Source organism: Convolutriloba macropyga, chromosome 10 (genome assembly GCF_964194025.1).
Source record: "Convolutriloba macropyga chromosome 10, txConMacr16.3, whole genome shotgun sequence".
Lineage (NCBI taxonomy): Eukaryota > Metazoa > Xenacoelomorpha > Acoela > Convolutidae > Convolutriloba > Convolutriloba macropyga.
The window spans coordinates 37,885,795-37,957,883 of NC_134477.1; positions in this window are offsets into that span (position 1 = coordinate 37,885,795).

The following is a 72,089-nucleotide window of genomic DNA, read 5'->3' on the forward strand; positions in this document are numbered from 1 at the left end:
TGATATGAAAGAATTAGTTTGTTTATTCACTATGGAGTGTTTTGTAGGCTGAATTTGGGCAAAAAGCGAGTGATTTTTGTGCAAGTGGTATTTATACTTAGGAATTTGTGCTTTCGCGCTTAATTTAGTGTTATTAGGTGGATTATTTGATTTTATACCATTAATGGGTTGTATTGGGGATAATTGTTCAGATCGTTCACATTCTTTACTGTCTGACTTTTAAACCTCTTTTGCAGCGAATTTGTTAATGGAATGTGAATTATTGACTTTACGATTATTTAGTGCAAATTGTAATTTTGTAACTTTAAGTGGCATTTGCGACGCAAATGGATGTTTAAATGGTGAATTAATCTTAGATTTAGGAAGTGTTAATTGCGGCACGAATGGTGTTTTCACTGGTGAAGGAGTTAATTGTGATGCCAATGCTTCATTACAATTAGGTGAATTAACATTTAGTAATGTAGGTAATCGCGGTTCAAATGGTTGTTTTAATTTATGTGAAGGCAAATTTGACTTTAAAATACTGCTAAATTTTTTAGTTGTTTTCTGTTTATTTATAATTAGAGATTTCATTGAATCACAAATTTTTGAGATTGTTGCTACAACAAAGTGTTCGTCGTAGGTCGATATCTTTTTAGCTCTCGCAAATGGGTTCCTTGAAATGTAATCGACTAGACCCATTTTTGCACCTGGCATATGTTCGATTGTGAAATTGTACGGAAGAAGCCTGTCTATCTAACAAGATAATCGGCTATTATATGATTTGTTTGATCGATTTTCTTTAAGTATGGATAATAGGGCTCTGTGATCCGTTACTACCGTGAAATTTTTTCCATACAAATAGTATTTAAAATAGTCAATTGACCAAACTATCCCCAATAGTTCCAATTCGATGACACTGTAGCGTTCCTCCGTTGAATTGAGAAATCGGGACGCAAATGCTGTTGGCTTCCAACCATCTGGTGTATTTTGCTCTAATGCTGCTCCCAATCCGGAACGTGAAGCATCACATTTGACGCGAACGTCCAATTTTGGATTATAATGACTGTTTTCTGTAGTATTTGCGATTTTTTCTTTAATCAAGTTAAAGTATTTTGTGTGTTCATCTGTCCAAACGAATTTTACAGATTTCTTTAACAGTGGTCTAAGAGGGTGACATAATTGTGCGAGATGTGGTATGAACTTGCCGATGTAATGTACTGACCCTAGAAATGATCTAAGGCGTTTTAGTGTCGTTGGTGGTGGTATTGTTAAGATTGCTGCAGTTTTACTTTCTAAAGGTGATATTCCAGTCTGTGTGAATTTGTAGCCTAGCCATTCTATTTCTTTTTTCGCTAAGTGACATTTCTGAAGATTAATTCTTAAGTTGTCGTCATCTAATTTTTTAAGACATTTGAAAACATATGCTAAATGGTCTGCTTCAGTGCCGGTACTAACGATTATGATATCGTCCAAAAAACAATATGTGTTTTGCAAGCCTATGAGTGTGTAATCCATAGCTTTTTGGAATTCTGCCGGCATATCTGTAAGACCATAAAAACCAGTTTTGAATTTATATGTACCTAGAGATTCGCCACATATGATATTAAAATTACAGTGTTTTGCTGTGTCTTGATGCAATTTTAGTTGGCTATATGCATACTTTAAATCTAATGTGGTGAAATATGCTTGTTGACCGTTTTCTGTATCTGTAAGGTGTTGTGATATGGTGTCAATTAACATTTCGATGTTAGGCATTTGATATTTATTTTTGTGTATTGCTCTATTTAATACTTTGGAATCTAATGCTAGTTTTATCGATTGGTCTTTTTTCACTGTGATTACGATCGGAGAGATAAAATGTTCGTCAGAGAAACTAGATAGTTTTTCGATATGACCTTCAGTTTGTAATCTTTCTAATTCTTCTGACACTCTAGGTTGGAGATCAATCGGAACACGTCGACCTTTTTGATGCTTTGCTGTAAACTTTTGATGAAACTTTGATTTCGCTACATGTGTTTTGGATAAGCCAATTCTTGATACTAGATGTGGAAATTGCGTCGCGATTGTTTCTTTAATTTTACATACAGAATTATTGATGTTATAAACACATTTACCAGTTTCTGGTTGTTGTTGAACAACTGCAAGCCCCAAGGCAGCGAACAGATCCCTTCCGATTATGTTTTTGTGCCCATCGTTTACCACAGTCAACATTGCTGATGTGTCTTTCCACTGATTGTAGATTACTGTGGTTTCCAAATGCCCAAGGACTTTGACAGGTTCGTTTGAAAAAGTCTTCAAGTTCCTTTTTTCTGTTGCATTTGTCCATTTGGCTGTTTTTGTCAATCGGGTGATTTTGTTCGCTAAACTTCTTGTTATGACACTGACCGCACTTCCAGAATCAATCATTGCAGAGGTTTTCATTTCCCCCAGTTGTATTTCAACGTTTAGTGGTTCCAATTGGTGCACCGAATCAGAGGAGATCGCTGCCACATAGTCATCTGAATCACTGTCATAGTTTGAATCATACACCTGTTCGTACAATTGTTGATAGCTTGTTATATAATTGATTGATTCTTCATCATCACTTTTTTCCCGCGATTCGTCAATTTGGTTGACATTCGTTTTTTGAGTTTTCTGTATTGGATTCTGCGACTTTTTCGGTTTGCGGCATTTTCTGGCGAAATGACCTACAATACCACAATTATTGCATTTCTTGCCATTCGCGGGGCAAATCTGCTTATGGTTGTGACTCCAGCGGAGACCACAATTCGTACAAACACTTGTATATTGGTAATTTTGAGGAACAGTTGGGTAGCGTGTAAAGTCTCGTTTAGCCGGAGGTGCATTCGCGTTGCGATTGCGGACTTGGTTACTATTAATGAAATTCACAGATGAAGTACCTGACATCAGGTTCTGGTTTATTTTCTGTTGATTCTGCGCTCCCATCTCCATTTGTATAGCGATCTCCAATGCTTTTGGTGGTTCTACTGTTTCTTTCAACAATTCCTTCTGTGTCTCTTGATCAAGCATATTCAATATGAATGCATCACGGATCAATGTAGTCTCTTCACTACCCAGATTGCAATTCTCCGCCAATTCTTTGAGACGACCATAGAAACTTTCCACTGACTCTCCTTTTTGCTGCTTAAAAGAGTAGAAAACGAAGCGATCGTAAGTTATATTACGAACCTTTGTGAATGAGTCCTCCATTGCCTTTGAGGGGTTGTTTCTCTATCTGAAAATGGGGGTATTTACTCTTGAAAAATCGCGTTCCCTCTGTTCCAATGCTCAAATAGAGCAACGATATTGTTTTCTGCTCACAAATTCCCCACGGTTTGTCTCCACACAGAATCACAATTTCTTCAACTTTTTACAACGGTTTTGCCAATTTACTTTCAATTGCTGATTTCGAACTTTTCGATCTCTTTACATCGCTTGTATGTGGTTTTCTACCGGTTCTTCATAGACGGGTTCAGGTGGATAAGTCACTGTTGCTGGAGGATCGTCTAACAGGGTGTCTAACTGTATCCCTTCTTTTGCAAGTAGAGCCAGTTTCCATTGCTGTGTCCTTTTGTCCCACGTCAGGGGGGGTGTTGCCGTCAGTTTCTCCCAAAATGCTTCTATGTGGAGTGGTGTCTTCTTGGAGTCCGTTGCTGACTGCGCCATGTTATACTCATACACAGTGAGTATATCCAATTGAGTTGCGAATGGCACTTTATTTACTCAGATGGGAGATCGCGTCGCAAATGGCAATCTATTTGATTGAGTTTATTATCAAATTTCTAGACTAGTCAATCGCGGTGCGAATGGCTACTTTCACAGTATTGAGGTTAAATGAGCAGCGTTTTGCAAGAATTGAATTAGACTGAATTCTAGCGTTGCAAATTGGAGATTGAAAATATGAAAGTTACAATTTTAAGAAAGAAAGTTTGTTCAAGCTTTAATCACGATTAACGGAAGCAACTCTAAGATTTGTTTATATCATGAACAAGTTAATTTCCTGCACAGACAGGATGAACAGACAATACTGCTAAAAATGGGAGGAAGTTGACAATTTGACAATATCTGAACTGAAATGGCATTTGCCCTTCAAATGAAACTTACAACAAATAAATGAACTAAATACGGATATGGATATATGAAGAGTATCCATTGCCGTATGACAAGTTTATCAGCTAAGCAATTATAAGAAACCGTAAAGTCACCGCGTCAACTGAAAACAGTTAAAACTGATAAGAAAAAGATCATTAGCTATTATAAAATCAACTGTGTGGTACAAAGTTACAATGTGTCGTACGCAATTCCGTGTTAAGATTTTTTTATTTTGATTCGAGGTGCGTTTAAACCAAATGATTTTCTGTGTGACAATTCGCAGGCCGATTTGGCCCAATGGAATTACAGATCAGATTCGCGGGGCAAATTGGCCTATTTCAATTTCTGACATGTTTTGTTTGTCAAAGAGAGCGATTTAATTGAAGTTTTAAATTAATACTGGTTTACAAAAGCAGCTGGAGGAATGAATTTAACTTAGAGAAAACCTAAGATGGTTGCTCAACAAAGATATATGTTTGAAGTTCTTTTCAATGGCCTCGAATGGGTTACCGATGGGTTGTTCGTATCTCGGTTGCGCCGGAGGGGTTATATTTGCGGGTTTTGTACAGAGTATGGTCTCTAGGGTTTTGCTGGAATAGCTAGGTTAAATTGGGTTCACCACCTCTCCAATCGGAATGGGGGTTCCGTTGCGGGTTCCTCCCAAATCGGTTCGATGTCTAATGGAGTTTTCTTAGATCCTACTGGCTGCCAAATGTTGTACGCAATTCCTTGTTACGATATTATATACTTGATTCGCGGTGCGTTAAGACCAAATGCTTTTCTGATGCTGATTCGCGAGAAAATTCAGGCTTATTAGATTAAACTAGTGATGAAGTGATTCTCCGTGCGATTTGGCCTATTAGAATTACTGATCAGATTCACGGGGCAAATTGACCCATTTACACTGCTGTCTTGATCCGTTTGCTGAATAGAACGATTTTATTAATTTAAAACTGGTTTACAACAAAGCAACTAGAGAAATGAATTTGAATTAGGGAAAACCTTAGATGGTTGCTCAATGAAGATATATGAATAAACTAGAAAGTATTGGAATGAACTGATCAGCAGTGAGCTGCAAACGGTATGAACACAACTCAGAATGAAAACTGCAACGTGAATTCACCCCACAGCAGACATAAACAAGTTGAAAAACCCCAATTAAAGGCGATGACGGATTATGTAATTACATGCTATGGTGCCTGCGTACCACATATCCTCCTCCACAAAATGAAAATAAAGCTTTGTTTTATTTTTGTTATAAATTACATTGTGACAGAAAATTAGATAACATATCTGTACTCTTCTAGGCCTCTAGTGCAGAGCGTATGATTGTGTCAAGGTTGGGCGATTCGTAAATCTTCATCGCCGGTGCTTTTGTTGGCGAAACTATTCCTGTTTCAGTGTGTGTTGTAGGGGTTGCATTTTTCTTGACGAGTGTTTTCATTCCTTCTACCACGCTGCTTTGCGGCAAAATTTGTGTGAAATCGGATGAGCTGCTTTGATTCGCGAGGTTGATTGCTGGGCCGATTTTTCTGTTTTCTGAGATTTTGTGTTTGATTTCTGGCGTTTTGAGGAGGTCAATATCCCGGGGCAGGACACTCAGATGAGTCCGTAACTGTGGAACAATTTAATTTGTTGCGACCGGGTTCGTTCAAGTTGGTGTAAGGTTTTCTGTTTGCGAAGGCTTGTTGGGTGATGGTGATTGTGCGTTGGAGGGTTTCGTCGGCATTTCTACTCTTAAAGTTCGAGAAAAGTTTGAATTCACCGATGAGACAATGCCACTGTCGTCAACCGACTGCTTTCTTGATATTCATTTTCTGCCCTTCACTTTCCGTTTCAATGCGTTTGCGTGTTTAGTAATTTTATCCTCTGTGATTTTTCCTTACGTCGTCTTCGGTTGTTTCTCGGCGTACACACTAAGAGGAGATGTTCTTTTCAGTTTTCGACCAAAAATTGGCTAGCTGGGCTTTGCGCATCTCTACCGGTATTTTTCTAAGCTCTTTGATGGTATAGGCGATGTCCATTCTTCGTTCTGAATGTGCCATGTCTCAATTTTGATCATGCACGTCTGTTTTGAATCTTCGCGAATCACATTTGTTTTCCACTTCTGCATCGCTTCGGTCTCTGTCCTCTCATTTGTTGTCGGGTATGAGGGTGGTTCCTTGAACTGTTTCTTGATCTAAATTTTTATTTTTAACTTTTTGATAAATTTTTTTTTTAATTTGGCTCCGTGCATATATTACTTTATGGGTTATTCGGTTTTCAGTCCAAGTGCGCTTCTAATGGGTTTATTTTCAAGGTGTGTTGTGCGCATATTCTGGCTGGTGTAATACAGAGTTTAATGAGCTTTTCTTATTGAATTCCGTTTTAGCAGCTTCTTTAATGCAGCTTAATCTACCGTAAATTGTCTGGATTAACCGTTCTATTAGACCAACAGCTCTGTGGTCGTTAATTGGCGCCGCTATCACTTTAATAATGTTCACCCAAACAAAAAATTACTGATTCGCGTACCGATTTAGCATCTCGCTTTTTCATGGCGAATCGGCCGCTGAAGATTGTAAAAAGGATGTACTTTTTGACGGAATTTTTGGATATTATTAGCATTTGCGTAGTCAAATATTTTTGCAGATGGAAACTTGCGAAAACAACCCTATACAGGCAAGAAAATAAATCTCTTGGTCCTTTTCAAGGACCGCCTATGTCAATTTGGATCTCTGTTAAGATTTTACTTTCTATATATGGCCACCATGCATGGATAGACATATCAGTCGTCCACCAGCCTCCGGGTTGAGTCGAATGTATTGCCTATATATAGGCCTCCACGATTGATTGGGGACGTGATTGTCAATGCATACACATCCTGAAATCAAGAAACTGCTTATATACGGGCTTAAATGATTGCAGCGCTCTTCGTTCCCCGTCAGTGTGCAATCTCGGAATTTCACTACCGCATCCTTGGTTGTAAGGCAAGCGAGCGAGCTTTTGCAAATATTCGCCAAGGGCAAAATTGGTGGGGTCTGCATATATGTCCGACCGATTGCTTGAGTCCGGTGTGCGAGTTCCATCGGTTGTTGGTGTCTCAGGTGTTTGTCAATGGAACGTTGTTTGTTGGGGCTCGTCATCAAAATAGAATCAAGTTGGTGTGCTGGTTTTATTTTTTTTCGTTATGTCGACAAGGTTGATGAATTTTTGTTTATTTTTCGCAAGGTTTGATTGAGGGCTATATGCCTGAATGTGAGCTATCAAATTGGTGGGCCGATTCACTTCACTGCTGCCAATCAGATTGTTCATTCCTTTAGAGGAATTGTTTTTTGGTGCCAAATTGCGAATTTGCGTAATTCTTTCTCTTCATGCCTTCTATTCGCGCCGCGGAGTTAGCTTTTATATTCGAATTCTTGTTATCATTGGGTATTAGATGACAGTTCGCCTCATTTTGCGGCGCGATTGAGTCGTACTTAGATTTATTTAAGATGAAGCTTTTTGCGCAGCGTTTCGCCAAATCTATTTTTACTCATTCGAATCGCTCATCATAATAGGTCTTTGTGGGGTGCTATACTTGATTTGGCTCACGGGAGATGTATTCAACTAGGCCCGATTTCGTGCCTGGTAAATGCTCTATTACAAAACTGAAAGGAAAAATTCTCTCTACCCACTGAGTTAACTTTCTGTTATACCATTTGTTTTAACGATGTTCTTCAATGATAGAGAGTAGAGCTCAATCTGTATGACTGCAAATGTTTGTCTGAATAGATAGCGTTTAAAGTACTCGATAGCTCATACCACCATTAGAAGTTCGAGTTCGTTTGTACTAATTCTGGATTCGACCTTTTTCAAGAAGCTCGAGGCAAATGCAACTAGTTTTCAGCTTTCATAACCTTACTGTTCAAGAGCGGCCCCTAAACCTTCTCTAGATGCATCTTTTTCTGGTTTCTAAACTGCGGCTGACTTCTTGATTTCAATTGCTTGTGATATTCGGATCTTTGTTTCTTCAAAAAAAGTTATGTGAATTTTGGTCCATGTAATTTATTTTGAGCTTTTCTATAGTAGTCTTAAAGGGTGGAATAATTTGCTAGTTTTATTTATAAAATTACAAAGATGGTGAACAGAGCTGGGAAACGATTGAAGTTATTTCAATAAATTGGGAGGTTTTTAAATAAGAGTAGCGCCCTTTTTTTTTCTTTCTAACATTTTTTACTAATTTTTTTTCAAGCTTTAGCCATTCGATTTTCTTCTTTGCGGAGAAGCACTTTGATAGATTCATTCTCAGGTTTTTGTAATTTTTTTTCAAACAATTTTTGACTAAACCTGGATATTCATCCACTGTACCGCTACTTACGATTAAAATATCGTCCAAAAAGAACTATATGTTTAATAGACCAATTAATGTTGTATCTATGCCTTTTTGAAGTTCAGCCAGCAGAACTGTGTATCTATCAGACTGTGGAAACCTGTTTCGAATTGCTATGTACCTGTCAGATTGCCGCTAATTATATTCAAATTGTAATTCCGCATGGTTTCTGGGTGTACATTTAGCTGGCTATATGACTATTGCAAATCGATAGTTGAAAAATTTGATTTGATCCGTTCCGACCTTGAGCTCAGATTGTGCTCATTAATGCTTTTAGGTTGTCTACTTTTGGCATCTGGTATTTTTCATGGGTTGATTTGTTCAGAAATTTTGAATCTAGTGCTTGTTTCATTGATCCATTGTTACTATAGGTGAAATTAGGCTTTTGCCTTAGCATGAGTTAGGTTTTTCAGTATTATCTCCTTGTAGCAGTTTTTCTAATGCGGCTTTCGCTTTGTCCTGCACGTTTATTTGGAACTTTCTGCCTTTATGTTGACAAACTTGGTAGTCTTTCAAGGAAATTCGATTTCGCTGTGTGGTTTTTTTAATTACCGATTTGTGAAAATATGTTGTGAGGACTGAAAATTCTTTGGCGATTTGTTTCTTGTTTGGGTTTGGCGTGTTTATACAATTTACAATTTTGTTGGTCATTTGTTGTTGTTTGATGTAAATGCCCAGCGTCTCGAACAGGTCTCCTTCAATACAAGGTCATAGCATATTTTTGGCAATTAAGAATTGTGCGTTTTTTGCTGATCAATTGAGGCATTCTATTCTACTCCACTTTCTCTCCGATAACCACTTTAGTTCTTCGGAATTGTAGTAAAAGTAAAATTGTATTATTTTTTGGGTTTCATATTGTGCTGTGGTTTTGTGGTAATCATCGTTATTTTTGCTGCCACGCAATTGTTATATGATGAGCTCTAGTCAGAATTATACGGTTGATTATAGTTTTCTACCTTGATTTTTGAATCATTCTCTGTTTCTTTGTTTTCGATACTCCGGTTTGCTTAATTTTTAGTTGAGTTTTCCGGCATATTTTTGCAAAGTGATTAGGACTTCCATAGTTATTGCATTTCTTTCACATTGCAGTAGAGTTTTGCTTGAGGTTTTGCTGCCTGATTGACCACAGCTTTTACACTGATTTGTCTGATTTCAACTGTTGATTTGTTGTTTATTTCTATTGGGACGAAATGCTGGGCGAAAACTACTATTGTTTTGAACTGTGATTACTTGGATTTGCGCAGCGTTAATGACTTTTAATTGATTTTTCTGTCCCATCTCCATGTTTATTGCTGTATGGAAAGCTGTACTTGGGTCTTAAATTTGGCGGACCTGGATGTCTCTGTCTGACATTTTGGTTATGAATACGTCTCGTATTAGAGTTTCTTCGCAATTTTGCAATGTTGTAATCACTTTTAGTGGGCTATAGCAAGGCTCGACGGTTTTCTTTTTTTTTTATTTTCTTGGCAAGAATACATATTTATCAAACGTAATGTTCGGGGGTCTAAAGAATGACAGTTTCATTAGTTTCCTTAGATCTATCATTATCGATTCGTTTATGACTTCATGAAGTTCTTTTGTTTTAAAATTTGGCCTTTCCTCAGTTCCGATAAAGACATGCGTTTTCTGTCGCAAAAGTCAAAGGGTCCGTCGCAACAGTGAGGTCCGGCTTCGATTATTGTTTGACATTTGCGTCTCATTTCATTTTTATTTGTGAAATTAGAGTTTGAAGTTGTCGTTCAATGGCTTCAAATGGGTTGCCGACTTCAAATGGGTTCAAATGGGTTGTTCTTATCTCGGTTGCGCTGGAAGGGTTATTTTTGCGGGTTTTGTAGTATGCTGTCCAGGGTTATTCTTTCCTTAGCAAGAATAGCTTGGCTAAATTGGGTTCTCCACCTCTCACATCGGAAGTGGGAATCCGTTGAGGGTTGCTCCCAAGATTTTTGGATTAACATTGTTGTACACAATTCCCTGTTACGATATTTTGTACTTGAATCGCGGTGCGTTTAGACCAAATGCTTTTTTGATGCTGACCTGTTCCGCTTGGCGAAAAAAACGATTTTATGGATGGTTTAGTTTAATACTGGTTTACAACAAAGCACACGGAGGAAAGAATGAAAATTTCAGATACTTGCCCAACAAAGATATATGAACAAATTAAAAGTGTTTACAGTAATGGAATGAATTGATTAGCAATGAGCTGCAAACGGTATGAACACAACTTAGAACGGAAACTACAGCGTGGTATCATCCTAAAGCAGACATAACTAATTTAAATAAGGAGCATATAGACAGCTCAAAAACAATGTAAAATGCGCAGCAAATTGTTCGCAAGTACAAGAAAAACACACCAAACGAAAAACAACACAGCAAAAGAATTGGAATAAAAAACACTGACTCAACGAGTGGATGGATACTTTCAAGTCCTGTTGTATTGACAGATCAGAAACAATGTAACACGAGCAACAAATTGCAACAATCCCGCAGAAAACGCAAAAAACAACAATATTCTAAAGAAGTAGCACTTCTGAATTCTCTCCAGTCGCGTCGCAAACCAGCGTAGGGCAAGGTATCCGGTCACTTGCCAAGCAACAAAACACTCCAGCTTCGCATCTGGAGATTGAAGTAAATTCAGCCTTGTCCAAATAGTCTCTAAATATGAACCCAATATTACGCTCTGCCAACCAAGAGGTAATGAGTACTCTGAAAGAAGATTAGAACTTGTTAAGAACTTGACTACCCCAAAAAAAGATCAACCACAAAATTTATTAGTATAATCGCCAGTACAAATGCTTTTTAAGTTTCAAAATTATTTTCAAATTTTTACAAAAAAACTTGTATTTACCATAAATTTTACTTCGTTAGGTAATCCACCATTTCCTTTTTTTGGTATTGATCATTATTCATTTGCTTTCGTCTCTAGTTGAGGCACTTCATGTTGCAGTTGTTAACTTACATTGTTGCCCATAATTTTTTGAGTTTCGATTGCTGAACTTGTTCATTCGCTGATGTAAACAATTCATTCGTTCATGCAGATTCAAAATGTCTTGAATACCTAAGTTAATGTTCATTGTCCGTTTTTTTCATTTAGAATTCACTACTGTATAGAAAATTCCAGTTAAATCGTTCTATTGGCGAAGCAAAACTAGTCTGTAGTTCTAATTGGCCGAATCGCCCCTCGAATCTCTCCAATAGAATACTAAACTCTTAAGCATGCTTCACCCACGAAGAGGCATTAGTAAGAAAGTTGATCTAAGTGGACCGCAATCAAAAATAATATCGTAGCACATACAATGTATACAAATTGGCACAGTCAGTAGGAACCAGAACAACTCCCTTAGTCATAGAACCATTCTAGGAGCATACTTCAGCGGAAACTCCACTTCTTTGGGAGAGGTTTCGTAAACAACTAAAGCTAGCACTTATAGCCAAGAAGGAATAATCCTCCACAACCTTTTTTCATTAAAAAACCCTCAAATGTAACTCTACCACTGGAACCAAACAACGAGCAACCCATTGACAACATCACTCAGGCAACTGAACGAGAATACAAAACCAGAAAATCCCAACTTAAAATTGAGTTGGGCACTGAAAGGTCAAAAGATATTCGAGGCTGGAAATATTCCAGGCTGTTGTCACCCAACCTGGGATCTTTGCGATCGGATATGCTTCTCTGTTCTATACTTGAGGATCGAATCCAGATTTTAAACCGAAAAAAACCTCAGGCTGTCATCAATTAATTGACAACAATAAAATTGTGGAAAATAATAGAACAGTTTTTCATTAGACCTCTCAACATAACCGTCGACAGATTTATTTTCTTCTCGCTAAAACAAAAGAAAGGGAAGTCTGTTGAAAAAAACTACAAAATATTAAAAGGAATAATGAAAAATTGTAACTGTGCGGATTGCGAAGGAACGGTGATAAAAAAACGTATGTATAATTGATATATCGGAGACAGAAAATTATTAAAATTTGCTCCTCAAAACAACTGACAAGAAAAGAGCAATAAAAACAGCCATAAATTAAGAAGTGGGACAGCATAACTAAATGAAAGCAAACAGCGCTATGCAATTCATCATCAACACTGTACAAAAAATAGCCGTTTTCGCTCCGCACTTCGATCTAATCAAAACAATTCAAAAGACAAAATCAGATAAATCAGCGCAAAAATTGTGGACCAGCATGGAAGCACAATCAGGAACAAAACTGGAAAACCGGAACCCTGAATCACTTTGCAAAAATTTGTCGAAGATCACAAATGGAAAAAAAACGGTATCAAACATCGAAAACAACACCGAAACAAACAAAGAGTCAACAAATAACAGGGAAAACTACAGTAATACAGACAATTAGAACTAGAGCTCACCAGATGACAATTGCGCTTCAGCAATAACTAATAACGAATATCATGAAATCAAACCACAAAACATGAGGTTTGAAATCAGAAACAGTGTAATCTCACTAACTATATTCTGGAAGTATATTCTCGATTATAGTAAAATAATCACGGCAAAATCAATTTTAGGGAACTATGACGAGGCAAAAAGATTAACTGACAGAAAGAGGACTCCTAAGAATTTCTTTAAAAAACTGGTGACCACTTTGGGCGCACTAGTATCTTCAACCAAACGGAACGATTGGGTCGCAAAAAATGTACAACTCCTAATGGTCAAAAACGGATTAGGATCACTCATTGATGAAGAAGTGTTCGAGACTTTTCACTCGAAAGACGCATCACCCGAAAACAAACAACGAAAAGAACAGTAAACGGCATCAGTACTCCGAACCGCATTAAAGAGCAGACCGCCATGAAATTATCCGCCATAAGAGACACCAATTTGTAAGCCAATAAACCATACAGTTAGATCCCAATTTCACAGAAAAACTAACAAATACGCCAACAAAAATGCAGGAAAGTTCCAATAAAAAGAAACAACAAGGATAGAACAGAACTAGCGAAACTCCCTAAAACGTGAACAGATCGAGAATATTGACTCATATTCAGTGAAAAACATCATTTCACAAAAGTAGTAAGAGTCAAGCAAGATAGTTCAACAACGTAAGCGCTAGATTCGAAGGTCTTGAACAAATCATTTTACAAAAATAAATCATAAATGCCAATTATAGACAGCCTAATACAAATTTTTCACAGAATAGCTCATACCCAACCTAATGCGAGTCAAATTTCCAGCAATCAATTTGCAATGCGCATATAGACAACCCAACCTACATGGTGAAACCCACGGCATTTCGTTTTTAATATACTCAGTGGTGGTATAAGGGGCCATATCGTTTTGAAACAGGTTCTTACGGTTTGAGGTATGTGCTGGATGAATTTCATGAGGCCATAGTTACAACCTAATTGGCCTTACAAACGAATTTTGCTTTCTCGGCAATATTTTGTTAATTAGTAGAGGAATGTTTGAAGAATATCTGGTTAGTCAAAGAAAGCTTAAAAAAATTGGACGATAAAAGTCTGAGAAAAGAACTATCACAATGCCACTTTGCGAAGTACGAAATTGATTGGCTCGATTGAAAATTTTCAAAAGTGGTGTAGAGCCACTAGAAACAAAAACGAGTGCAACTTTTTATTCTAAATTTGCCAATTACACTGAGAAATTGAGATCATTTTAGGATCTGTAAACAACCTTATTAAATTCATACCGAAATTAACGAACAAAAATGCTATACTTGAAGACAATTACTGAAAAAAAATCACAAAAATATACATAGACCAAAAACCATACCATAACCTTTGAGAACATGAACAAAACCCAAACAGCACAATTGATTGAAAAAAAAACTATGATGCGAATTTAGAAACTACTGTAAAATAAGATGATTCTAGGGGGGATTTAAGAGCAGTTCCGGAACAAATAGACCACGACGATTGAAAAACAGCGGCTCTTGTTTCTGGCAGTCAGTCAAATCCAGGTATGGTATCAAAGAACTAGACTCTTTGGGGATGGTATGGGCCTATGAAAACTTCAAGTATTGTGTTTTTAGATAAAAATTTACCGTTACCACAGACCATCGAGCACTACTCTCTTTCATGAAGAAACAGCTCAAAATTTTTCTCTAACCACAAACTTTATAGTTTAATAGATTGCTTGTTAACGTTCAATTTTGAATTAGAACACCTGCCAGGCAGAAAAATGGGCCTATTCGATAATAAATTGCACCAATCTGGCCAAATTGCACCTAATAGAACAAATTCAAGGTAGCTAAACTTGATTTAGTGAAATGCAGCGCTAAACGTTTCCGTTTAATTAATAAAAATATGAGTCAAATACATCGCAATTTGAGGCAATTTACCAACCAATAACCAAAAAAATGCAAGCGAAAAGTTAATTTCGGCTGCGAATGGAAAGCCTGAAAACAATTCAGAAATTGGGCGAAATCAAAATTGGGCGCAAGAATACTTTCCACAACCGGATTGAATAAATTGACTGACAGCACTGAAAAAACTACTCCAAAAATTTGAACGCTCTAGTTCAGTCAGTTAAACCGATCTCTACTTTGAAAAGAATCTCCCAGCAATTCGTTAATCTCATTGAAACACCCAAAAAGACTCACCAAAACTCGCAATCAATCGAAACACAACAATCTATAACCCAAATCCAAATACCAGAGGACACAATAACAGATGGGACACACACACAAAACAGACTCCACGCCAGCAACCCCGCAGACATCTACGCAGATGCCTTCAATTTCGCCCTAAGCAAGGTATTTACAAAAAGTCTTCAGGCTTGTATCACAACAAAAGATTTCATTTCAAAGTGCTGACGGAGAACGAGGAAAGATGCAAGCAGCTGCGTTACAAAATACAAAGTTTCTGGTGGGATTTACACGTAAGATCTTGTTGCGTTTGGATCGATGATAGCATGGTGTTCCCATCATCTAATAAAACTCAAAATGCAAAACCTGCATTAAAAATTGGCGATAAATTAAAGCCAGTCATACCATCAAATTCCTGCCCCTTCAATTCAATTGAAGAACCTAACGAACAGCTTCAAATTGACTTCTGTGGCCCTAATTATATTATAAAAGATCAGGTGGTTAATTTTCTTGCTTGCATTAATTTTTTTCTAAAGTTTGTCAGCAGACGTCTTTGACCACGCCAAGGTTAATAGAATCCAAAAGTTCCTTCAAAATGAATTTGGCAATAGCCTTTGCAATGAACAGACAAGATGTTTAACCGGAAAAGCAAAATCATAAGCAAAAAACAATACTGACGTAGTCGCGGCACCTAATATTAACCACAGAGGATTTGGCCTAGTAGAGCGTTTAATACAAATAATTAAAATTAGATTGGTATGTAAAAAAGAAGCTGCTAAATCGCAATTCATTTCGAAAGCTCAAAAAACCAAAAAAATAACAACCTAAAAAACAACACTCTAAAAAGTAGCCCATTTTAAACGTATTTAGACCGCAAACAAACACACCCTTAACCAATTTTTGCACTGAACCAAATCTAAGTAAACTATCTTACCAAAGGTCATGAACAGAAATTAAGATCAAGATGGTGCAAAATGGACCCACCACATCCCAGTTGACAAATAGGAAGTCAGCAAACGCAGTGACAAAGCGATAAAAGTCCATAAGACAAAAGCGATTCGTGAAAGAGATTCGGGGAACATACCAGATAAATAGCGTCTAATCAAAGTAGACGGATTGGGCCGTCAAGTACCAATAACCAAAAAATACCTTCAGTTGAAGCTGGCAGGGAAAAATATCTGCTGTCAAACGCTCGAAGAAAGTCCTTCAAAGTCTATTCGACGTTCTAGCATTGGGCTCGATCTTCCCGAAGAACGAGGACGTCACCTACGTAATCGACGAACCGGTCAAAATGAACAAAACTGTACGAAAATTGGGCATGGTCAAATTCGGCACAAAAGCAGAAAATACATCCTCAATTTTTTGTTGCAAAAATGAGACCAAAAACACCGTTGGGGAAACTCAACGAGGTTGAAATGGCAAAACATTCCAGTAACCTCCAGAGAAAAATCAGAGGGCAAATGTGTTTGCCAGAAACCACCAGTGAATTCGAACCTTCCAGGAGCACTTTCTATGCCAGTTAAGCCCGCTCATCCGTCGCCACAATGTAAAACGAGCGGCAAATTATAACAATACAGCATGAAAACGCAACGATCAACACGGCTCTTCCAAAGCAGCATTTCTGCATTCTCTCTAGTCGCTCCGCCAACCAGCGTACTGGAGGTATCCGGTCAATTGCCGCGCAAAACAACACTCCAGGACGCGTCTGGAGAGTGAAGTGAAATCAATCCCGTCGCACGAAACACCAAATATGAGCCCAATAATAGGACCCGCCTTTCAAGCGGAGAGGAGCTCTACCTCTAAAAAAATTAAAACATCCCTGTCCCAAATAACATCAACTATATAATTTATTAGTTTAATAGCCAGTACATATGCTATTTAACTTTCAAAAGCAATTAAAAATGCTTACAAAATAAGGAAAATAAGCTTTATTTCGTTTTTTAAAGGAGGAATGCGGTACTCATTAACCATAAGTTGTAATTGTTTAGCTCATCCACCATTTACTTATCTGGTATTATGCGAGATGTATCCGTTCCAAAAAATTGTTCATCCTTTACTTTAAGCACGTTTCTTTTCATGCTTACTCCAATTGTCTAACAGCTTTTCTTGACCGCCTAAGTTTTAAGTTAATTTTCATTCTGCCTTTTGTTCTTTTAGAAATCAGTACCTAAATGGAACTTCCTGTTAAGTAGTTCTATTCGACAAGCAAATTAATACTGTAGTTCTAATTGAGCGACTAGCTCCAGCAACTACTCCAATTGACACTGAAATTTTCAGCCTGTTTCGCCCCACGAATCAACTTTAGAAAGAAAATCAGTCAAAAAATGCCACGATTAACAATAATATCGTAGCACAAAAACGGTGAACAACTGTGGCACACAATTACCAATGTGACCATTTTTTCCTTCTTTTTGTTGCAAAGTTCCTTTTAAATGCATTTTTTTATCTCTAATTATAATTGTTAATGTTTGTCGCTCCGCGAATCAGCACATTGTTATTTCATCAAGTACTCGCAAAATCAACGACCTTGATTTGCTTAGCGATTCAGCATATTCAACTAAATCAATTGATCAACATAATCTCTTCTCGGACAGTGAGCGCGTACAACATGACGCAGTCAGTTGGAAACTACTTTGGCAATCCACTCTTTTTTGGGAACAGGCTTCATCATAACCACAGATGGGAAAAGTGGCGCACACAAGTAAAACTTGTCATCTTAGCCGTTGAAGGCATCACTATAGATGTTCTCCTCAAACCAAAACCAGAAGATGTAATCCTACCACCCGTGCCCCATCAAAAACAGCAACTCGATGATTCAACAGAAGCAAAAAACGGGAAAGAAAATGCAGAAACACACAACTAAAACTCTATTTCAATTTAAAATGCCAGAAAGCAGTAGATCAGGAGTACCGTGCGACCAACCATGTGATCTTTGCAATCGAAAATGCGTTTCTTTTTTTTGTATTTGAGCAATAGCCCTGAGATTGGACGCATTTTAAACCGCAAGGAACCACACGCAGTGATAAACGAAAAGACAACAACTTAATTGTGGACAATGATGGAAGCAGTAATCAAAGGAACCCGCAACAACACCTTCCATATGGGTTTTTTGTTTTCGAGAAAACAGCAAACGTGGCACATTCTACAGTACACTAAAAGAATGAATGAACAACTGTAGTTTAAAGGCTCTGAGGAAACAATCACAAGAAAAGTATTCATCACAAATATTTCAGAGCTTGATATAAAACGTCACTTGCTCTATAAAACAATTGAACCAAACAAAGCACTCCAAACAGCATTAAATATGGAATTGGGAGTACAGAACCAGAGGAAAGATTGCACCGCTTCACTGACGAGAAAAACTGTTCAAAATACGGGTGGTTTTCGCTCCGCGAAACAACCACAAGAAGCAATCATGAATTTTACCCAGCGAAATAAAAAACTCTAATGTCAGTATTGTGAAAATGCGTGGCAACCGAATTAAAAACAAAACTGTATTGTTTTTGGAAATATATGCAACAAATGAGGAATAAGGAACCACATCGCAAAATTCTGCCGAGAACCGAAACAAAGAATTAAAAACACAAATTTAAAGAACATCAAAAGTGACAACGAAATTGATGAAGAAACAGTCAACAAAGTGGGAACCTATAATTCAAAATACAACTCTGGTTCTATATTTCTATAGTTTATCAGGATTATAGGGACTATAGTTCAACAGATGAAAACTGCTTAGCAATGATAGCGAACTAGAGCATAGATAAATGAAGCCGATTAAATGAAATTCACAACCGGAAACAACCAGATAACACTAATACAAAACTCCGGAAATGTCTGTTTAATTGTAGAAGAAGATGGAAGATCTCGCATTATCCATCATAGGTATTTGTCACGAGGCGAATGGTTAGCAGAAAAGAACAAATATTAAAACTCTTTAAATGAACCAGTGAAATCTCTCAGAAAACTAATAGCACCAGTCAAGTGAAATTATTGGAGGGCTACAATTGCACATTTCTTTACGGTGGAGAATGGACCAGGACTATTGCTGGTAGAGATTTGTTGAAGGCACTGGGAGTATACATCAAACCACCAAAAACTATTAACAAAATAGTTATTTTTGTCAACACACTCAACGCTTTAAAGCAAAAATCCCGTTCATTCACCACCACCAGTGCGCAAGTACAAGCAACACATAAAGCGAACAACAACACAGCAAAAGAATCCGAATAAAAAACACTGACGCAACGAGTGGATCGATACTTTCAAGTCCTGTTATATTGACATATCAAAAACAATGTAACACGAGCGGCAAATTGCAACAATCCAGCAGAAAACGCAACAAACAACAACGTTCTAAAGAAGTAGCACTTCTGCATGCTCTCCAGTCGCGTCGCAAACCAGCGTAGGTGAAGGTATCCGGTCACTTGCCAAACGAAACAACACTCCAGCTACGCATCTAGAGATTGAAGTCTTGTCCAAATAATCACTTAAATTAAACCCATTAATAGGCTCTGCCTTTCAAGCGGTACTGGCACAGACTCCGAAAAAAGAATAGAACTTCATAAAATCTTGACTATCCCAAAAAGATCAACCACATAAATTATTAGCATAGTAGCCAGTACATATGCTATTTAGTTTTGCCATTTATTATACCTTGTAAATATTTAGCTCATGCACCACTTCTTTAACTGATATTGTTCATGATGTATTAGTTTATATCTTTGGCTGAGGGTTTCACAATGCAGTTCTTATTTTACATTGTCGTTTATACATTTTGGAGCTCCAATCCTAAAATTGTTCGTTCGATGTTGTAAACCAATATTGTGTTCATGCTTATTCCAGTTGTCTAACAGCCATATCTAGACCACCTAAGTTCAAATTTAATCTTCGTTCTCCATTTTGTTCTTTAAAAGTTCATTAATTAAAAAAATTTCCTGTTAAGTAGTTCGATTTGACAAACAAAATATGCTGTTGTTCTAATTGGCCTAACAGACCCAGCAATAGTATACTAAATTTTTTAGCCTGTTTCGCTCCGCATGAGCATTAGAATGCAAATCGGTCTAAACGCATGGCAAATCAACAATAACTATTGCAGCACATAAACTGTGTACAACCGTGGTACACATGTACCAAGGTTACCATTTCTTTTTTTTATTTCGTTGCACAATTCTTTTTAAAAGTTTTTTTTTCAATTCGAACTCTAACTAAAATTTTGAATATTTGTTGCTCTGAGAAAAAGCACAGTGTTAATTCATCGGTTAGCCGCAAATTCAAAAAAATTGATTTGGTCCACGATTAATCACATTCAATTAAATCACTTGATCAACACAATTTCTTCTCGTACAGTAAGCGCGTAAGATTTGGCACAGTCAGCAGGAAACCACTTTGTCAATGCATTTTTTTGGAAAAAGGCCTCATAAGAACCACAGCTTTTGCGCAAAGTGGCGCACCCAAAAAAACTTGTAACCTTAGCCGTCGAAGGCATCACTCTAGATGTTATCTTCAAACCAAAACCAGATGACGTAAACCTACGACCGGTGCCCTATTAACAACAGGTCATTGGCCCTGAGGATGGACACATTTTAAACCGCAAGAAACCACACTCTGTGATAAACGGAAAGACAACAGTTTAATTGTGGACAAAGATTGAAGCAGCGCTCATAGGAACCTGCAACAACACCTTCGATATGTGTCTTTGATTTTCGACAAAACAGCAAACGTGGGAAAATCTGATACAATTCTACAGCACTCTAAAAGAATTAGCGGAGGACTGTATTTTAAAACACAGTGAAGAATCTGTGAAGACTGTGAAGAACAATGACAAGAGGCACATTCATAACAAATATTTCAGACATTGAAGTATAACGACATTTGTGCGCAAAACAATTGAACCAAACAAAGCACTCAAAACAGCATTAAATATGGAATTGGGAGTACAAATGAGTGCAAATTGCACAGCTTCATTGACGAGAGACACTGTCCAAATTACGGGTGGTTTTTGCTCCGCGAAGCATTAACAACAAACAATCAAGAAATTGACTAAGCGAAATAAAAAAATTCTCATTTCACAATTGTGGACAAGCATGGCAATCAAATTATAAACAAAAATGTACTGTTTTTGGACAGGATTGCAACAAATGCTGAATAAAGAACCACATCGCAAATATGTGCCGCAAAACCAAAACAGAGAAATAAAAACAGAATTATGCAAAAAATAACAAAAACGAAAACGAAATGAATGAAGAAACAGTCAACAATTTGGAGACATATAATACAAAATACAACACGGACTACAGCTCATCAGACGGCAACTGCGTAGCTATGATAGCGAACGAGAGCAGAGAAAAAATCAAACAGCAAAAATTAAATCACAATTGGAAACAACAATATAACAATAATGCAAGACTCGGGAAGTGTCTGTTCAATACTCGCCGAAGATTTTAGAAATTACTCAAATGAACCAGTAAAAATTCTAGGAACACTAATAGCACCAGTCGAGTGAAATTATAGGAGCGCTACAAGTGAACACTACTTCATTGCGGGGAACGGACTACGACCATTGGCTGGACAAGATCTGTTCAAGACACTGAGAGTATACATCAAACAACAAAAAGCTACTAACAAAATTGTTCATTCTATCAACAGACCAAGGACTACAAAGCAAAAAATAGCAGAATAAATCCCTGAACAGATCAGCAGAGGTAGTAGGTCAAAAAACCACACAGTAAAATCACAAATCCACAAACAAATAAAGCTCGCCACGAAAAAGGGAGAAAATTCCAATAAACTTATTCTACAAACTCAAAAAAGAGTTAGAAGTTTTATTTGAACAACAGCATATTGAAAATTTCAAAGCACTATCTGACAAAAACTTTAATTCATCAATTTTCATAGCAGTAAAAAGGAGGGTTCCATTAAACTAGCACACGATTCGAAACTCCTGAACAAGTCAATTCACAAAACTGGAAATCAGATGCCCAATTTGGACAGTCTCATTCAATTAAATTAACAAAAAGTGAGCATAAATTCGGAGCAAAACCACTCATTCATTGCCAGGATTGATGGGAACTACGCCTATGGCCTGTTCAACTTTTATCCGAATACCGCACGGCACAGCAACTTTAACACTTTAAACGGTGATTTGACCGGCACATACCGTTTTATAACAAGATTCTACGGACTCAATGATATGTCAGCCGAATTGCAAAAGGCAATTGATGCAACCTTATCACGGTTAACGAACAAATTTTGATTTTTTCATAATATATTCATCGTGAGGTGTGGAATGTCAGAAGAACATATGACACAAGTCACAAATTGACAAACTGTACAAAAATGTTATCAGAGGCCGCCTATCACTCAATAATTGCTTCATAAAATTCTTAAAAGGGACGAATCAAAGACGCTTCTCAAAAAAATATCAAGATTATTTTTTTTTGTTTTTGAAAGACACAATGAGAAACATTTTGAGCAATGATTCCTGCAACCTTTTCAGAGGCCTTTATTGTATATATGAGAATTGTGAAAATTCTCATTTGATATAAATAAAAAATTTCATCATCATAATAATATAATCTGTATACTTTGGTACTATTATTGTTCTATTTTACTTCTTTAGGTTGCCATTTGTGATGTTTTCAGCTATCCTTTACTAATGCAAACAATATGCTATAACAATTATAAGTGAGGGTGCAAATAAACGTGGGTGGATAGAAACGGAAAAGCAACAGTTGTTATCGAGATGAAAGTTGATTCAGAACTTAAAAACGCAGCCCAAGTTGCAACAAATGACCGCTGGTTGAGCCGTATTTGCTCCGCGAAACATCAACAACAAACAATCAAGAAATTGACTAAGCGAAATAAAAAAGTTCTAATTTCACAATTGTGGACAAGCATGGCATTCAAATTATAAACAAAAGTGTTCTGTTTTTGGACAGGAATGCAACAAAGGCGGAATAAAGAACCACATCGCAAAATTGTGCCGAAAATCAAAACAGAGAAATAAAAACAGAATTATGTAAAATAACAAAAACGAAAACGAAATGAATGAAGGAACAGTCAACAACTTGGAGAAATATAATACAATATACAACACGGACTCCAGTTCATCAGACGGCAACTGCGTAGCTATGATAGCGAACGAGAGCAGAGAAAAAATCAAACCGCAAAAAAAATCACAATTGGAAACAACAATATAACAATAATACATGACTCAGGTAGTGTCAGTTCAATACTCGCAGAAGATTTTAAAAATTACTCAAATGAACCAGTAAAAAAAATTCTAGGAACACTAATAGCACCAGTCGAGTTAAATTATAGGAGCGCTACAAGTGAACATTACTTCATTGCGGAGAACGGACTACGACCATTGGCTGGACAAGATCTGTTCAAGACACTGGGAGTATACATCAAACAACAAAAAGCTACTAACAAAATAGTTCATTCTATCAACAGACCAAGGACTACAAAGCAAAAAATAGCAGAATAAATCCCTGAACAAATCAGCGGAGGTAGTAGGTCAAAAAAAAACCATACAAAATAATCACAAATCCACAAAAAATAAAGCTCTCCACGAAGAAGGGGAAAAAATTCCAATAAACTTATTCTACAAATTCAAAAAAGAGTTAGAAGTTTTGTTTGAACAACGGCATATTGAAAATTTCAAAGCACTATCTGACAAAAACTTTGGTTCATCAATTTTCATAACAGTAAAAAGGACGGTTCCATTAAATTAGCACTCAATTCGAAACTCCTGAACAAATCAATTCACAAAACTGAAAATCAGATGCCCAATTTGGACAGTCTCATTCAATTAAATTAACAAAAAGTGAGCATAAATTCGGAGCAAAGCCACTCATTCATTACCAGGACTGATTGAAACTACGCCTATGGCCTGTTCAACTTTTATCCGAATACCGCACGGCACAGCAACTTTAACACTTTATACGGTGATTTGACCGGCACATACCGTTTTATAACAAGATTCTACGGACTCACTGATATGCCAGCCGAATTGCAAAAGGCAATTGATGCAACCTTATCACGGTTAACGAACAAATTTTGATTTTTTCATAATATATTCATCGTGAGCTGCGGAATGTCAGAAGAACATATGACATAAGTCACAAATTGACAAAGTGTATAAAAATGTTATCAGAGGCCGCCTATCACTCAATAATTGCTTCAAAAAATTCTTAAAAGGGACGAATCAAAGACGCTTCTCAAAAAAATATCAAGATTGTTTTTTTTGTCTTTGGAAGACACAATGAGAAACATTTTGAGCAATGATTCCTGCAACCTTTTCAGAGGCCTTTATTGTATATATGAGAATTGTGAAAATTCTCATTTGATATAAATAAAAAATTTCACCTTAATAATATAATCTGTATACTCTGGTACTAGTATTATTCTATTTTACTTCTTTACGTTGCCATTTGTGATGTTTTCAGCTATCCTGAACCTTTAGAGCGCATTTGAAATTTCTGTAATGCTTTTAATGCAAACAATATGCTATAACAATTATAAGTGAGGGTGCAAATGGACGTGGGTGGATAGAAACGGAAAAGCAACTGTTGTTATCGAGATGAAAGTTGATTCAGAACTTAAAAACGCAGCCCAAGTTGCAACAAATGACCGCTGGTTGAGCCGTATGTGAACAAATTGGGAGGAGTACCCGACAAGAATCTTAGCTTTGGGCTTTTGCAGTGGGCAACAGTTTGTCTCACTAAATTGGTTCAACCATGTGATAATTAAATTTGGGGCGTGTTTGTAACCAAAACTTGCGTAAATACTATATGGTGAGACGGTTGCCTTTGTTTTAAAATCAAATCCTATGAGAAGTTTATCTTAAGGCTTTGTCTCATCAAAGTGAAATATCATCGCAACCAAAACAAGTTCTTGTTATTTTTATCAGCTCTGGTTGCATAGTTATAACAGAGCCCGCAATAGCGCAATTCAATGATTAATTTCAGGCTTTCTCCAACTGCCATTGTTTTGGGTAAACTTATTCTCAATTTAATTTCTATTAACGCACACTTCTCAAACAATGAAGTATTAAAAATTTTGTACAATTATTTTTGTTGACAAGAGTTCAAAAAAAACTGTGGTAATCTACAGAAAGTTTCCTCTCAGTGCCTCCCGGAATAAATAATATCTTATTCGAATGGACTTATTAAGTTCACAACAACTTTCTCATAGCAACCCTAACGAACTCTACAGTACTGTTAGCTAATATGTTTTGTTTTCTAGCTAACTTTTTTATTATAATTTTCCGCCTGCTATAAATTAAAATTTCATAAGTTCTAGAACTCCATGAAAGTTATTGGAACTCATTGATTTCCCCCTGCAACCATGAGCAAAACGACGGAATTTTATGGCCTTGAATAAAGTTGCCAAGAAGCAAAAAAAAATTCAAAAAACTAAATTAGAGATTTTCTCAACTCAGAGTTTCTCAACAATGCCTGTTTGTTTTAAGATTTTTTCGCTCAATGTTGATGATCAATTATATGGATGCCAAGTTACCGTAAACTCCATAGATAGCTTTGATATGGTTGCCAGGAAAGGTTTATGGTACCCATCTGTGGTTTGTGTATTGATTGATTTATATTTGTTAACAAACATTATAACCCGGGTTGACCTTTCCCGGTAATCCTACAAGGATCATATATGATGTCATACAAATCATAACGTATTCCCTAGTACGATCCTTGTATGGAACCTAAGAAATCATACATGATCCTTGCATGAAATCAAGGAAATCATACAAAATCCTAGTGTGACTTTTAAGAAAAAAAACAGAAGAAATCTTCAGGAGCACTCAAAAACCACGATAAATGATTGATGAAAGTTGTATGAAATCAGGGAAATCATATATGATCCTTGTATGATTACCAGGAAATCATATATGATCCTTGTATGATTACCAGGAAATCATATATGATCCTTGTATGATTACCAGGAAATCATATATGATCCTTGTATGATTACCAGGAAATCATATATGATCCTTGTATGATTACAAGGAAATCATGTATGATTTCCTTGTAACCATACAAGGACCGTTTATGATCCTTGTACGATTACCAGGAAATCATATATGATTTCCTTTTAACCATACGAGGACCATATATGATCCTTGTACGATTGCCAGAAAATCATATATGAGTTGTTGATAATCAGAAAAACTCAATATGGTTTCTTAGTAATCGTGCAAGCATTATTGATAGTCTCTGCTAGGATTGCCATGAAATAAAATACATGATTTCCTAGTAATCGTACAAGGATCATATATGATCCTTGTACGATTACCAGGAAATCATATATATTATGTCCTGGTAATCCCAACAGAGATTCTCAATACCCCCTGTTCGATTACTTGGAAATCGTTGAATGCCTTGGTATGATGACCACTAAACCTTGCAGGACACTCGTAAGCTAATAACGAAGCCATATATGATCCCTATTAGAAAAGATCGAAGGCATAATAAGTTGAAAGTTATCTTAGCCTGTTTAATGATCAGCTCGTCTCTTACAAAAGATTTCGAAAGTGAACCAATTAATTCAACAATGGAACGAAATTGAAACCAAGAGCAATGAACAAACAATTATTTTTTTATGAAGGATGCACTGTTATTTGACTAAATAACAAGATATATTTTTCAAACTGTACAGGTAATCAAAAGTATCAATATATAATGTTCAGCTGTTTAAAAGCCACAATCGGCTTTGCAACCACATTAGGATCCTAACATCCAATCCAAGGAAAACTAATTACAGTTTGCTTTTTGCTTCTCTCAGGCAGAAGAGGAAATCAAGCAAGAGGAAGTTTGAGAAAGGCAAAAAAATGTCAATCAGTTTTGTACTTGTCCAAACCGCAGTCAGCTTTACTTAATTCTAGTTGTTTAGTGAGTCTTCATATTGGATTCGACTTTTTATCACTTGAGGACTGTCGTTTTCTTTGAAGCCTCAATCGGTTGACTTTTCAACTTTAGCTATTCAATCATGTTCGAAAATTTTTATGAGAGGTATCAGAAAAACTGTGTCTGCTAGTGCCATGTGAAAGAACTTGTCGCATACAGCTTTAACGTTAACGGATAGCCGCTCCGAAGAATCCTCAACAACGTGATAAGAGTAAACTTCACAGGACGAACCTATCGGAGAAGAATGAGATTTTAAAATCTTCATTAGTTCTGTTGCCACAAATTCTTCGTCTCGTTTCCTGAAAAAGGCCCGTATCTTACCGCAGAGAAGGTTGCCATCATAACGAGTCGAAATATAGCAATCCTTTTTGTTAGGCAAAGCTTCAAAGTAGAAAAATTCCAGATGCCTGCTTCCATAAAAAACTCGCGCAACTTTTTTCAAGTCCACAGGTACTTGAAAAAATGGCATATAAACATCTTTGCGCAACTTTTCAGCTTGCATTTTTTGGCAGAACGGAGCGAGTTGATCTTCAACAGTTGTTGATCGGAAAACTTCTTTGTTTCTTTGGTAGCTCTCTACTAGAAGGGGCAAGTGATTGACTGTGCCTGTGAACTTTGAGCATAGTTAGTAATTGGCAGATTCGAACATTATGCTTGACGTTGTCCATAGAGGCCCAAAGTTCGGCACTTGTCAAGCCATATGTGACAACGAATGAAAATTTGCGAAGAAAACCTGTTCTGTGTACTCATCTTTGGTCTCACGCAAAAATTGATTGATTTGTCTCTCGGCCTCTTTGCAAAATCTCGAAGACACCAACAGGAGTCGGATACCATAGCTCAGCAGCCCGAACCGCTGCGCTCTCACTTCGTTTATTGTTTCACCAAAAAGTGCGGGGCCAACATACAGCAACCAGACTTTCAGCTCGTTCGCTTTGAAAAATTTCAGATCATCCAGTGGACGAATAGACCTTTTAATTTCTACGGGAGTAGCTAACGTTGCCACTGTATTCTTCAGGCATATTAAATCACTTCTATGTGTTTTCTTTTCTATAACTTCAAGGAGAACCTTAGTCACGCCGAGATAAACCTGATGCATCACATCGAATGGTGCTGTCAAAGGCAGTTTTGGTACAATTCTGAAAAAAGGGCTTTTCCCTTTGACACCTTTGAAATGAGCTAGATTGCCGTTTTCAAGAGCTTGCAAATGAGATCTGTGAGTCTCAGGTCTTCTCCTTTGGAACTTTTTGATAGAAAAAATATCTTGACTTCCCTATAGCTTCAGTTTCCGTTAAAAAGAGTGTGAATCCATACTTAGCCCGATGATGATGCATGTTGAGCATAGACGCCCTCGCCGGGATATCGGCAAATAATAAAATAATTTTGACAACTAACTTGTACTGGACTTGATTGTACTCAATCGTGAATTGCTGAGAAAGTTTTTCTGAAAAATCGCTGACCAATTTTTCCCAATCAGGTTTAGTTGTTCCACGCCAAAGTGCGGCAAGAACAATATTTTTGTATGTAGAACGTTTTATTGGTGGTAGATTGGCAATGGCTAACCAAAATGGCCACAGTTGCAATCGACTCGACCTAATAAAACAAACACCATCGGAATTCAAAATCAAGGAGATTGTCATCATTTTTTGTTCTGATTTAAAACACGACTTCACTTTAAGGTCAGCCATTTCTTCTCTCGTGGAAGAATACTTGGCTATAATTTCTTTGTTTGAGTTAACTATTTCATATATCTCTGACATGAAGTTCAGTATCCAGTATTGACCATCGGGACATGTCATGAGGAAACCCTCATGCTTGTCTTTCGTTAGATGGAAACGTCTCTTAAGGCTTTTGAAACTAGAAATTAGGGCGTCAGGAAAAGCTGTTTTCATGAAAGATATCCAGTCTTTGGCCTCCTCATCTGCAGTTCCGTGTTTCGCTAAAACTAGATTCAAACCCGTGACTAAGTTATTTCCTTTCGCTTCAGCACAATTTTATCGTCCTCTAACTCACTTGACGGCAATCTTCTTTCACTTGGGTGCTCATCAATGGTTTCCCCAGCTAATACAATGGGAAAATGTGCAATTGGTGACAGCGGATGGTCGCTCAAGGTGTTGTGAGCACCGTCATGATCATCAATTGCGACACCAGTGCCGACCCCAGATTCATTCGCAAGTGTAGATTCATCATTTTCGATTATATTTTCTCCATTTTCGATTGTAGTTTCATCATTTTCAAAAGTAGTTTCATAATTATTACCCGAACTACTGGACTCACTAGCATCAAAGTTACGCATCTCCATCATTTTCCGTCTCTTATTCATTATATCTTCCCCATTTTTTCTTCTAAAGGTCCTAACAAAGCAGTTTTCAAGATTAGCAGAAATCGATTGCATCTGCTTGTTGATAAAAACAACTGAAGGCGCGCCATGCATATCAATATGAGGACACCTGCATTCCCAGTTTTTAATACCGAAAAAATCTTCTCCGTAGAAAACCGTCAATTCCTCATTTTTTTCGATGTTTCTGATAGCTTTTAACTTTACGCATTTTTGTGTTTTGAAAAAAGAAGCAACGTACTCCGTGTTGGGTTTGCAGGAGTGATTTGCAAAACGAACAGGCCCAACCATGTTTCGGCTCTTTTTAGAAATAGCAGTACCGGCAAAAATAGAAATGGGTGTGAAATTTGGCAAATCCTTATCGTCAACTGTTTGTAATTGTGCATGTAAGCCGGGCAATAAAAAATCGCGCTTCCTCGTAATTTTGATACTGACTTCCTGGCCATAGAATAACCCATACCCCCCGGAAGCAATCGTGCAAAAAAAACAACCGGCCCTCACAGCTTCGTCATAACACGACGAAAGAAGACGAAAAACTTTGCTGTAATTAGTATCCGTTATAAGCAGCCGCTGGAAAACATCTCGATCAACTTCGTCTACCACTGATTGAACATGTCTGTTATTCTTCTCTGTAAGGGTGTTCGATATCTGAGCGTCACACTGGGCAAAGATTATCGACTTGCTTTTCGTTGCAGCTTCCGTATTTATTTAATAAAAGCCTCCACATCAACTTTTATGTTATCAACGCATTTTCTGAACAAAAGTTATACAGATTTTTGCGGTGGAATAACGTCAAAAAATCTCCTTTCTTCAGCGCTTATGCATGGGCCAAATTGTCAGCTATACTCCAAAATCATAGATTGAAGACGCAAGATTAATTGGATCGAATACTTTTTCGCTGGTGCTCAAACACAAGGTTTAACTCTGAAAATAATATCGAAAGAAAAAGTTTCAAAATCTGGACACCCATTAACCGAACCCATCTTTAAAACATCTGAATCCTATTCGTAATTTAGTCTCAACCATTGCTCGTTTGTCTCAAACCTATTAGACAATTGTCTCAAAACATGTCCAAAAACTTACCAACAACAAAGATGATCAGCCAGTATTGGACTTCAAAGTGTCCCTTACTATATGATTGGTTTTACGGTTATTATGACCTGTCTTCCCTTTACAACCAAAAGCTCATGTGAGAATCAAGTTAATTCAGCAATAAAGTCACATTACATCAAGAGCAATGAGCAACGTTTTAAACAACAAAAAGCACTGCTTTCAAAAAATACATGAAGCTAACATTTCAGATTCCTGATAACAATACGTAATGACTCTTTATGACCACAACTAAGCAGTATTATCTATGTTCAAATCAAATTTTTACCCAATAGGAAATCAAGAATTGGAAGCCGTAAACGGCTGTGCAACAACTTTGAACTCAAAGTCTGCTCATAGTGCAAAGATATGAGCAGTCTGAGACTATGCAAAGATAGTTTTCAACATTTAAAGAAAACTAAAATTCTGAGTTGACCTCAATTGGTCCTTCTGTTTTTTGGAGAGCTAAACATGAAAACTCAAATGGCAAAACAGCAGTTGTTGAAAACCCTCGCCACAATCGGCTTTCCTTTATGTAGACAGTTTCAAGTGGCAAGGCAGCTAAACTCAGCAATCTGGTTCTGAGCGTTTCTTTTGAGCGCTTTCTTTTTGAAGTCAAGACCCAACTGGTTAGCGGCTGCTCTTGCTTCTCCAAAATCGGGCTCATTTGGATATTTTTGTCAAACGACTGTTGTGAAAAGTCTTTCCAGAGAAAGTTCAACACGTGGTCGCCAGTTCATCTTGCTGCGCTGTTGGCCAGTCATGTAATTTTGTAGAAGGCAATCTTCCTCCTCGCCGAAAATAGCTTTCGCAAGATCACGACCAAAACGACAGGGTCACTACTCGCAACAATGTCCATAAGATTACGACCATTATGAATCACAGCCTTTTCATTCTGATTGGAGTATGCCACTCGTCCGCCAGAAAGTTCACCTTCAACGACACTCAAAAATTCGGCATTATCCGCTTTCAACTCATGTCGCAGCTGTCTCAATCTGTTTTTGTGCGCCCCAATAAACATATCAAGACGAACTTCTAATTGCATCAATTTATCCGTTCGCTTTGGTGTTGAAGTCATGCTAGTCAATGGGGGTAGAGTTTTGTTCGGCGTTGGAAGAGTGGAATCAATTTCTTGAGTACAAACATTGCTTTGACATTGCGATTCTGGGCCAACATTATCAACTTGAAAGTCTGCAATTTCTCCATCACTTTCAGATTCGGACCCCGAAATCAACCTTTTTCTATCAACTCGTGGCATTTTCAAGTTTCTGAAAAAAATTTGGCCTTGTTTGTTAACAAACAACTACCGTATGTAGTATTGAGAAAAGACGTCTATTGACGAAAGACAGAGTTTTGGATTTAGAATACAACCAACACATCTATCGTTAGTGAAAATAGAATGTTGATTAAAATCTACTCAATCTCTTGTTCTGCCGCTGAATTCCAAGTTATGTAAAGCAACGTTATCTGTTTCGAGTTAAAAGTGCTGTTGGAACAACAACACTCGATGTGATAAACTCCACCAGCATGCTGCATTCTTCCAGTTAATCAAAAAAATAATGCGTTGTTTTGCAAACTTTATTTAACAAACTGAAAAGTATCTGGTTTAGACAAATTTCTGATAATGGACTTAAAAGCTGTCAAAAAACAAGCTTTCAGAAAGAAGCAGCAGAAGACATGCAATTCAAACTAAGCGATAGACAAAACATAAAAAAGAACTTGAGAAACTGCAAAATAAACGCAATTCCCGAACTGCTTTTAAAATTAGTACAAAATATTATTGTCTTCCCGTATCTCCGCGTTTTATCAATTTAGAGCAAACAAACTGAATATGGAACCGAAAATCAGCTCGTTTCAATTTAGAACAAACTCATGAAAGTAAGAAAAAATTGAACACAGACTAACCAGTCAGTTTGCGGCTATATGGACAGAACAAACTGCGCGTAGCAAAAACGTATAGTTTAACAAATATCAGTTCAAACCTGGGCCACAGTCAGCCTAATATACGTCTATTTTCATCGTGGAAAAAATCAACCAAAATAGCTTTGCAAAGTTTAAGATTGAGTTTTAATGAAGAGGAAGCAAAATACATTGTTGTTGCAAAAATAATAACGCAAAGCCACAGTCGGCCATACAAGACCTTTATTCGTCATCAGAATTATCATCCGGCTCAACATTTTCCTTGATCTCTGAGAGTGAAGCATATTTTGTTTTCCTATCCGTTCCATATTGGTTCGCACCACGAATTGCGTCACGTAGGGCCCGAGCAGCATCTTTTGAGAAAAAACGCCCAACACACTCTTTGAACAACACTTCTTTGATGGGATCAGCTGCTTTACGGCAGTTGTTCTTACTTACCTTTATATCCAAACGATGAGTAATCAAATCTCAATTTTTCTGCACCAAAAATTGTAGCTGCCAAGAGTTTGCCGAACGCTGACGCTCCGGCAACAGGCGTTAGGGACATCAGATCGAAGCCGTTGAAAATTAGCGGCTCAGAGTTATCACTCGGCGCTGGCATAACAGTCTCCTCGCCCTTTTGCCTTCTCAGAAGATTAGTGAAACGAGCTCGAAAACGGTTGTTCTCGAGGGCAATTTTTCCTGCATTGTCTTCATGTACAACAAGGAGTTGCCTGAATTTCTTATCAAATAGATTGACAAGGTCGTCCGACAAATTTTCAAGGCTACCCGGGTCTGCAGTTTCATTTTCGTCCACTGTCTCGCATGTCTCATTGTCATCAACATCCAATTCTACACGAAGATCTTCAGTCTCCGGCTGCACGAACTTGATCATCTTCTTTGCCTGAGAAGGAACAGGTTGCGGACTCGGTCTTTTCAGATTAGGAGCCGGCGAAGGCTGACCCTGATGGATACTAACGTCACTCAATTGACCACCAGCATCCGCCATCTTTTGGTGTGCCTGTCTCATGGCTTCATTTACAAAACCATTGCCGATCACACCAATGAGAGAGCACTCGATCGGCTTTCCTTGGTAGAGGAGATTAACCTTCGACTTTGGGGGTTCATATTGAAGATTTACTTTTTGCCGAATAGTCATCGTGGTCGGAAACATGACGCTATTGTAAGGTATTACAATCGGCTTCAGGTCACTTTTTTTGCTAAACATCCACCACAAACTTTGAGCGGTGCGCATTAGGTCCTGTTCAAATTCCTCGTAGTTTTGGGACGACTGACCCTTGGTTGTCCTTACCGGTCTTTCCATTACACGTCTAGAGAAAAGCTATAATTATTACAAGTTTTTAAAACGTCGAATCCAGAAAGTTGGCTTATTTCGAACAGTAAATTTTTTTTTAAATCATCGACTTTAAGGTCTTAAGATACATGACTCGACCTAAAGCGAAATATAGAAAAACTTAAAATTTGGATTAGGCCTATCTAGATTCACATACATTGGCTTATAATGGCTCAAATTTCATATGCACCCCTTTTTCAAAAAAATATATTGAACAATTCATGCCCAGAGAAACCAACAGAAAACAATATATGTTGCCCCACGCTGGCCTAAAAAAGGACAAAAATGAACCTCTCAGACAAAAAAGGCCAATTTGCAAAGAAAAACTGATTTTCTCAGCCTAATATTCAAAACCTGACCCGTCTCCTCTGCACAGCAGTATTTAATATTCTGGTAGAGAGAAGACACAACCGGAAAACCCCGAAAAATCTTAATTGCTATCAGATTTGAAGCAATTTAAAACATTCAAAGACCCTCTGAAAAAAAGGTTTTGGCGAGAGAAACACATCTTCTGACCCACCCTTGCAAAAAAAACCAGCCCTATAACCTCCAACCAGTTTATAACTTTGCATAGTTGATTCCCCACAGGGTTCGAAGAGAAAAAGCAGTAAAAAGTCAAGCGGCAAAAGGAATTAGGCAAAAAAAAACGAACAGAAATTGAAGTGAAAAGCTGACCTCATTCAGACAAGTAGCAAACCAAGAAGATGAAGTACCTGTTGGCTCAGATTTCATATACACCCGTTTCCATATACATACCGAGCGATTCAAGTCCAGAAAAACCACCAGAAACCGATATATTTTACCACAGGTTAGCCTAAAAAAGGACAAAATTGTACCTCTCAGACAAAAAAAGGCCAATTTCCAAAAAAAAACAGCACTTCTCAGCCAAAATTTCAAAACCTGACCCGTTTCTCCAGCACAGCATTATTTAATAGTCTGGTAGAGAGAAGCCACAACCAAAAAACCCCGAAAAACCTCAATTGCTATCAGATTTGAAGCAATTGAAAACATTCAAAGAACTTCTGAAAGAAACGTTTTGGCGAGAAAAATACATCTTTTGACCCAACCTTGCAAGAAAAACGAGCCCTATAACCTCCAACCAGTTAACAACTTTTCATAGTTGATTCCCCATAGGGTCCGAAGAGACATAAAGCAGTGAAAAGTCAAGTGGTAAAGGAAATTAGGCAAAAAAACGAACAAAAATTGAAGTGAAAAGCTGACCACATTCAGACAAGTTGCAAACCAAGAAGATGAAGTACCTGTTGGCTCAGATTTCGTATAGACCCGTTTCCATATACATACCGAGCGATTCACGTCCAGAAAAACCACCAGAAACAGATATATGTTACCACAGGTTGGACTAAAAAAGGACAAAATTGTACCTCTCAGACAAAAAAAGGCCAATTTCCATAGAAAAACAGAACTTCTCAGCCAAATTCTCAAAACCTGACCCGTTTCGTCAGCACAGCAGCATTTAATAGTCTGGTAGAGAGAAGCCACAACCAGAACACCCCGATAAACCACAATTGCTATCAGATTTGAAGCAATTTAAAACATTCAAAGAACTTCTGAAAGAAACTTTTTGGCGAGAGAAACACATCTTTTGACCCACCCGTGCAAGAAAAACCAGCCCTATAACCTCCAACCAGTTCATAACTTTGCATAGTTGATTCCCCACTGGGTTCGAAGAGACATAAAGCAGTGAAAGGTCAACTGGTAAAAGAAATAAGGCAAAAAAAACGAACAAAAATTGAAGTGAAAAGCTGACCTCATTCAGACAAGTTGCAAACCAAGAAGATGAAGTACCTGTTGGCTCAGATTTCATATACACCCGTTTCCACATACATAACGAGCGATTCACGTCCAGAAAAATCACCAGAAACCGATATATGTTACCACAGGTTAGCCTAAAAAAGGACAAAATTGTACCTCTCAGACAAAAAAAGGCCAATTTCCAAAGAAAAACAGAACTTCTCAGCCAAATTCTCAAAACCTTACCCATTTCGTCAGCACAGCAGCATTTAATAGTCTGGTAGAGAGAAGCCACAACCAGAAAACCCCGATAAACCTCAATTGCTATCAGATTTGAAGCAATTTAAAACATTCAAAGAACTTCTGAAAGAAACCTTTTTGGCGAGAGAAAAACATCTTTTGACCCACCCGAGCAAGAAAAACCAGCCCTATAACCTCCAACCAGTTCATAACTTTGCATAGTTGATTCCCCACTGGGTTCGAAGAGACATAAAGCAGTGAAAAGTCAACTGGTAAAAGAAATAAGGCAAAAAAAACGAACAAAAATTGAAGTGAAAAGCTGACCTCATTCAGACAAGTTGCAAACCAAGAAGATGAAGTACCTGTTGGCTCAGATTCCATATACACCCGTTTCCATATACATAACGAGCGATTCACGTCCAGAAAAACCACCAGAAACCGATATATGTTACCACAGGCTAGCCTAAAAAAGGTCAAAATTGTACCTCTCAGACAAAAAAAAGGCCAATTTCCAAAGAAAAACAGAACTTCTCAGCCAAATTCTCAAAACTTTACCCATTTCGTCAGCACAGCAGCATTTAATAGTCTGGTAGAGAGAAGCCACAACCAGAAAACCCCGATAAACCTCAATTGCTATCAGATTTGAAGCAATTTAAAACATTCAAAGAACTTCTGAAAGAAACTTTTTGGCGAGAGAAACACATCTTTTGACCAACCCGAGCAAGAAAAACCAGCCCTATTACCTCCAACCATTTCATAACTTTGCATAGTTGATTCCCCACTGGGTTCGAAGAGACATAAAGCAGTGAAAAGTCAACTGGTAAAAGAAATAAGGCAAAAAAAAGAACAAAAATTGAAGTGAAAAGCTGACATCATTCAGACAAGTTGCAAACCAAGAAGATGAAGTACCTGTTGGCTCAGATTTCATATACACCCGTTTCCATATACATAACGAGCGATTCACGTCCAGAAAAACCACCAGAAACCGATATATGTTACCACAGGCTAGCCTAAAAAAGGTCAAAATTGTACCTCTCAGACAAAAAAAAGGCCAATTTCCAAAGAAAAACAGAACTTCTCAGCCAAATTCTCAAAACCTTACCCATTTCGTCAGCACAGCAGCATTTAATAGTCTGGTAGAGAGAAGCCACAACCAGAAAACCCCGATAAACCTCAATTGCTATCAGATTTGAAGCAATTTAAAACATTCAAAGAACTTCTGAAAGAAACTTTTTGGCGAGAGAAAAACATCTTTTGACCCACCCGAGCAAGAAAAACCAGCCCTATAACCTCCAACCAGTTCATAACTTTGCATAGTTGATTCCCCACTGGGTTCGAAGAGACATAAAGCAGTGAAAAGTCAACTGGTAAAAGAAATAAGGCAAAAAAAACGAACAAAAATTGAAGTGAAAAGCTGACCTCATTCAGACAAGTTGCAAACCAAGAAGATGAAGTACCTGTTGGCTCAGATTTCATATACACCCGTTTCCATATACATAACGAGCGATTCACGTCCAGAAAAACCACCAGAAACCGATATATGTTACCACAGGCTAGCCTAAAAAAGGTCAAAATTGTACCTCTCAGACAAAAAAAAGGCCAATTTCCAAAGAAAAACAGAACTTCTCAGCCAAATTCTCAAAACTTTACCCATTTCGTCAGCACAGCAGCATTTAATAGTCTGGTAGAGAGAAGCCACAACCAGAAAACCCCGATAAACCTCAATTGCTATCAGATTTGAAGCAATTTAAAACATTCAAAGAACTTCTGAAAGAAACTTTTTGGCGAGAGAAACACATCTTTTGACCCACCCGAGCAAGAAAAACCAGCCCTATAACCTCCAACCAGTTCATAACTTTGCATAGTTGATTCCCCACTGGGTTCGAAGAGACATAAAGCAGTGAAAAGTCAACTGGTAAAAGAAATAAGGCAAAAAAAAGAACAAAAATTGAAGTGAAAAGCTGACATCATTCAGACAAGTTGCAAACCAAGAAGATGAAGTACCTGTTGACTCAAATTTCGCACACACCCATTTCCATATACATACCGAGCGATTCACGTCCAGAAAAACCACCAGAAACAGATATATGTTACCACAGGTTGGACTAAAAAAGGACAAAATTGTACCTCTCAGACAAAAAAAAGGCCAATTTCCATAAAAAACAGAACTTCTCAGCCAAATTCTCAAAACCTGACCCGTTTTTTCAGCACAGCAGCATTTAATAGTCTGGTAGAGAGAAGCCACAACCAGAAAAACCCGATAAACCTCAATTGCTATCAGATTTGAAGCAATTTAAAACATTCAAAGAACTTCTGAAAGAAATTTTTTGGCGAGAAAAACACATCTTTTGACCCGCCCGTGCCAGAAAAACCAGCCCGATAACCTCCAACCAGTTCACAGCTTTGCATAGTTGATTCCCCACTGGGTTCGAAGAGACATAAAGCAGTGAAAAGTCAACTGGTAAAAGAAATAAGGCAAAAAAACGAACAAAAATTGAAGTGAAAAGCTGACCTCATTCAGACAAGTTGCAAACCAAGAAGATGAAGTACCTGTTGACTCAAATTTCGTACACACCCGTTTCCATATACATAACGAGCGATTCACGTCCAGAAAAACCACCAGAAACCGATATATGTTACCACAGGTTAGCCTAAAAAAGGACAAAATTGTACCTCTCAGACAAAAAAGGCCAATTTCCAAAGAAAAACAGAACTTCTCAGCCAAATTCTCAAAACCTGACCCGTTTCTTCAGCACAGCAGCATTTAATAGTCTGGTAGAGAGAAGTCACAACCAGAAAACCCCGATAAACCTCAATTGCTATCAGATTTGAAGCAATTTAAAACATTCAAAGAACTTCTGAAAGAAATTTTTGGCGAGAGAAACACATCTTTTGACCCACCCGTGCAAGAAAAACCAGCCCTATGACCTCCAACCAGTTCATAATTTTGCATAGTTGATTCCTCACTGGGTTCGAAGAGACATAAAGCAGTGAAAAGTCAACTGGTAAAAAAAATAAGGCAAAGAAACGAACAAAAATTGAAGTGAAAAGCTGACATCATTCAGACAAGTTGCAAACCAAGAAGATGAAGTACCTGTTGACTGAAATTTCGTACACACCGTTTCCATATACATACCGAGCGATTCACGTCCAGAAAAATCACCAGAAACCGATATATGTTACCACAGGTTGGCCTAAAAAAGGACAAAATTGTACCTCTCACACAAAAAAGGCCAATTTCCAAAGAAAAACAGAACTTCTCAGCCAAATTTTCAAAACATGACCCGTTTCTTCAGCACAGCAGCCTTTAATAGTCTGGTAGAGATAAGCCAAAACCAGAAAACCCCGAAAAACCTCAATTGCTATCAGATTTGAAGCAATTTAAAACATTCAAAGACCTTCTGAAAGAAACGTTTTGGCGAGAGAAACAGATCTTTTGACCTACCCTTGCAAGAAAAACCAGCCCTATTACCTCCAACCAGTTCATAAATTTGCATAGTTGATTCCCCTCAGGGTTCGAAGAGACATAAAGCAGTGAAAAGTCAAGTGTTAAAGGAAATTAGGCAAAAAAAAACGAACAAAAATTGAAGTGAAAAGCTGACCTCATTCAGACAAGTTGCAAACCAAGAAGATGAAGTACCTGTTGGCTCAGATTGCATATACCCCCGTTTCCATATACATAACGAGCGATTCACGTCCAGAAAAACCATCAGAAACCGAAATATGTTACCACAGGTTAGACTAAAGAAGGACAAAATTGTACCTCTCAGACAAAAAAAGGCCAATTTCCAAAGAAAAACAGAACTTCTCAGCTAAATTCTCAAAACCTGACCCGTTTCTTCAGCACAGCAGCATTTAATAGTCTGGTAGAGAGAAGTCACAACCAGAAAACCCCGATAAACCTCAATTGCTATCAGATTTGAAGCAATTTAAAACATTCAAAAAACTTCTGAAAGAAAGTTTTTGGCAAGAGAAACACATCTTTTGACCCACCCGTGCAAGAAAAACCAGCCTTATAACCTCCAACCAGTTCATAACTTTTCATAATTGATTCCCCACAGGGTTCGAAGAGACATAAAGCAGTGAAAAGTCAAGTGGTAAAGGAAATTAGGAAAAAAAAACGAACAAAAATTGAAGTGAAAAGCTGACCTCATTCAGACAAGTTGCAAACCAAGAAGATGAAGTACCTGTTGACTCAGATTTCGTATACACCCGTTTCCATATACATACCGAGCAATTCACGTCCAGAAAAACCATCAGAAACCGAAATATGTTACCACAGGTTAGCCTAAAGAAGGACAAAATTGTACCTCTCAGACAAAAAAAGGCCAATTTCCAAAGAAAAACAGAACTTCTCAGCCAAATTTTCAAAACATGACCCGTTTCTTCAGCACAGCAGCCTTTAATAGTCTGGTAGAGATAAGCCAAAACCAGAAAACCCCGAAAAACCTCAATTGCTATCAGATTTGAAGCAATTTAAAACATTCAAAGACCTTCTGAAAGAAACGTTTTGGCGAGAGAAACAGATCTTTTGACCTACCCTTGCAAGAAAAACCAGCCCTATTACCTCCAACCAGTTCATAAATTTGCATAGTTGATTCCCCTCAGGGTTCGAAGAGACATAAAGCAGTGAAAAGTCAAGTGTTAAAGGAAATTAGGCAAAAAAAAACGAACAAAAATTGAAGTGAAAAGCTGACCTCATTCAGACAAGTTGCAAACCAAGAAGATGAAGTACCTGTTGGCTCAGATTGCATATACCCCCGTTTCCATATACATAACGAGCGATTCACGTCCAGAAAAACCATCAGAAACCGAAATATGTTACCACAGGTTAGACTAAAGAAGGACAAAATTGTACCTCTCAGACAAAAAAAGGCCAATTTCCAAAGAAAAACAGAACTTCTCAGCTAAATTCTCAAAACCTGACCCGTTTCTTCAGCACAGCAGCATTTAATAGTCTGGTAGAGAGAAGTCACAACCAGAAAACCCCGATAAACCTCAATTGCTATCAGATTTGAAGCAATTTAAAACATTCAAAAAACTTCTGAAAGAAAGTTTTTGGCAAGAGAAACACATCTTTTGACCCACCCGTGCAAGAAAAACCAGCCTTATAACCTCCAACCAGTTCATAACTTTTCATAATTGATTCCCCACAGGGTTCGAAGAGACATAAAGCAGTGAAAAGTCAAGTGGTAAAGGAAATTAGGAAAAAAAAAACGAACAAAAATTGAAGTGAAAAGCTGACCTCATTCAGACAAGTTGCAAACCAAGAAGATGAAGTACCTGTTGACTCAGATTTCGTATACACCCGTTTCCATATACATACCGAGCAATTCACGTCCAGAAAAACCATCAGAAACCGAAATATGTTACCACAGGTTAGCCTAAAGAAGGACAAAATTGTACCTCTCAGACAAAAAAAGGCCAATTTCCAAAGAAAAACAGAACTTCTCAGCTAAATTCTCAAAACCTGACCCGTTTCTTCAGCACAGCAGCATTTAATAGTCTGGTAGAGAGAAGCCACAACCAGAAAACCCCGATAAACCTCAATTGCTATCAGATTTGAAGCAATTTAAAACATTCAAAAAACTTCTGAAAGAAACTTTTTGACAAGAGAAACACATCTTTTGACCCACCCGTGCAAGAAAAACCAGCCCTATAACCTCCAACCAGTTCATAATTTTGCATAGTTGATTCCCCACTGGGTTCGAAGAGACATAAAGCAGTGAAAAGTCAACTGGTAAAAGAAATAAGGCAAAAAAACGAACAAAAATTGAAGTGAAAAGCTGACATCATTCAGACAAGTTGCAAACGAAGAAGATGAAGTACCTGTTGACTCAAATTTCGTACACACCCGTTTCCATATACATACCGAGCGATTCACGTCCAGAAAAATCACCAGAAACCGATATATGTTACCACAGATTGGCCTAAAAAAGGACAAAATTGTACCTCTCACATAAAAAAAGGCCAATTTCCAAAGAAAAACAGAACTTCTCAGCCAAATTTTCGAAACCTGACCCGTTTCTTCAGCACAGCAGCCTTTAATAGTCTGGTAGAGATAAGCCAAAACCAGAAAACCCCGAAAAACCTCAATTGCTATCAGATTTGAAGCAATTTAAAACGTTCAAAGACCTTCTGAAAGAAACGTTTTGGCAAGAGAAACAGATCTTTTGACCTACCCTTGCAAGAAAAACCAGCCCTATTACCTCCAACCAGTTCATAAATTTGCATAGTTGATTCCCCTCGGGGTTCAATGAGACATAAAGCAGTGAAAAGTCAAGTGGTAAAGGAAATTAGGCGAAAAAACGAACAAAAATTGAAGTGAAAAGCTGACCTCATTCAGACAAGTTGCAAACCAGGAAGATGAAGTACCTGTTGGCTCAGATTTCGTATACACCCATTTCCATATACCTACCGAGCGATTCACGTCCAGAAAAATCACCAGAAACCGATATATGTTACCACAGGTTGGCCTAAAAAAGGACAAAATTGTACCTCTCAGACAAAAAAAGGCCAATTTCCAAAGAAAAACAGAACTTCTCAGCCAAATTTTCGAAACCTGACCCGTTTCTTCAGCACAGCAGCCTTTAATCGTCTGGTAGAGATAAGCCAAAACCAGAAAACCCCGAAAAACCTCAATTGCTATCAGATTTGAAGCAATTTAAAACATTCAAAGACCTTCTGAAAGAAACGTTTTGGCAAGAGAAACAGATCTTTTGACCTACCCTTGCAAGAAAAACCAGCCCTATTACCTCCAACCAGTTCATAAATTTGCATAGTTGATTCCACTCGGGGTTCGATGAGACATAAAGCAGTGAAAAGTCAAGTGTTAAAGGAAATTAGGCAAAAAAAAACGAACAAAAATTGAAGTGAAAAGATGACCTCATTCAGACAAGTTGCAAACCAAGAAGATGAAGTACCTGTTGGCTCAGATTTCGTATACACCCTTTTCCATATACCTACCGAGCGATTCACGTCCAGAAAAATCACCAGATACCGATACATGTTACCACAGGTGGCCTAAAAAAGGACAAAATTGTACCTCTCAGACAAAAAAAGGCCAATTTCCAAAGAAAAACAGAACTTCTCAGCCAAATTTTCAAAACCTGATCCGTTTCTTCAGCACAGCAGCCTTCAATAGTCTGGTAGAGATAAGCCAAAACCAGAAAACCCCGAAAAACCTCAATTGCTATCAGATTTGAAGCAATTTAAAACATTCAAAGACCTTCTAAAAGAAACGTTTTGGCGAGAGAAACAGATATTTTGACCTACACGTGCAAGAAAAACCAGCCCTATAACCTCCAACCAGTTCATAACTTTGCATAGTTGATTCCCCACTGGGTTCGAAGAGACATAAAGCAGTGAAAAGTCAACTGGTAAAAGAAATAAGGCAAAAAAACGAACAAAAATTGAAGTGAAAAGATGACCTCATTCAGACAAGTTGCAAACCAAGAAGATGAAGTACCTGTTGGCTCAGATTTCGTATACACCCGTTTCCATATACATACCGAGCGATTCACGTCCAGAAAAACCACCAGAAACCGATATATGTTACCACAGGTTAGCCTAAAAAAGGACAAAATTGTACTTATCAGACAAAAAAGGCCAAATTTCAAAGAAAAACAGAACTTCTCAGCCAAATTTTCAAAACCTGACCCGTTTCTTCAGCACAGCAGCCTTTAATAGTCTGGTAGAGAGATGCCACAACCAGAAAACCCCGAAAAAACTCAATTGCTATCAGATTTGAAGCATTTTAAAACATTCAAAGACCTTCTGAAAGAAACGTTTTGGCGAGAGAAACACATCTTTTGACCCACCCCTGCAAGAAAAACCAGCCCTATAACCTCCAACGAGTTCATAACTTTTCATAGTTGATTCCCCACAGGGTTCGAAGAGACAAAGCAGTGAAAAGTCAAGTGGTAAAAGAAATTAGGCAAAAAAAATAAACAAAAATTGAAGTGAAAAGCTGACCTCATTCAGACAAGTTGCAAACCAAGAAGATGAAGTACCTGTTGGCTCAGATTTCATATACACCCATTTTCATATACATACCAAGCGATTCACGTCCAGAAAAATCACCAGATACCGATATATGTTACCACAGGTTGGCCTAAAAAAGGACAAAATTGTACCTCTCAGACAATAAAAGGCCAATTTCCAAAGAAAAACAGAACTTCTCAGCCAAATTTTCAGAACCTGACCCGTTTCTTCAGCACAGCAGCCTTTAATATTCTGGTAGAGATAAGCCAAAACCAGAAAACCCCGAAAAACCTCAATTGCCATCAGATTTGAAGCAATTTAAAACATTCAAAGACCTTCTAAAAGAAACGTTTTGGCGAGAGAAACAGATCTTTTGACCTACCCGTGCAAAAAAAACCAGCCCTATCACCTCCAACCAGTTCATAACTTTAAATAGTTGATTCCCCACTGGGTTCGAAGAGACATAAAGCAGTGAAAAGTCAAGTGATAAAGGAAATTAGGCAAAAAAACGAACAAAAATTGAAGTGAAAAGCTGAGCTCATTCAGACAAGTTGCAAACCAAGAAGATGAAGTACCTGTTGGCTCAGATTTCGTATACACCCGTTTCCATATACATACCGAGCGATTCACGTCCAGAAAAACCACCAGAAACCGATATTTGTTACCACAGGTTGGCCTAAAAAAGGACAAAATTGTACCTCTCAGACAAAAAAAGGCCAATTTCCAAAGAAAAACAGAACTTCTCAGCCAAATTTTCAAAACCTGACACATTTATTCAGCACAGCAGCATTTAATAGTCTGGTAGAGAGAAGCCACAACCAGAAAACCCCGAAAAAACTCAATTGCTATCAGATTTGAAGCATTTTAAAACATTCAAAGACCTTCTGAAAGAAACGTTTTGGCGAGAGAAACACATCTTTTGACCCACCCTTAGAAGAAAAACAAGCCCTATAACCTCCAACCAGTTCATAACTTTTCATAGTTGATTCCCCACAGGGTTCGAAGAGACAAAGCAGTGAAAAGTCAAGTGGTAAAAGAAATTAGGCAAAAAAAAGCAAACAAAAATTGAAGTGAAAAGCTGACCTCATTCAGACAAGTTGCAAACCAAGAAGATGAAGTACCTGTTGGCTCAGATTTCATATACACCCATTTTCATATACATACCAAGCGATTCACGTCCAGAAAAACCACCAGAAACCGATGTATGTTACCACAGGTTAGCCTAAAAAAGGACAAAATTGTACCTCTCAGACAAAAGAGGCCAATTTTCAAAGAAAAACTGAATTTCTCGGCCAAATTTTCAAATCATGACCCGTTTCTTCAGCACAGCGGCATTTAAAAGTCTGGTAGAGAGAAGCCACAACCAGAAAACCCCGAAAAACCTCAATTGCTATCAGATTTGAAGCATTTTAAAACATTCAAAGACCTTCTGAAAGATACGTTTTAGCGAGAGAAACACATCTTTTGACCCACCCTTGCAAGAAAAACCAGCCCTATAACCTCCAACCAGTTCATAATTTTGAATAGTTGATTCCTCACAGGGTTCGAAGAGACAGAGCAGTGAAAAGTCAAGTGGTGAAAGAAATTAGGCAGAAAAAAAACAAACAAAAATTGAAGTGAAAAGCTGACCTCATTCAGACAAGTTGCAAACCAAGAAGATGAAGTACCTGTTGGCTCAAATTTCATATACACCCATGTTCATATACATACCAAGCGATTCACGTCCAGAAAAACCACCAGAAACCAATATATGTTACCACAGGTTAGCCTAAAAAAGGACAAAATTGTACCTCTCAGACAAAAAAGGCCAATTTCCAAAAAAAAACTGAACTTCTCAGCCAAATTTTCAAAACCTGACCCCTTTTCTTCAGCACAGCAGCATTTAACAGTCTGGTAGAGAGAAGCCACAACCAGAAAACCCCGAAAAACCTCAATTGCTATCAGATTTGAAGCTTTTTAAAACATTCAATCACCTTCTGAAAGAAACGTTTTGGTGAGAGAAACACATCTTTTGACCCACCCTTGCATGAAAAACCAGCACTATTACCTCCAACCAGTTCATAAATCTGCATAGTTGATTCCCCTCAGGGTTCGAAGAGACATAAAGCAGTGAAAAGTCAAGTGGTAAAGGAAATTAGGCAAAAAAACGAACAAAAATTGAAGTGAAAAGCTGACCTCATTCAGACAAGTTGCAAACCAAGAAGATGAAGTACCTGTTGGCTCATATTTCGTATACACCCGTTTCCATATACATACCGAGCGATTCACGTCCAGAAAAACCACCAGAAACCGATTTATGTTACCACAGGTTGGCCTAAAAAAGGACAAAATTGTACCTCTCAGACAAAAAAGGCCAATTTCCAAAGAAAAACTGAACTTCTCAGCCAAATTTTCAAAACCTGACCCCTTTTCTTCAGCACAGCAGCATTTAATAGTCTGGTAGAGAGAAGCCACAACCACAAAACCCCGAAAAACCTCAATTGCTATCAGATTTGAAGCAATTTAAAACATTCAAAGACCTTCTGAAAGAAACGTTTTGGTGAGAGAAACACATCTTTTGACCCACCCTTGCAAGAAAAACCAGCACTATTACCTCCAACCAGTTCATAAATTTGCATAGTTGATTCCCCTCAGGTTTCGAAGAGACATAAACAGTGAAAAGTCAAGTGGTAAAGGAAATTAGGCAAAAAAACGAACAAAAATTGAAGTGAAAAGCTGACCTCATTCAGACAAGTTGCAAACCAAGAAGATGAAGTACCTGTTGGCTCAGATTTTGTATACACCCGTTTCCATATACATACCGAGCGATTCACGTCCAGAAAAACCACCAGAAACCGATATATGTTACCACAGGTTGGCCTAAAAAAGGACAAAATTGTACCTCTCAGACAAAAAAGGCCAATTTCCAAAGAAAAACAGAACTTCTCAGCCAAATTTTCAAAACCTGACCCGTTTCTTCAGCACAGCAGAATTTAATAGTCTGGTAGAGAGTAGCCACAACCAGAAAACCCCGAAAAAACTCAATTGCTATCAGATTTGAAGCAATTTAAAACATTCAAAGACCTTCTGAAAGAAACGTTTTAGCGAGAGAAACACATCTTTTGACCCACCCTTGCAAGAAAAACCAACCCTATAACCTCCAACCAGTTCATAATTTTTCATAGTTGATTCCTCACAGGGTTCGAAGAGACAAAGCAGTGAAAAGTCAAGTGGGAAAAGAAATTAGGCAAAAAAAACAAACAAAAAGTGAAGTGAAAAGCTGACCTCATTCAGACAAGTTGCCAATCAAGAAGAAGAAGTACCTGTTGGCTCAAATTTCATATACACCCATTTTCATATACATACCAAGCGATTCACGTCCAGAAAAACCACCAGAAACCGATATATGTTACCACAGGTTAGCCTAAAAACGGACAAAATTGTACTTCTCAGACAAAAAAGGCCAATTTCCAAAGAAAAACTGAACTTCTCAGCCAAATTTTCAAAACCTGACCCGTTTCTTCAGCACAGAAGCATTTAATATTCTGGTAGAGAGTAGCCACAACCAGAAAACCCCGAAAAAACTCAATTGCTATCAGATTTGAAGCAATTTAAAACATTCAAAGACCTTCTGAAAGAAACGTTTTAGCGAGAGAAACACATCTTTTGACCCACCCTTGCAAGAAAAACCAACCCTATAACCTCCAACCAGTTCATAATTTTGCATAGTTGATTCCTCACAGGGTTCGAAGAGACAAAGCAGTGAAAAGTCAAGTGGTAAAAGAAATTAGGCAAAAAAAACAAACAAAAAGTGAAGTGAAAAGCTGACCTCATTCAGACAAGTTGCAAATCAAGAAGAAGAAGTACCTGTTGGCTCAAATTTCATATACACCCATTTTCATATACATACCAAGCGATTCACGTCCAGAAAAACCACCAGAAACCGATATATGTTACCACAGGTTAGCCTAAAAACGGACAAAATTGTACTTCTCAGACAAAAAAGGACAATTTCCAAAGAAAAACTGAACTTCTCAGCCAAATTTTCAAAACCTGACCCCTTTTCTTCAGCACAGCAGCATTTAATAGTCTGGTAGAGAGAAGCCACAACCACAAAGCCCCGAAAAACCTGAATTGCTATCAGATTGGAAACAATTTAAAACATTCAAAGACCTTCTGAAAGAAACGTTTTGGCGAGAGAAACACGTCTTTTGACCCACCCTTGAAAGAAAAACCAGCCCTATTACCTCCAACCAGCTCATAAATTTGCATAGTTGATTCCCCTCATGGTTCGAAGAGACATAAAGCAGTGAAAAGTCAAGTGGTAAAGGAAATTAGGCAAAAAAACGAACAAAAATTGAAGTGAAAAGCTGACCTAATTCAGACAAGTTGCAAACCAAGAAGATGAAGTACCTGTTGGCTCAGATTTCGTATAAACCCGTTTCCATATACATACCGAGCGATTCACGTCCAGAAAAACCACCAGAAACCGATATATGTTACCACAGGTTGGCCTAAAAAAGGACAAAATTGTACCTCTCAGACAAAAAAAAGGCCAATTTCCAAAGAAAAACACAACTTCTCAGCCAAATTTTCAAAACCTGACCCGTTTCTTCAGCACAGCAGCATTTAATAGTCTGGTAGAGAGAGGCCACAACAAGAAAACCCCGAAAAAACTCAATTGCTATCAGATTTGAAGCAATTTAAAACATTCAAAGACCTTCTGAAAGAAAGGTTTTGGCGAGAGAAACACATCTTTTTACCCACCCTTGCAAGAAAAACCAGCCCTATAACCTCCAACCAGTTCATAACTTTGCATAGTTGATTCCCCACAGGGTTCGAAGAGACAAAGCAGTGAAAAGTCAAGTGGTAAAAGAAATTAGGCAAAAAAAAAAACAAACAAAAATTGAAGTGAAAAGCTGACCTCATTCAGGAAAGTTGCAAACCAAGAAGATGAAGTACCTGTTGGCTCAGATTTCATATACACCCATTTTCATATACATACCAAGCGATTCACGTCCAGAAAAACCACCAGAAACCGATATATGTTACCACAGGTTAGCCTAAAAAAGGACAAAATTGTACCTCTCAGACAAAAAAGGCCAATTTACCAAAGAAAAACTGAACTTCTCTGCCAAATTTTCAAAACCTGACCCGTTTCTTCAGCACAGCAGCATTTATTAGTTTGGTAGGGAGAAGCCACAACCAGAAAACCCAGAAAAACCTCAATTGCCATCAGATTTGAAGCAATTTAAAACATTCAAAGACCTTCTGAAAGAAACGTTTTGGCGAGAGAAACACATCTTTTGACCACCCTTGCCAGAAAAACCAGTCCTATAACCTCCAAACAGTTCATAACTTTGCATACTTGATTCTCCACAGGGTTCGAAGAGACAAAGCAGTGAAAAGTCAAGTGGTAAAAGAAATTAGGCAAAAAAACGAACAAAAATTGAAGTGAAAAGCTGACCTCATTCAGACAAGTTGCAAACCAAGAAGATGAAGTACCTGTTGGCTCAGATGTCATATACACCCGTTTCCATATACATACGGAGCGATTCTCGTCCAGAAAAACCACCAGAAACCGATATATGTTACCACAGGTTGGCCTAAAAAAGGACAAAATTGTACCTCTCAGACAAAAAAAAGGCCAATTTCCAAAGAAAAACACAACTTCTCAGCCAAATTTTCAAAACCTGACCCGTTTCTTCAGCACAGCAGCATTTAATAGTCTGGTAGAGAGAGGCCACAACAAGAAAACCCCGAAAAAACTCAATTGCTATCAGATTTGAAGCAATTTAAAACATTCAAAGACCTTCTGAAAGAAAGGTTTTGGCGAGAGAAACACATCTTTTTACCCACCCTTGCAAGAAAAACCAGCCCTATAACCTCCAACCAGTTCATAACTTTGCATAGTTGATTCCCCACAGGGTTCGAAGAGACAAAGCAGTGAAAAGTCAAGTGGTAAAAGAAATTAGGCAAAAAAAAACAAACAAAAATTGAAGTGAAAAGCTGACCTCATTCAGGCAAGTTGCAAACCAAGAAGATGAAGTACCTGTTGGCTCAGATTTCATATACACCCATTTTCATATACATACCAAGCGATTCACGTCCAGAAAAACCACCAGAAACCGATATATGTTACCACAGGTTAGCCTAAAAAAGGACAAAATTGTACCTCTCAGACAAAAAAGGCCAATTTACCAAAGAAAAACTGAACTTCTCTGCCAAATTTTCAAAACCTGACCCGTTTCTTCAGCACAGCAGCATTTATTAGTTTGGTAGGGAGAAGCCACAACCAGAAAACCCAGAAAAACCTCAATTGCCATCAGATTTGAAGCAATTTAAAACATTCAAAGACCTTCTGAAAGAAACGTTTTGGCGAGAGAAACACATCTTTTGACCACCCTTGCCAGAAAAACCAGTCCTATAACCTCCAAACAGTTCATAACTTTGCATACTTGATTCTCCACAGGGTTCGAAGAGACAAAGCAGTGAAAAGTCAAGTGGTAAAAGAAATTAGGCAAAAAAACGAACAAAAATTGAAGTGAAAAGCTGACCTCATTCAGACAAGTTGCAAACCAAGAAGATGAAGTACCTGTTGGCTCAGATTTCATATACACCCGTTTCCATATACATACGGAGCGATTCTCGTCCAGAAAAACCACCAGAAACCGATATATGTTACCTCAGGTTGGCCTAAAAAAAGACAAAATTGTACCTCTCAGACAAAAAAAGTCCAATTTCCAAAGAGAAACAGAATTCCCGAGCCAATTTTTCAAAACCTGACCCGTTTCGTCAGCACAGCAGCATTTAATAGTCTGGTAGAGAGAAGCGACAGCCAGAAAACCCCGAAAAACCTCAATTGCTATCAGATTTGAAGCAATTTAAAACATTCAAAGACCTTCTGAAAGAAACATTTTGGCGAGAGAAACACATCTTTTGTCCCCCCTTGCAAGAAAAACCAGCCCTATTATCTCCAAACAGTTCATAACTTTGCATAGCTGATTCCCCACAGGGTTCGAGGAGACATAAAGCAGTGAAAAGTCGAGTGGTAAAGGAAATTAGGCAAAAAAAACGAACAAAAACTGAAGTGAAAAGCTGACCTCATTCAGACAAGTTGCAAACCAAGAAGATGAAAAACTTGTTGGCTCAGATTTCGAATGCAACCGTTTCCATATACATACCGAACGATTCCCGTCCAGAAAAACCACCGGAAACCAATATATGTTACCATAGGTTGGCCTAAAAAATGGCAAAATTGTACCTCTCAGACAAAAAAAAGGCCAATTTGCAAAGAAAAACAGAACTTCTCAGCCAATATTTCAAAACCTGACCCGTTTGTTTTTCACAGCATGATTTAATAGTTTTGTAGAGAGAAGCCACAACCAGAAAGCCCCGAAAAACCTGAATTGCTATCAGATTGGAAACAATTTAAAACAATCAAAGACCTTCTGAAAGAAACGTTTTGGCGAGAGAAACACGTCTTTTGACCCACCCTTGAAAGAAAAACCAGCCTTATTACCTCCAACCAGTTCATAGCTTTGCATAATTGATTCCCCACAGGGTTTGAAGAGACATAGAGCAGTGAAAAGTCAAGTGGTAAGGGAAATTAGGCAAAAAAAAACGAACAAAAACTGAAGTGAAAAGCTGACCTCATTCAGACAAGTTGCAAACCAAGAAGATGAAATACCTGTTGGCTCATATTTCAAATGCACATGTTTCCATACACATACCGAACGATTCCCGTACAGACAAACCACCAGAAACCAATATATGTTACAACAGGTTGGCCTAAAAACGGACAAAATTGTACCTCTCAGACAAAAAAAAGGCCAATTTCCAAAGAAAAACAGAACTTCTTAGCCAAGTTTTCAAAACCTGACCCGTTTGTTCTTCACAGCATGATTTAATAGTTTTGTAGAGAGAAGCCACAACCAGAAAGCCCCGAAAAACCTGAATTGCTATCAGATTGGAAACAATTTAAAACATTCAAAGACCTTCTGAAAGAAACGTTTTGGCGAGAGAAACACGTCTTTTGACCCACCCTTGAAAGAAAAACCAGCCCTATTACCTCCAACCAGTTCATAGCTTTGCATAATTGATTCCCCACAGGGTTTGAAGAGACATAGAGCAGTGAAAAGTCAAGTGGTAACGGAAATTAGGCAAAAAACGAACAAAAACTGAAGTGAAAAGCTGACCTCATTCAGACAAGTTGCAAACCAGGAAGAAGAAAAACCTGTTGGCTCAGATTTCGAATGCACGCGTTTCCATATACATACCGAACGATTCACGTTCAGAAAAACCAACAGAAACCAATATATGTCTACAGGTTGGACTAAAAAAGGACAAAATTGTACCTCTCAGACAAAAAAAGGCTAATTTCCAAAGAAAAACAAAACTTCTCAGCCAAATTTTCAAAACCTGACCCGTTTGTTCTTCACAGCAGTATTTAATAGTTTTGTAGAGAGAAGCCACAACCAGAAAGCCCCGAAAAACCTCAATTGCTATCAGATTTGAAGCAATTTAAAACATTCAAAGACCTTCTGAAAGAAACGTTTTGGCGAGAGAAACACATCTTTTGACCCACCCTTGCAAGAAAAACCAGCACTATTACCTCCAAACAGTTCATAATTTTGAATAGTTGATTCCCCACAGGGTTCGAAGAGACATAAAGCAGTGAAAAGTCAAGTGGTAAAAGAATTTAGGCAAAAAAACGAACAAAAATTGAAGTGAAAAGCTGACCTCATTCAGACAAGTTGCAAACCGAGAAGATGAAGTACCTGTTGGCTCAGATTTCGTATACATCCGTTTCCATATACATACCGAGCGATTCACGTCCAGAAAAACCACCAGAAACTGATATATGTTACCACAGGTTGGCCTAAAAAAGGAGAAAATTGTACCTCTCAGACAAAAAAAGGCCAACTTCCAAAGAAAAACAGAACTTCTCAGCCAAATTTTCAAAACCTGAACCGTTTCTTCTGCACAGCAGCATTTAATAGTCTGGTAGAGAGAAGCCACAACCAGAAAGCCCCGAAAAACCTCAATTGCTATCAGATTTGAAGCAATTTAAAACATTCACAGACCTTCTGAAAAAGAAACGTTTTGGCGAGAGAAACACATCTTTTGACCCACCCTTGCAAGAAAATCAGCCTATTACCTCCAAACAGTTCATAGCTTTGCATAATTGATTCTCCACAGGCTTCGAAGAGACATAGAGCAGTGAAGTCAAGAGTTAAGGGAAATTAGGCAAAAAAAACGAACAAAAACTGAAGTGAAAAGCTGACCTCATTCAGACAAATTGCAAACCAAGAAGATGAAGTACCTATTGGCTCAGATTTCGTATACACCCGTTTCCATATACATACCGAACGATTCACAATCAGAAAAACCACCAGAAACCAATATATGTTTCCACAGACTGGACTAAAAAAGGACAAAATTGTACCTCTCAGACAAAAAAAGGCCAATTTCCAAAGAAAAACAGAACTTCTCAGCCAAATTTTCAAAACCTGACCCGTTTGTTCTTCACAGAAGTATTTAATAGTTTTGTAGAGAGAAGCCACAACCAGAAAACCCCGAAGAACCTCAATTGCTATCAGATTTGAAGCAATTTAAAACATTCAAAGACCTTCTGAAAGAAACGTTTTGGCGAGAGAAACACATCTTTTGACCCACCCTTGCAAGAAAAACCAGCCCCATTACCTCCAAACAAATCATGACTTTGCATAGTTGATTCCCCACAGGGTTCGAAGAGACAAAAAGCAGTGAAAAGTCAAGTGGTAAAGGAAATTAAGCAAAAAAAAACGAACAAAAATTGAAGTGAAAAGCTGACCTCATTCAGACAAGTTGCAAACCAAGAAGATGAAGTACCTGTTGGCTCAGATTTCGTATACATCCATTTCCATATACATACCGAGCGATTCACGTCCAGAAAAACCACCAGAAACTGATATATGTTACCACAGGTTGGCCTAAAAAGGGACAAAATTGTCCCTCTCAGACAAAAAAGGCCAATTTTCAAAGAAAAAAGAACTTCTCAGCCAAATTTTCAAAACCTGACCTGTTTCTTCTGCACAGCAGCATTAAATAGTCTGGTAGAGCGAAGCCACAACCAGAAGGCCCCGAAATTCTCAATTGCTATCAGATTTGAAGCAATTGAAAACATTCAAAGACCTTCTGAAAAAGAAACGTTTTGGCAAGAGAAACACATCTTTTGACCCACCCTTGCAAAAAAACCAGCCCTATTACCTCCAACCAGTTCATAGCTTTGCATAATTGATTCCCCACAGGGTTCGAAAAGACATAGAGCAGTGAAAAGTCAAGTGGTAAAAGAAATTAGGCAAAAAAAAAACAAACAAAAATTGAAGTGAAAAGCTGACCTCATTCAGACAAGTTGCAAACCAAGAAGATGAAGTACCTGTTGGCTCAGATTTCATATACTCCCATTTTCATATACATACCAAGCGATTCACGTCCAGAAAAACCACCAGAAACTGATATATGTTACCACAGGTTGGCCTAAAAAAGGACAGAATTGTCCCTCTCAGACAAAAAAGGCCAATTTTCAAAGAAAAACTGAACTTCTCAGCCAAATTTTCAAAACCTGACCTGTTTTTCTGCACAGCAGAATTTAATAGTCTGGTAGAGAGAAGCCACAACCAGAAGGCCCCAAAAACCTCAATTGCTATCAGATTTGAAGCAATTTAAAACATTCAAAGACCTTCTGAAAAAGAAACGTTTTGGCGAGAGAAACACATCTTTTGACACACCCTTGCAAAAAAACCAGCCCTATTACCTCCAAGCTGTTCATAACTTTGCATAGTTGATTCCCCACAGGGTTTGAAGAGACATAAAGCAGTGAAAAGTCAAGTGGTAAAGGAAAATAGGCAAAAAAAACGAACAAAAATTGAAGTGAAAAGCTGACCTCATTCAGACAAGTTGCAAACCAAGAAGATGAAGTACCTGTTGGATCCGATTTCGTATGCACCCGTTTCCATATACATACCGAGCGTTTCAAGTCCAGAAAAACCACCAGAAACCGATATATGTTACCACAGGTTGGCCTAAAAAAGGACAAAATTACACCTCTCAGACAAAAAAAAGGCCAATTTCCAAAGAAAAACAGAACTTCTCAGCCAAATTTTCAAAACCTGACCGGTTTCTTCTGCACTGCAGCATTTTTGAGTCTGGTAGAGAGAAGCCACAACCAGAAAGCCCCGAAAAACCTGAATTGCTATCAGATTCGAAGCAATTTAAAACATTCAAAGACCTTCTGAAAGAAGCGTTTTGGCGAGAGAAACACATCTTTTGACCCACCCTCGCAAGAAAACCCAGCCGTATTACCTCCAACCAATTCATAACTTTGCAAAATTGATTCCCCACAAGGTTCGAAGAGACATAGAGCAGTGAAAAGTTAAGTGGTAAGGGAAATTAGGCAAAAGAAACGAACAAAAACTGAAGTGAAAAGCTGACCTCATTCAGACAAGTTGCAAACCAAGAATATGAAATACCTGCTGGCTCAGATTTCAAATGCAACCGTTTCTATACACATACTGAACGATTCAAGTCCAGAAAAACCAACAAAAACCAATATATGTTACCACAGGTTGGCCTAAAAAAGGACAAAATTGTACCTCTCAGACAAAAAAGGCCAATTTCCAAAGAAAAACAGAACTTCTCAGCCAAATTTTCAAAAACTGACCCATTTCTTCTGCACAGCAGCATTTAATAGTCTGCTAGAGAGAAGCCACAACCAGAAAGCCCCGAAAAACCTCAATTGCTATCAGATTTGAAGCAATTTAATACATTCAAAGACCTTCTGAAAGAAATGTGTTGGCGAGAGAAACACATCTTTTGACCCACCCTTGCAAAAAAACAGCCCTATTACCTCCAAACAGTTCATAACTTTGCATAGTTGATTCCGCACAGGGTTCGAAGAGACATAAAGCAGTGAAAAGTCAAGTGGTAAAGGCAAATAGGCAAAAAAAAACGAACAAAAATTGAAGTGAAAAGCTGACCTCATTCAGAAAAGTTGCAAACCAAGAAGATGAAGTACCTGTTGGCTCAGATTTCGTATAAACCCGTTTCCATATACATACCGAGCGATTCAAGTCCAGAAAAACCACCAGAAACCGATATATTTTACCACAGTTTGGCCTAAAAAAAGGACAAAATTGTACCTCTCCGACAAAAAAAGGCCAATTTCCAAAGAAAAACAGAACTTCTCAGCCAAATTTTCGAAACCTCACCCGTTTCTTCTGACAGCAGCATTTATTTGTCTGGTAAAGAGAAGCCACAACCAGAAAGCCCCGAAAAACCTGAATTGCTATCAGATTCGAAGCAATTTAAAACATTCAAAGACCTTCTGAAAGAAACGTTTTGACGAGAGAAACACATCTTTTGACCCACCCTTGCAAGAAAACCAGCCCTATTTCCCCCAAACAGTTCATAACTTTGCATAGTTGATTCCCCACAGGGTTCGAAGAGACATAAAGCAGTGAAAAGTCAAGTGCTAAAGGAAAATAGGCAAAAAAAACGAACAAAAACTGAAGTGAAAAGCTGACCTCATTCAGACAAGTTGCAAACCAAGAAAATGAAATACCTGTTGGCTCAGATTTCAAATGCACCTGTTTCCATATACATACCAAACGATTCACGTCAAGAAAAACCACCAGAAACCAATATATGTTACCACAGGTTGGCCTAAGAAAGGACAAAATTGTACCTCTCAGACAAAAAAAGGCCAATTTCCAATGAAAAACAGAAGTTCTCAGCCAAATTTTCAAAACCTGACCCCTTTCTTCTGCACAGCAGCATTTAATAGTGTGGTAGAGAGAAGCCACAACCAGAAAGCCCCGAAAAACCTCAATTGCTATCAGATTTGAAGCAATTTAAAACATTCAAAGACCTTCTGAAAGAAACGTTTTGGCGAGAGAAACACATCTTATGACCCACCCTTGCCAGAAAAACCAGCCCTATTACCTCCAAACAGTTCATAACTTTGCATAGTTGATTCCCCACAGGGTTCGAAGAGACATAAAGCAGTGAAAAGTCAAGTGGTAAAGGAAATTAGGAAAAAAAACGAACAAAAATTGAAGTGAAAAGCTGACCTCATTCAGGCAAGTTGCAAACCAAGAAGATGAAGTACCTGTTGACTCAGATTTCGTATACACCCGTTTCCATATACATACCGAGCAATTCACGTCCAGAAAAACCACCAGAAACCGATATATGTTACCACAGGTTGGCCTAAAAAAGGACAAAATTGTACCTCTCAGACAAAAAAAGGCCAATTTCCAAAGAAAAAACAGAAATTCTCAGCCAAAATTTCAAAACTGACCCGTTTCGTCTGCACAGTAGCATTTATAGTCTGGTATAAAAAATCCGCAACCAGAAAGCCCCGAAAAACCTCAATTGCTATCAGATTTGAAGCAACATAAAACATTCAAAGACCTTCTGAAAGAAACGTTTTGGCGAGAGAAACACATCTTTTGACCCACTCTTGAAGAAAAGACCAGCCCTATTACCTCCAACCATTTCCTAGCTTTGCATAATTGATTCCCCACAGGGTTCGAAAAGACATAGAGCAGTGAAAAGTCAAGTGGTAAGGGAAATTAGGCAAAAAAACGAACAAAAACTGAAGTGAAAAGCTGACCTCATTCAGACAAGTTGCAAACCAAGAAGATGAAATACCTGTTGGCTCAGATTTTGAAAGCACCCGTTTTCATACAAATACCGAACGATTCACGTCCAGAAAAACCACCAGAAACCAATATATGTTACCACAGGTTGGCCTAACAAAGGACAAAATTGTACCTCTCAAACAAAAAAAGGCCAATTTCCAAAGAAAAACAGAACTTCTCAGCCAAATTTTCAAAACCTGACCCGTTTCTTCTGCACAGCAGCATTTAATAGTCTGGTAGAGAGAAGCCACAGCCAGAAAGCCCCGATAAACCTCAATTGGTACCAGATTTGGAGCAATTAAAAACATTCAAAGACCTTCTGAAAGAAACGTTTTGGCGAGAGAAACACATATTTTGACCCACCCTTGCAAAAAAATCAGCCTATTGCCTCCAAACAGTTCATAGCTTTGCATAATTGATTCTCCACAGGCTTCGAAGAGACATAGAGCAGTGAAGTCAAGAGTTAAGGGAAATTAGGCAAAAGAAACGAATAAAAACTGAAGTGAAAAGCTGACCTCATTCAGACAAGTTGCAAACCAAGAAGATGAAGTACCTGTTGGCTCAGATTTCGAATGCACCCGTTTCCATATACATACCAAGCGATTCACGTCCAGAAAAACCACCAGAAACCAATATATGTTACCACAGGTTGGCCTAAAAAAGGACAAAATTGTACCTCTCATACAAAAAAGGCCAATTTCCAAAGAAAAACTGAACTTCTCGGCCAAATTTTCAAAACTTGACCCGTTTCTTCTGCAAAGCAGTTTTTAATAGTCTGGTAGAGAGAAGCCGCAACCAGAAAGCCCCGAAAAAACCTGAATTGCTATCAGATTGGAAGCAATTTTAAACATTCAAAGACCTTCTGAAAGAAACGTTTTGGCGAGAGAAACACGTCTTTTGACCAACCCTTGAAAGAAAAACCAGCTCTATTACCTCCAACCAGTTCATAGCTTTGCATAATTGATTCCCCACAGGGTTCGAAGAGACATAAAGCAGTGAAAAGTCAAGTGGTAAAGGAAACTACGCAAAAAACGAATAAAAATTGAAGTAAAAAGCTGACCTCATTCAGACAAGTTGCAAACCAAGAAAGAAGATGAAGTACCTGTTGGCTCAGAGTTCGTATACACCCGTTTCCATAGACACACCGAGCGATTCGCGTCCAGAAAAACCACCAGAAACCAATATATGTTACCACAGGTTGGCCTAAAAAAGGACAAAATTGTACCTCTCAGTCAAAAAAAGGCCAATTTCCAAAGAAAAACAGAACTTCTCAGCCAAATTTTCAAAACTGACCCGTTTCGTCTGCACAGTAGCATTTATAGTCTGGTATAAAAAATCCGCAACCAGAAAGCCCCGAAAAACCTCAATTGCTATCAGATTTGAAGCAATTTAAAACATTCAAAGACCTTCTGAAAGAAACGTTTTGGCGAGAGAAACACATCTTTTGACCCACCCTTGCCAGAAAAACCAGCCCTATTACCTCCAAACAGTTCATAACTTTGCATAGTTGATTCCCCACAGGGTTCGAAGAGACATAAAGCAGTGAAAAGTCAAGTGGTAAGGGAAATTAGGCAAAAAAACGAACAAAAACTGAAGTGAAAAGCTGACCTCATTCAGACAAGTTGCAAACCAAGAAGATGAAATACCTGTTGGCTCAGATTTTGAAAGCACCCGTTTTCATACAGATACCGAACGATTCACGTCCAGAAAAACCACCAGAAACCAATATATGTTACCACAGGTTGGCCTAACAAAGGACAAAATTGTACCTCTCAAACAAAAAAAGGCCAATTTCCAAAGAAAAACAGAACTTCTCAGCCAAATTTTCAAAACCTGACCCGTTTCTTCTGCACAGCAGCATTTAATAGTCTGGTAGAGAGAAGCCACAGCCAGAAAGCCCCGATAAACCTCAATTGCTACCAGATTTGGAGCAATTAAAAACATTCAAAGACCTTCTGAAAGAAACGTTTTGGCGAGAGAAACACATCTTTTGACCCACCCTTGCAAAAAAATCAGCCTATTACCTCCAAACAGTTCATAGCTTTGCATAATTGATTCTCCACAGGCTTCGAAGAGACATAGAGCAGTGAAGTCAAGAGTTAAGGGAAATTAGGCAAAAGAAACGAATAAAAACTGAAGTGAAAAGCTGACCTCATTCAGACAAGTTGCAAACCAAGAAGATGAAGTACCTGTTGGCTCAGATTTCGAATGCACCCGTTTCCATATACATACCAAGCGATTCACGTCCAGAAAAACCACCAGAAACCAATATATGTTACCACAGGTTGGCCTAAAAAAGGACAAAATTGTACCTCTCATACAAAAAAGGCCAATTTCCAAAGAAAAACTGAACTTCTCGGCCAAATTTTCAAAACCTGACCCGTTTCTTCTGCAAAGCAGTATTTAATAGTCTGGTAGAGAGAAGCCGCAACCAGAAAGCCCCGAAAAAACCTGAATTGCTATCAGATTGGAAGCAATTTTAAACATTCAAAGACCTTCTGAAAGAAACGTTTTGGCGAGAGAAACACGTCTTTTGACCAACCCTTGAAAGAAAAACCAGCTCTATTACCTCCAACCAGTTCATAGCTTTGCATAATTGACTCCCCACAGGGTTCGAAGAAACATAGAGCAGTGAAAAGTCAAGTGGTAAGAGAAATTAGGCAAAAAAAGGAACAAAAACTGAAGTGAAAAGCTGACCTCATTCAGACAAGTTGCAAACCAAGAAGATGAAATACCTGTCGGCTCAGATTTCGAAGGCAACCGTTTCCATATACATACCGAACGATTCACGTCCAGAAAAACCACCAGAAACCAATATATGTTACCACATGTTGGCCTAAAAAAGGACAAAACTGTAGCTCTCAGACAAAAAAGTCCAATTTCCAAAGAAAAACAGAATTTCTCAGCCAAATTTTTAAAACCTGACCCGTTTCTTCAGCACAACAGCATTTAATAGTGTGGTAGAGAGAAGCCACAACCAGAAAACCCCGAAAAACCTCAATTGCTATCAGATTTGAAGCAATTTAAAACATTCAAAGACCTTCTGAAAGAAACGTTTTGGCAAGAGAAACACATCTTTTGACCCACCCTTGGAAAAAAAAACAGCCCTATTGCCTCCAAACACTTCATTAGTTTGCTACTGAATGATTAAATTGCCTTAAAGATCTCAAGGGACCAGAACCGACCTAGTTTCAAAAGTGACAATGCAAAAAAAACCTCTATTACATTTTTTACATCTATTAGGCAAAGTTGTGCCACAATCGGCACTTCAATTATTGTTTTGCAGAAAAATTAATTTCAAAAGGCTTGAATTAATGGAAATTTTTTTTAATGCTTCAAAACACAAAACATAAAAGAAAATAGCAACGTCAATCAGAATAAATAAGGCCTCAATCGGCCCTTCAGTTGAACAAGTTGACTATTGCAGGGCTTCAAAACCGATACGCATCATGCAACCTCTGAACAATTTTGGCCTCCAGGAGCTCCCATAACTCGTCATAATTTTCTAGGTGCACCGTGTCGCGTAGCATTCGGAAGTTGAAGCAACCTCTCAGAACAATATGCTTGCGCTTGCATCTTTTCAGCAGCCTTTTGTTGGTTAAGTCTGTTCCAATTTTGTTGGCATCCCGAGGAATGATGTCGCATGTCAACACCATGACGCCGTACGACCTTGCATAGGAGAACAATAATTTTATATCACGTACTAAGTCCATCAATTTAGAGGACGCTGGAGTGCCGTTCTTGCCAGTTATGTCATTTCCTCCAATAAAAATAACAAGTATGTCCAGCTGTCTGACTTCCTGCAAAAATCTAGCATAGTTACTAGCTCCTTCGCCACCTCTGCCGAACTTGTGGATGCATGAAGGGAGCCATTCTAGTCAGATGAGAATCGCCTATCAGTCCAACGTTGAAGTTACATAGCAGGTTATTCATTTCAACTGAAGTTATAGTGAGTACTGAACATTTGAGTTAACAAGCAACTAGAAACTTCATTTACTGTTAGCCTACTATCTTCCAGACCTGTCAGGTCGCCGACCTGACTCTAAGAGTGCTGTATTGATCCAACTACAATAGAGGCAACTTAGTATTCTCTACAGCAGCATGTAGTACAAATTATGCTAATCATATCCTACTAATTTGGAGCCCACTCCGGTCGCCGACCAGACTATTTGGGCGCTGCCTCGACCCGTGCAGCTGGGGTGACACTTACTGCTGAAAGAGAACATCAGAACATTTAATAAAATAGACTTGCCCATGTACTGACGGGATCAACGAAACGCCGGAGAAAACGCATCGCAACGTCGTGAAAGCCGCACGCACGCACGCACGCCGTACATCCCCAAATGCAAGGAGTGCACGAAAAAAGAAAGCGGGGGGGGGGGAGCTGACTAACCAGCGTCTCAACGGGACAGGGGGGGGGGGGGGGGGTGCACCCCATGGGGCGAAACGCCCTCACCTTAGAATAATAGTATACATATAAGTAATAAGGGGAGAGAAAGTCAACCGCTCAACCAATATGGCTGAAAATTGGAGTAGAGTTTCCCCACAATACATGGGGACTACAGTGCTTATACTGGTACTCCAAAACAACAATTGTCCCATTTTCACAAGGAAATTACATGATTTTGGGAATATATTCACGGGGGTTGGGGGGGGATTACGTGCAGAGTGAAAATTGACCCCCTAGATCACTCTACGAGGAGATATTCCAACATTAAGGTACCGTACCAAATGACCAAAATGACCACTTTCGGGTCCTGTTTCTGTACTATAACATAACCACTCATTATAACCACCTGTAAAATATATATGGGGAGACTCCCCACTAACAGGGGAATCTAACACACTAAATTTCACCGTGGATTGAACCCACAACAAGGTTTAATATCGTACTCAAGGTGGTGCTTCTCTCAACAGGAGGTCAAACCTGGTCAAGTTTCCTGGCCAATTTCTCGAAAACAGCTGAACAAAAACAAACGCCCTTGGTACCATTTGTAGCACAGCTTACATCATCATATCAAAAGACACACATCATATCAAAAAATGAGCCCAATCGGTGTTTTTTTCAAGAAGTTATAGCAAAAATAAAGTACCGTACCAAATGACCCTGTAACAGAGGTACACCACCTTCAGAGCTAAAATTGAACACCTAAACCTCCGAAAAAGCTTTATAAAGTATACATATTCAGAATCTACGTTAGACGAGCTATTCAAAACACTATTTTTTTCAATACAGTTCAAAGCTTCACGGTGTCAATGGTGTCAACGGATGGTGTCAACCGCTTCCGGGGCTAACACCGAGGGCAAGTTTACTGGCCAATTTCTCTGAAACAGCAGAACAAAAATAAACCCCCTTAGAACAGTTTGTAGCACTGCTTGAGATACGCATTATATTAAAAAATGAGCCCAATCGGTACATTCTTCGAGGAGTTATAGCAATTATAAGGTACCGTACCAAGTGACCAAAAAAGCGTGGTGACCTGACTTCAGAGCCAAATTTGACAATCTCAATTCCGTAAAATGCTATGGAAAATATATATGGGCATACTCCCCACTAACTGAGGATTCTAAAACACTAACATTTATTGGGTAACTCTCGTGTTTTGTTGTACCGAAATTTGGGTCACTCAAGATAGCCCGAAAATTCGACTTTTTTCAACTTTAAACATTAATAACTTTTTGATTAGGCCGATTTGGGAAACCAAATACTGCAAGCAAGAGGGGTTCAGTGCTAACAAAATGCGACTACTCCCGTTTAATTTGGTCCAGTACTTTAGAAGATATTAACAAGATACTGTTCTGTACCCGATTTATTGGGCTAACATCGAAGCCCATGATTTCCAGAAACGACGTAAAACAACGTGAAACAGCGTTCCCGGCGTATTTGTGGGTGTAATTCTGGTCCACTTCGACGTTCTGGGTCACGGCAAACCTTCATGGTGAGGTGCGAAAATGTTTTCCACCTCACCATGAAGGTTATGATGTTTTGTGTGTTATGACATAAAACAACATCCACAGAAATTTGATGAAATCGTGAAACAAGAAAAATTGTTGAATTAACCCCATTATTTGATTTCATTAGCTTCAACAGCTTAAATGGTGTCTAGAAAACACAAAACACACGCCCAAAAAGTTGTTCAATTGCGGAAAGCACCACTCAGCCATAAAATTTGAGAAAAAATTTGTTTTTCCGCTTTCATTATTGAATAACAGTTCTAAAGAACATTTCCAGTGACTGTGATTAGCCATTCTTGAGAAGCACGTCTTAACAGCAACAGATTATGCCAATATTCACTCGTTTTGGTCAAAAATTGAATGAGAGTTATTTGAAAAAGTATAAAACATTAAATTCCTTTCTCAATGTCTATCACAATTTCTTTCCTGCAACTTTTTGATTAGGGCGACTTGAGAAACCAATAAACACTGCCAGCAAGGGGGATTAGGGCCAAAAAACCGCGAGCATTCCCGTCCAATTTCGTGCAGCAGTTTTGGAGAAATCATTGATGACATGAAGCTTACCCCCGATTTTCGTGCTATGGCGAGAGCCCAATTTCTCGCAAAATCGCGCAAAACGACAAAAATGGCGCCACGTAGATAATTCTGAACGCAATTCAGGTCCACTCCGTAGTTACTGAACACCCAAAACCTCTATTGCGAGCTGGGTAAAAATTCCAACCTCGCCCTAAAGGCCAGGGTGTTTTGTGTGTTTTGATAAAAAAAAGAACTCAAACAAGAATTTTATGAATCCGCAAAAAATGAAAAACACTTTTATAGAAAAACTTCATTCCACTCAATGAGGAACCTCCTTCGACTAAACTCCTCCCCTATCGAGGAGTGGCTCGCATAGCGACTCGCCCGTTTTGTTGCATCAGAAAATTGATGTCCACGAATATGACAAAATTCAGCACTCTTTTCAAATTTGAACATCTTTAACTTTTTGCCCCGACTGATTTAGGGAAATAACTACCTAGAGCAGTCAAGAATAATTCAATATCAACAACTTAGGGCTATGTTTGTTCTGTTTGGTAGTTTAGTTCAAGAGAAATCAACAAACATAGGAACTGTACTCCTATTTTTGGGATATTAAGAGAAACAATTTTCTCACAAAGTTGAAAACAGCTAGACCCGACTCCTTAAACGTAAATCTGGAGGCATTTACAGTCAACTAATTTATTTAGCTTTTGAACACCAAAACCCATTATCGTTATGTTGGAAAAAATACCAGATTGCCATGAAGGCTTTTTAAGTTTTTTTATTAAAAAAGCAACAGGAGCAAGAAATTCCTGTAAAGCCTGCAATTGAAAAACTGAAAAAATGCGAATTGCACCCAACTTTAGGTTTAAATAGCGTCACGCGCAATCTGGGAGACCAAATAGCACGATATATTTGTAACAGTAACATCCAAAATTGTTTTACTTTTAAGATAATGCATTAAATCGGCGGGATTTACATTTTTTTGATAGTTTAGAAAAAAACAACATTTAATGAGCCCAATAAATAGAAGAACTCATTTGCTCAAGCTTGTTCAGCTATTTCAATAGAGAATAGAACTCTGAATTTTCCCTTTGGGTTCTCGTTAGTTGCATGGGAATCAGTAGAACTCCCAACATAAATCCAATTTTTTTTCGAGTGGACAGCCAACTTTCGCATATTCGTGTAAAACAGTTTTATAGAAGAAACTTTATTCCACTAACTGCGGAGCTTCCTTCCAATTAACTCCACACCTATCGAAGAGTAGCTCGCATAGCGACTCGCCTGTTTTGTTGTATCAGAAAATTGATGTCCACGAATATGAAAATTCAGTACTCTTTTCAAGTTTGAACAATTTTAACTTTTTGCCGACAGATTTTGGGAAACAACTACCTAGAGCCGTCAAGAATATTTCAATATCAACAACTTACGACTATTTTTGTTCTGTCTGGTAGATTAGTTTAAGAGAAATCAACAAACATACGAACTGTACTCCTTTTTTTGGGATAATAAGAGAAACAATTTTCTCATAAAGTTGAAAACAGCTAGACCCGACTCCTTAAACGTAAATCTGGAGGCATTTACAATCAACTATTTTATTTAGCTTTTGAACACCAAATTCCATTATCGTTATGTTGGAAAAAATACCAGATTGCCATGAAGACTTTTTGGGTTTTTTTATTAAAAAAGCAACAGGAGCAAGAAATTCCTGTAAAGCCTGCAATTGAAAAACTGAAAAAATGCGAATTGCACCCAATTTTAGGTTTAAATAGCGTCACGCGCAATCTGGGAGACCAAATAGCACGATATATTTGTAACAGTAACATCCAAAATAGTTTTACTTTTAAGGTAATGCATTAAATCGGCGGGATTTACATTTTTTTGATAGTTTAGAAAAAAACAACATTTAATGAGCCCAATAAATAGAAGAACTCATTTGCTCAAGCTTGTTCAGCTATTTCAATAGAGAATAGAACTCTGAATTTTCCCTTTGGGTTCTCGTTAGTTGCATGGGAATCAGTAGAACTCCCAACATAAATCCAATTTTTTTTTCGAGTGGACAGCCAACTTTCGCATATTCGTGTAAAACAGTTTTAAAGAAGAAACTTTATTCCACTAACTGCGGAGCTTCCTTCCACTAAACTCCACACCTATTGAAGAGTAGCTCGCATAGCGACTCGCCTGTTTTGTTGTATCAGAAAATTGATGTCCACGAATATGACAAAATTCAGTACTCTTTTCAAGTTTGAACATTTTTAACTTTTTGCCGACAGATTTCGGGAATTAACTGCCTAGAGCCGTCAAGAATATTTCAATATCAACAACTTACGACTATGTTTGTTCTGTCTGGTAGATTAGTTTAAGAGAAAACAACAAACATACGAACTGTACTCCTTTTTTTTGGGATAATAAGAGAAACAATTTTCTCATAAAGTTGAAAACAGCTAGACCCGACTCCTTAAACGTAAATCTGGAGGCATTTACAGTCAACTATTTTATTTAGCTTTTGAACACCAAAACCCATTATCGTTATGTTGGAAAAAGTACCAGCTTGCCATGAAAGCTTTTTGGGTTTTTTTTATTAAAAAAACAACAGGAGCAAGAAGTTCCTGTAAAGCCTACAATTGAAAAACTGCAAAAATGCGAATTCCACCCAACTTTAGGTTTGAATAGCGTCACGCACAATCTGGGAGACCAAATAGCACGATATATTTGTAACAGTAATATCCAAAATAGTTTTACTTTTATGGTAATGCATTAAATCGGCGGGATTTACATTTTTTTTTGATAGTTTAGAAAAAAACAACATTTAGTGAGCCCAATAATTAGAAGAACTCATTTGCTAAAGCTTGTTCAGCTATTTCAATAGAGAAGAGAACCCCGAATTTTTCCTTTGTGTTCTCGTTAGTTGCATGGGAATCAGTAGATTTCCCAACATAAATCCATTTTTTTTCGAGTGGACAGCCAACTTTCGCAAATTCGTGTAAAACAGTTTTATAGAAGAAACTTTTTGCCACTAACTGCGGCGCTTCCTTCCACTAAACTCCACACCTATCGAGGAGTAGCTCGCATAGCGACTCGCCTGTTTTGTTGTATCAGAAAATTGATGTCCACGAATATGACAAAATTCAGTACTCTTTTCAAGTTTGAACATCTTTAACTTTGTCCCGACAGATTTTGGAAACAACTACCTAGAGGCGTCAAGAATATTTCAATATCAACAACTTAGGACTATGTTTGTTCTGTCTGGTAGATTAGTTTAAGAGAAATCAACAAACATACGAACTAAACTCCTATTTTTGGGATATTAAGAGAAACAATTTTGTCACAGAGTTTAATGCAGCTAGACCCGACTCCTTAAACGAAAATCTGGAGGCTTTTACGGTCAATTATTTTATTTAGCTTTTGAACACCAAAACCCACTATCGTTATGTTGGAAAAAATACCAGCTCGCCATGAACGTTTTTTGCGTTTTTTTATTAAAAAAACAGGAGCAACTCAAAAACTCATCGTTTGGTTGACTCTCGTGTTTTTTTTTACTAAAAGAGCGTTATGCTTGTTACGGCTGGAGTCCTTAACTCATTTACATTTAATTTTTTTTTCTTTTATGAAACTTGTATGATTACCGGGAAATCATACAAATCATATATGACCTTGTATGATTACCGGGAAAAATGAATCTCAAAAACTCATCGCTGGGTTAGTCTGGTGTATTTCTTACCGAATGAGCGTTATAGCTGCTACGATTAGAGTGGTTTAACACTATTTTTGTTTTTGTATGAAACTTGTATGATTACCGGGAAATCATACAAATCATATATGACCTTGTATGATTACCGGGGATCATATATGACCTTGTATGAAATCAAGGAAAGTTGTATGATGGGCAACCCGGGAAAGCGTTTAATTGTTTGGCATATCAATCACATTCAAGTTCATGAAAAAACCTCTGTCTTGACACAAAAACAATATCCATTTTTTGAAAGTTCAATTGCCTAATTAGTACGAACATGATAAATTTCAGTTCAGTTTTTTTTTATTATTAACGTGATATTGATATTTATTATTAGAACTGATCAGATCAAAAAATCCAACCAACTGGATCTTGGAGAAAAACTCATTGTGCAATTGTAAAAATTAGTTTGCCGAAAATATGGTTGGTTGAAAGGGACTTATGAAGTGTTGATAGCTCTGATGCTTATATCCAAAGTTCCTGGCACATTGATGATCAATAAAAAATTTGAATTCGAGTTTTTAAAACTTAAACTTTTTTTCTGATTTTCAATGAGCATAACGAAAAACTGAACCCGAGTGTTTTGTGTAATATCAAAAAAAAAAATGGTCACGGGATATACGCTGAGCTTAATGTACAATCGCGATCCCTTGGGGCACTAGGAATCAAGACTGAGTCTTTCATCTACTTTTGGGATATGATGATCCAGTACTGATATGATTTGGCACTACTGGTCCGGGTTATCTGGTTTAATCTGTCGTCTGACGAAAAATTGCGTTGCGATATTGCTGTAGCAGAATGATTAAGATGCTTGATTCGGCAAGAAAAGGAGCAATTGTTTCAGTTGAGTTACAACTTCACTTGTTAGCTTATTGCTTATTGGTTGCAGTTAATTATTTCATATTTGGCGCGCCAATTTGCAAAACGGTTGCGTTACCCGTGTTGAGGAATTTTGTTTTTCACTTGTAAGAAATCGTCGTTTTTTAATCGTTTTCATTAGTCAAAAACGGTCAAAGCCCTTACGCGGTAATCGTCGTTTTGTTTGTTATTTCGTCGTTATTTGTATGAAGGAAATGATCGTTATTTTCAAAAAACGACGAAAAAACGTGATCCCTGCTGAGATTTGAACCATTGACCGCCCGATACTTTGCCTGAATCACTAACCACTGCGTTATCAACCCGGGTCGAGGTTTGGTGGTGAATTTTCGTAAGAAATGCGGTGAAAAGCGGTGAAAAAAAAATAATTTTCACCGCGTATTTCTTACATCTTTTTGCGGTGAATGCGGTGAATCGCGGTGAATTATTTTTTTTCACCGCGTTCTCAGTATTCTTACAAAAAAGAAGCGTCCCTACACGGGTTCGAACCTCTGACCTCCTGCATGCCTTCCAATGCTTATTCCACTGCGCCAACTGTCACTTACTTGTTTGTTAATTCTTGTGAATTTAAATCAGATTGAGTAAACTTTGGAAACCATATGCGGTGAATTTTTGTAAGAAATGCGGTGAAATGTGGTGAATTATTTTTTTTCACCGCATTCACCGCATTCACCGCATTTCTTACATTATTTTGCCATAATAGTCTATGCGGTGAATTTTTGTAAGAAATGCGGTGAATTTGGTGGTGAATTTTTATAAGAAATGCGGTGAAAAGCGGTGAATTATTTTTTTTCACCGCATTCACCGCAATCACCGCATTTCTTACGAAAATTCACCGCATTCACCGCATTTCTTACGAAAATTTACCCAAAAACCTCGACCCGGGAAGCCATAATTCCGCAAAACACAAAAAACGATCGAACAGAGAAAAACTAGTCCAAGAGCAATTAAAGGACGAAAAACGACCAAAAAAACGACAATTTCATTTGAAAAAAAAACGACGTTAAGAAACGACAAAAAAACGACGAAAAAACTATCTTTTCTTACACTTAAAAGACGACCTAAACGACGGAACTTATATGAACTAATGAAAACGAAGAAAACGACGACAAGACAACGAAAACTACGATTTCTTACAAAATGTTGTCGTTTTTCGTCGTTGTCCTCAACACGGGTTTTGTCTAATATAGAATTTGGACGCGGACTTGAGTCTCAGAGCACTTAAGCTCTGAACCAGCACCTAATACGTAAAAGGTTTCAAAAATTTCTACAGCGGAGCAAAAGCGCAAAGTACGAATAAAGGGTCTCAATGTCGAATTCAAAACCCGTTCGCCCCTAGAACCGGTATGTTTTGAACAGAAAAAAAAGAAACTAGAGCAGGAAATGCAAATGTAGAACTTGAAACAAACCATCAAATACTCGAATAAGAGACTGAAACAAAAGCGCAATATGAAGAGAACGACATTGGCGAATGAAGATTTTCCTTTTTACTCGACCTGTGTATGCCAAAATTAAAACTTCAATTAGACATCTAAGATAACAGATGTGTCAAATCGCCCCAGTAGAAGCGACTAAATTTCAATCTCAACAGCTCAATTTGGAAGCAACCCTTGAGTGTTATAGCATTGTCAGTTCTCGCGAAATCGATAATCATCTAAACGTTCTTCAGTTCTCGAAAACTCGGAACACAACACTCAGTGCTGATGTGCAATGCAACATGAATAATGAGGTGCCATTAAACTATCGAAGCTCAAGTTGAACAACATTGATGGGAATATTTTCTAATAGACCGATTTTTTGTTATGCTCTAAGCTACAAATGATCAACAACCGATGGCAGTCTAGATGAAACAAGATAAGACTACTAGCGGGCATTTGAATGGTGCTGACGGGGCTAGTCTGGCGAATAACTTTGGAAGGCCTCAGTTTAGATATTTCTTTCGCAAGATGTTTATAAGCCAGAGCGGTCATTCGACTACAAGAGAGGGACAATGGATGAAGCTTTCTTCTTTCTGGCGGAATAACGGTGGGTAGAAGTTTGATCTACTACAGCAGAGCAAAAGAAAAAGCCTGTGAAATGTCCTTATGAGAAGATGTGAGCGTAGCTCAGAATATCCCAACAAAGAGAGACACATAAACTTATCCTTCCAAAACAAACGTCGTCAGACGGTTCAAGATAGAACTGCTGGCAGAATAAATGATGAAGCGTGCGACGAACTTTGCGGACGAGTGGTACGAAGTGGAGAGGCACAGCCTAACCTATCAAACATTTACAACTCACGTTTATTATGGAAATCTATTGTTAGCAATCAATAGAAATAGAACGAATGAAATGTAAAGTAAATTTGGGATTGAAATGCATTTGTCAAACGATACATTGCTAAGCACAATCATGCCAAGCAAAGCTCGACTATTTTTCAACGCTGTATCAAAGAACAAACAACTATGCCTAAACAGCAGGCTACTGTCATGGCACTATCAACTGCACGCGATATTCAGACTTTGTGAAGACCCAATGACACTGACAGCCAATGTCGAACCATTGTTACTGCAGATGCAAGTTCCTTAGCAGGATAGATAGTGTTTGAGGTTTCCAAGGAGTCTAAGAACTAAACATCCAGTTCAAACATATGAAAAAAAAACTTCCCACTTATTTAGCTAAGTGCTCTTCAGCCCGTCCAAATAAGTTTTTCGGGCGTGGATTCCTTAATGAAGCAGTTATTGCAAAGTCAAAACAAAACAATTTCTACATGAACAATTTATTTGTTCGGCAGCTTACCTAAGGGCAATTGAAGCCGTCAATCAAAAAAAACTTTTCCGAACATGGATTTGAAATAATCTAATAAGCAAAACCTGATGACATAATTTCAATCGGCAGCACTAATTAAGTCGAATTTGAGCCCAATGTAGAGGGTTCGTCAGTGCTCTGAGAAAAAACATTCTGGAAAACGAAATGGAACCTGGTAAAAAAGGTATTCTTTTGAAGTCCAGAGAGCCCCCAATTCGAACTGAAACACGCATTGTTAGAAAGTACGAAATCGCAGTGAAAGATAAAAAAATCATTTGTCCGCTGAGAAAAGTATGCTTTACTGGATCGGCTTGGTTTAGGCATATTGAATGTGAGTGGTCAGAGAATGTGAATGTAAGGTAATCTTCAGATGCAGAAAATTCGCCCAACAATCTTCAAGACCAAGCCGAAGAGATTAAAGTTTTACACAATTAGAACGGTTTGTCGACTTCAACGCTTCGTACTAAGTTTTGTAATTTTTCAGAGGTCTGAAAAGTTATACCCAGTACAAAAAAAAAACAGAAAATGACTTGTATGGATAAGCGTTTTATTTAAAATGTTCACCAGGAAGTTAAAATCTACGAATTGGTTATTACATCATCTGATCTGGCTATGGTGCCGTAGAAAAATTACAGCACCGCATAAGTCTTAATAGGTTTTCAAAGTTTCGTCCAAGGTGGTCTATCTGGCTACTTATTTAATTCTTCTGTTTACAATTTAATTAAAATAAATAAAATCGCAAACGCAAGCCAAAAACTGTGCTCAACTGGGAGAAAAATCATGTGAGAAATAACAATTTTCTTTAAGTTTAAGCATGATTGACAAAGCAGCTAACATCTTTCTGTCAAACAAATTATATTGCCAGTTAATTCTTTTTTTCCATTTTTTTACATTTCAAAGAATTTGAATTGTATTGGGGCGCTGTCTTTTTTTACGACTCGAAAAGGAGTGTTGGTTTTCTCTCGGTCTTTTTTTTACAGGAAGTAGATTTGTTCACAAGGA